This window comes from Anas acuta, chromosome Z, assembly GCF_963932015.1.
Source record: "Anas acuta chromosome Z, bAnaAcu1.1, whole genome shotgun sequence".
NCBI lineage: Eukaryota > Metazoa > Chordata > Aves > Anseriformes > Anatidae > Anas > Anas acuta.
The window spans coordinates 42,926,758-42,998,846 of NC_089017.1; the positions used below are offsets into that span (position 1 = coordinate 42,926,758).

At 40.9% G+C, this 72,089-nt stretch overlaps 2 protein-coding genes across 6 annotated transcripts in view; one reads left to right on the forward strand and one right to left on the reverse strand.

The window, feature by feature from the left end:
• The first annotated feature begins 2,524 nt into the window (after positions 1–2,524).
• Positions 2,525–58,481, forward strand: SYK (spleen associated tyrosine kinase). 3 transcript variants are annotated; one of them, XM_068666962.1, is made up of 15 exons: positions 2,525–2,821; positions 9,768–9,797; positions 24,925–25,385; positions 26,851–27,011; positions 38,024–38,162; positions 39,610–39,691; positions 40,730–40,776; positions 42,525–42,593; positions 49,321–49,414; positions 50,079–50,256; positions 51,551–51,760; positions 52,194–52,383; positions 53,729–53,869; positions 54,227–54,339; positions 56,258–58,481. In XM_068666962.1, exons 3-15 carry the CDS (start codon positions 24,972–24,974, stop codon positions 56,328–56,330), a joined length of 1,911 nt encoding a protein of 636 aa, XP_068523063.1. In that variant the 5' UTR covers positions 2,525–2,821; positions 9,768–9,797; positions 24,925–24,971; the 3' UTR covers positions 56,331–58,481. The 3 variants fall into 3 exon arrangements, with proteins under 3 accessions (XP_068523063.1, XP_068523062.1, XP_068523064.1); XM_068666961.1 differs by lacking the exon at positions 9,768–9,797; XM_068666963.1 differs by lacking the exons at positions 9,768–9,797; positions 42,525–42,593.
• A 6,698-nt stretch (positions 58,482–65,179) lies between these two features.
• The window catches only part of LOC137848335 (tubulin polymerization-promoting protein family member 2-like), a 14,507-nt gene continuing 7,597 nt past the window's right edge, over positions 65,180–72,089 (reverse strand). The window contains exons 3-8 of one of the 3 annotated variants that reach the window (XM_068667362.1): positions 71,701–71,783; positions 67,552–71,490; positions 66,891–67,106; positions 65,898–66,074; positions 65,585–65,738; positions 65,180–65,441 (exon numbers count right to left, since the gene is read on the reverse strand). In XM_068667362.1, the coding sequence (XP_068523463.1) occupies positions 65,259–65,441; positions 65,585–65,738; positions 65,898–66,067 (507 nt within the window). In that variant the 5' untranslated portion in view covers positions 66,068–66,074; positions 66,891–67,106; positions 67,552–71,490; positions 71,701–71,783 and the 3' untranslated portion in view covers positions 65,180–65,258. The other 2 variants (XM_068667361.1, XM_068667363.1) reach the window with 2 other exon arrangements.

Consider the following 72,089-nt stretch of genomic DNA (forward strand, 5'->3'; position numbering starts at 1 on the left):
GTCCAAAGCATGACTGAATTCAATGAACTGTGCAGAATTTTTATATTCCTTAGGCAAAATGAGTCATTTTTGTGTTCTTCTCTTTATGTAGACATAGAGTCCCATCATACTGACACTAACAGCTTCTATCACAGATAGATGCCTTTGACTTTAGCTGTAGATATTGTGCAGTATTCAGGAACTTGTAATTTGAACCGCAAACAAGACTGTCCATTTGTGATATATATATTTTGTTGCTACATCTTTTTGAGATTTTAACATTCAATGAGACAACAAAGTGTCAGCCTAGCTTACAACAAATCCTTTACTGTGGAAATAGAGATGGCATTTTAACAAATGCTCAGCTTCAATTTTTACTTACCTGGAGAGTGAGCTGCAACAGGACCGCTTGAGCTGGAGCAAAATTCAGCCCTTGCCAACTGCAACTGCTTTCTGCTTTCATCTGTTTGAAACAAACTAGTAGAATAAATTTCATAATTGACAGCAATACCCCTCTCCTTCCACTTAGGCTCAAGAGGTCATCTGAATTGCTGTCACTAGGCAGGAAATTCTGCCAGATTATATGTGGAAATGCCAGGCCAGCTGATGACTGCAACAGTGTCATAGTATGTAAGAAATGGTCTGAAATTCTTTATTTTTTTTTTTTTATATATATATATAATCCAGACTTTGTCTACAGTTAGTAGGTGGACTAAAAGTTAAATTCGGCTTTAAGCATGAAGTTTCACCATAAAGAGTCATGGCATTTTTCCCAGGCTCCAGCTCCCCCACCTAGCATTGGTTGATATGGCACATGGTCGTGTGGTTGCAAAGCCTCCCACCACAGCAGATGCATTAAGGAAATAGGCATGTCCTCAGAAAGCAGATGTCTTTGAAATTGTATTTGTTAGAAACTAAGCATCAAAACTTCCTCAGATGTTCACAAAAAGTATGGAGGATTACAAAGTAAATGATTGCAGTTGTTGTATGGAGACTGCTAGTGGGAGGCTATGAAGAAGCTATTGGTTTCTACCGAATGTGTTCATACTGGGCAGGAGATTCCACAGATCTGCTGAATCACTCCAGAAGCATTAGACATAACTTGTTCGTAGCTGTTTTGCCAGACATAAATTTTCCCCTCCCCTTCCCCAAAGAGAAGAATTATTTTACATTATTGGTTACTGGCTTCCTAAAGAGTACAGCCATACATCACAGGAGGGACAACGAGCAGTTGTGTCACCTCCCGCAAGCAGAGCAATGCCCAGGCAGTCTCCAAGCAGTAGCCAGAAGACAGCACTGCCCCCTGCCCGTCTCCATCTACCCCCATGCTGATTGCTGGGTATGGTATGGAACATTCTTTTGGTCCGTTGGGGTCAGCTGTCCCACCCATGTTCCCTCCTCTTACTGCTCACTGCTTGCCCGCTCGCTGGGGATGGGGGCAGAGTGCAAAACACAGAAAGCCTCAATGCTGTGCAAGCAGTGCTCAGCAACAGCAAAATGGCAGTGTGTTACTGATACTGTTTCAGCCAAAATCCCAGACACAGCACCATATTGCCTGCTATGAATAAAGTTAAATCCACTCTGGGCAGGTCCAGTAATCTTGCTCATGTATAATTTGAAGTCTTTAAATATTTATGATTTTTTTTACTGGTTGAAGATGAGACTTCTACTTAAAAACGAGTTCATAGCACTGTAACGACTTTCCAAAAGCCATTTCCTGCATATTATGCCTTGTTCACACTTGAACATTGTTAGGAAAAGAGCCATGCCATTAAGACATATCCAGGAATCAGGCTTTGTAAATTCTTTGCTTTTTTCTATCACGTAGGCAGTGCCAATATGAGGTGTATCTACCCTAAAGCAATTACAAGTCCTTCACTGAAACAGAGCAAAAACAGAAATCTTTTTAACCAGCAGGAGACATGAGGCTTTTGTACTTTGGCAACCGTACTAACTAAAAGGGATGCAATCCATTTTGCAATGAGAAAAGAGAGCCCACCATGGACAGCCTGTGTGCGACACTGCAGAGTCACAGATGATGGAGACATGCCACCCTCACCGAGTCTGAGGGTGCCACTTGCCCTCCCAGGATCAGTTGTTCCCTGGAGGGGGATGGCTGCCACCTTTCAGCTGCATTGGGCCACCTGGGTGGGAATTGGCTCCCCGTCACCTGGGGTGCTGAGGAGGTTTTGAAGAGGGAGCTTCCTTTAGCTGTGTTTGGAGGCAGGGGAGTCTCCTCCACACCAGGAGCGGCTACAAAACTAGAAAATATTTTTGACTGAAATACATTTTGAGCGAAGTAGAGGACAAAGGGGAGATGCCGTCCTATGACGGGCCCCTGCATCGCTTCAGTGGGAAACTGTTTCCCTCCTCCAAAAGCGATTTTCTCCCCCAAACCCACCAGGGTCCCGAAACACACGGGACTCCACCACTCGCCTTTATTCCTTCCCTCCCACCTTTGACGCCCTCGGCTCCTGCACGCCGGGAGCGGCGCTGAGCCCCGCGCGGTCTGGGGCCGTGCCCGGGGGAGGGGTCCGGGGCTCGGCGGCAGCGGCCGTGCCAGAGGAGGGCGAGCGCGCAGACAGACAGACAGACAGACACCCCTTGAGGAAGTAGCCGGGGCTGCGAGAGAAAACGAGGAAGCGGCGGCTCCCGCGGAGCCCAGTGCGGGTCCAGCCCCGCTCCTGGCGCTTCGGCGGCCCGGCACGGCCCGGCACGGCTCGGCACGGCTCGGCACGGCTCGGCACGGATCAGCACGGCCCGGGGGAGCCGCCCTGCCCCGCTTCGCTCCCGGAGGCAGAGGCAGGAGGCGGCGGCGGCGGCGGCGTCCGAGCGAGCGGCGGTGAGCAGCGGGGCCGGGGCTGTAGGGGCGGCCGCTCCGCCGGGCGGTGTGGGGCGGTGTGTGTGTGGGGCGGTGTGGGGGGCATCCAGACCCCCTCCGGGCGGAGGGAGGTTGGGGGACGGGGGGCTGCGGGGCCCCGGCACCGGCGTCGCCCGTCGGGAGGGAGCGGCCGGCAAACGGGGCTCCGGACGATGCGCCGGGGGGGAGACGTCGGGGAAAGAGGTGCAGAGCGCAGTGCCGGCGCCCAAGAAACCCAAATCTGGAATTTCAACGGGGAAAAATAGATGTTACTATGCGCAGGTGGAGATGGGTTTTAAACAGAGCGAAATCTGCACAACAGCGAGCCGCTGTAGGGCTTCTGAGCGGTGCATGATATGGCAAAGACTTGACACCCGACAAAATGTCTCTAAAAACGGGCTTCTCTCTTATCAAACTTCCTTATTTTGTTTCTGACAAAGCAACCATAGAGTGTTACTAGAAGTGTTGAAAGTGGGGCACTGCGGGCCTGATGGCCAACTCATTGCTGATCACTTCTTGTGTGTGCCAACGTTCATTTAATTTTCTTTTTTTACCGCCACGCTGCTTAAACTTTGTGCTGGTTGAAGGGATGTTTTCAGGGCCAACGCTGAGCAATGCTTTTGTTAGGTGGCACTGATTCTACAGATAGTGTGATACATTGTAAAATACTTCCATTTTAAAACAAAATTGTTCCTTTTAAGGGAATGATCTGCTCCTGATTTATTTACTTTTTAATGTTCTTTTCTGTTGGGCTTCTTTCATGCTCTTTTTGTCCGAGGAAGCTTAGGTCTCCTGACACTTTGGGCTGGATCTGCCGCCTAATCCATGGGCACAGCCATCCGGTGCAGGGCTAGTATCAGCATCTGAAGCTGTGTGTTTTTACAGGCGTGGAGGCCGTAAAGTACAGCAGAGTGCAGCACATTGAGGCAGCCCACTTAGAGGAACTATGACTTTTTTCTTTTTTTTTTTTTTTTATCCCTCTGTTGAGCATTGAGTGATAGACAGACAAATAAGGAAGTTTGAATGTTCTTTATATTCTGACAGTTTTCCTGTGGGGGAGAAAAAATATGGTTTGGTGAAGACAAAATAGTTTCAACTAAAGGGTTTGGAATCAATTAACATGCCCGCAAAAGACTGAAATAGGTAGAGGTAAATAATTGCTTCAAATTTCAAATTCACTTGAAGTAACTGCAAAATCCCAAAACATTTGAAACAATTGGTTTTGCTTCTTTTTAGAAATGTTCACACCAAAAAATGAAGGGTGAACTGTGTTTCTCTTCCATTTTCACACTGTGGTTCTGACACAAGTGCAGGACTCAACCCAAAGTTGCATGAAGACAGAAAAAGAAAATTGTTTTTAGAAGCAGATGGCAGGTTATGTTGAGAACAAAATAACGTTTTATAAGACTGATGGTAAAATTATAAGCTGCATTTAAGCACCTGTGAAGATACTGGTAACAAAAAATATTATATGGAGATGTAATCACAGTCTTCCATCCTTTCTTTTGCATCTGTTCTGCCAGAAACATTAGGAGTGAGAGAAGTTACCTCTGAATTGTACATTGTGTTTAGAGGTCTTGGGATCACAATCATAATTTTTACCTTTTTATTTTGTAATTTTTATTTTTATTTTTATTTTTTTCCTTCCTAAATGCTTTTACAATATGCAGTATTTAGCAGAAAGCAATGAGTCTGCTGCTGGTGTTCCTGGTTAGAATGTTATGACTGTAAGCAGTTGTGTTTGTTGCATCTGTACCAACTGAAAATTGAGAGTTTGTTGTTGTTTTTCTTTTAGCTTTGTGGACTTTGTATCTTTAGCTTTTCTCATCAGTGCCTGGAGATCTGTTGTGTGCACATCAGCTGAATGTTTAGCTGCAGAGTAACAGAGCTGAAAATGGGATCTTATATGTTTTATATCTTACTTAAATGGAATGCAATACATATCTTTGAATATGAGTAACAATTACAGAGAAATCATCCCAATGAGCTATTTAAATTATTTATTTTGTACTTAGATATAATCATGTGCTTATGTGAGTTCCTAACTTGGGACAAACATGTGTACCACTCAGGCTACCCATGTCTTTGGATCTAGAGTGAAGAGTCTTTTTTAAAAGACGATGTTTGTGAGCACGAGTAATAAGGTTCAGTCATAAGAATGAAAACATTTCACCTTGCAAGGGTTTGCAGGATCAGCTTCTTAATTTCTAGTTTAGGAGGGGGAGGGGGGAAAGCAATTTATTACAGAGAAACAGTTTCATAATCCAATTTAACAGTAATTTTGCTTATCTTTGACAAACTAAAATATTGGTGAAAAAGGTGACATTAGCTCACTTTTTGATGTTTTAGCTGGCATTTCTAGGAATGCTTGCACAGATAAACATTCCTAACATTTGCTATGCTTTGGCAAAGAAACGTTAAAAATTTTTGCAGCTTCAGTTAAGCATTTTGTTTTCTCTTCTAAGAAAAAGAGAAACCCTGGGTTTTGCAGGATCTTCTTACACTGCAGATGGTAGTAAAGTACACAATTATTAGTACTTATTTTGAGTGTAGTAAAAATACATTTATCACAAAATTATGGTTAACATCTGCATTTTCAGCCTGTAATTTTAGGTTTCAGCAGGAAGGTTACATAGCTAGTGTGATGTAGCTTTTAATTTCATGATACAGGGTAACGTGGAGGCATAAAATTAAGCAAAAGAAAACCCTTGGACACCAACTTCTGTGTTGCTTGTTGGGGCAATGAGTAAACGTGAGCGTTGCAAGTGCAAGAAGTGTGAAGGAGCCTTTATGCTCTTGCATCAAACCAGTGGAATACAGAAATTGATGGAGGAATGGAAAATTGATATGTTTGACACCTGCCTCAGAAAAATAAAATAAAACTTTGCAGCCTGTCTTTACATTCCAAAGCTAAATTTAGGTCATAACTTCCTGTCCCTGTACATACAGTGACTAAGTGGCCACTTCTTTAAACATGTTTGTTGAAAGAAAAGAAAGGGAGAATGTTTTTGAGACCTGCTGGGATCCTCATGTTCTAAGGAAACCCCTGTATTTGCAAGACGCTGCAAGCCTTTCCGCTTTACCACGTACCAGAGCAACTACAAATTTAGCAAGTATTAGAATCTAAATAGCAAGCATGCAGAAGTATGATACAGAGTACTGCTTTGTGCAGTTTCACTATCACTCAGTTTGTAACTAGCTTATGTTGGAAATATGTTAATTTAAATGGCTAGAACTACCTTGCCATTTGTCTGGCTTTGTCTTTCCTTGCCTTGGGACAGTGTTCTTCAGATCAGGTATGGGATACCAGGTGTCCTGGATGGATAAATCCTAATATATACAGCAATTTCTCTTCCTTTCAAAATGCAAGGAGACAGCACAGGGAATATTTCAGAGCTGATGCTTAGTAAAGAGATCAGAGGCACAAAAAACTTTTGTAAAAAAAGTAGGATTTGAGGCACTAGTATGTAAATCTAGCCTCATAAATCCACACAGTAACTCCTAGGCTGGGGATGGAGCTGAAATTACAGGACTGCAGGAATCACAATTGTGTTTGGAGGTAGCTAGAGAAAACACAGGCAGGAAGTGTTAGAGTAGAATATATATGCCAGGGAAATGGGTGCACAATCAACTAAATATTTTAACGTTATAAAGTAAACAAAAATAACGTTTGACATTTTTTTTTTTTTTTTAATACTTAAAAATTCTTATCTTAAGCAACAGATCCAGTGAAATGAGTAAAAGGACCAGGGGTCAACACTGAATGCACCAGCCACAGCTGTCCTGCACTCATCCTCCTACACAGTCTCTCTTATTATTCTCCTTTCCTTGGACTAGATAATGAAGTAAGTGAGAAAAGGAAAAACTCTTTATTTTTTAGACCACAGTGTTTAAAACATGTAAAAGCCTGTGGGGTTTCTCTTAGTTAAAGCAAGTATATCTGAGAACAGAATTAGACTTCAGGATGATGAGCTAAAATGTTAAAATGGATGTCACTGCTGATCACCAAGTGTGAAGTTCTGCTTTTAAAAATTCTCGTTCAGATTTCACAACTGGCTTGACAAATTTCAGCAGAGTTAATCTTAGTTAAAAACAATGTCGTAATGTTTTTTAGAAACGCTATTTCTTGATTTTTGGTAGGGTTGCCTGAAAAGTTGGCTTCTTAATTTAGATTGAAAAACTGTGGCTAGAAACTTACTATAAAGACAGATTTCTTTCAACCTCTTTAAAAACATGGCACAGGAAAATTTGAATTAACCCCCCCTTTTTAACATATTGTTTGTAAAGAACACAGAAAAGCAAGCTGGCGGGTGCTCTAAGCAGGCAGTTTTGGATAGGTTCCGACTATGGGAAACTCAGCCCAAATTTGATAATGCAAATCAAGACAACAAGTTCACTGTATGTAAAAACAAAAGCAAGACTTTGGCAACATGAAGGTCTCCAATATCTGAAATACAGGGAATGTAAGTGAAGGAAGAAACATTAATGTAGTCTCTCTTTGACATGCGGTGTTAGAACTTACAACTGCATTTCAAAGAATACATGATATTTTACTCAAAAGTTAGTAAAGCCAATCATATGTTTAAGTAAGGATTATTTTTGTAAATCAAGTAGTAGGATTAGCTATCTTTTGAATTAGGGTACCATCATGCAAATTTCTAAGAATCACACCAAGCTCTGTGGTGTAGTTGACACACTGGAGGGAAGGGATGCCATCCAAAGGGAGCTTGACAGGCTTTAGAGGTGGGCCTGTGTGAACCTCATGGCATTCAACAAGACCAAGTGCAAGGTCCTGCTTCTGGGCTGGGGCTATACCAAGCACATGTACAAAGTGGGTGGAGAACAGACTGAAAGCAGCCCTGAGGAGAAGAACTTAGGAATCTTGATTTACAAGAAGCTCAGCATGAGCTGTCAATATGCGCTTGTAGCCCAGAAAGCCAAACATTTCCTGAGAGACATCAGAAGTGTGGCCAGCAGGGCGAAGGAGGTGATTCTTCCTTTCTACTTTGCTCCCATGAGACCCCATCTGGGGTACTTCATTTAGTTCTGGAGCCCCCTGCATAATCAGACCTGTTGAAGCAAGTCCAGAGGAGGGCCATGAAGACAATCAAAGGGTTGGAGCACCTCTCCTATGAAGACAGGCTGAGGAAGTTGGGGTTGTTCAGCCTGGGGAAGAGAAAGCTCCAGGGAGACCTTAGAGTGGCCTTCTAGTACCTAAAGGGAGCCTACAGGAAAGCTGGGGAGGGACTCTTTGTCAAAGAGCATAGTGATAGGACAAGGAGCAGTGGTTTTAAACTAAAAGAGGGTAGGTTTACATTAGATATAAGGAAGAAATTCTTTACTGTGAGTGCGGTGAGGCACTGGCACAGGTTGCCCAGAGAAAGCTGTGGATGCCCCATCCCTGGAGGTGTTCAAGGCCAGGCTAGATGGGGCTTTGGGCAGCCTGGTCTGGTGGGAGGTGTCCCTGCCCATGGAAGGGGGTTGGAATTAGATGGTTTTTAAGGTGTCTTCCAATACAAGCCATTCTATGATTCTACGTGTTATTTAAAATAATGAGCATCGAGACAAAGAGCGTAGTTCTGACCAGTTCTGGTCATGCATACGTTAGGACAGGCCCCAAATCACAGTGGGAGGTGAGGCAGGTGGTATCGAGTGAATATTTTCTCCTCACGTCACATGAGGCAAGAAACTGCTGCTGCTTCCGGTTAGCTGAACTACTTTGTGACTATCTCCATCCAGTCAGCATAACAAAGATCTGGACAGGTGCACAGAAGTGCAGGAAAATATCGGGCAGAGGAAGAGTGAATTCAAATCCACTGGACCCTCTTGCTGCAACAAAGGATGCAATCTTCTGTTAGCCTGCTGTAACAACTACTACCACTGGACCATTTGGCAGTGTAATCACTGACATTGCACAGAGGACTGTACACCATGAGTAAAGAAGCCTGACTATGAGCTATTTTTTTCCAGATTGGCAGTTTGTCATGCAAGAGCTAGGGAAATACTGCTTGTTGGCCCAGAACGTGTTGAGGCCAGGTGCATCCTCTCTCTGCCCAGAGTGATAAACGTGCCTTGTTGAGAGTCTTTCACTGGTCCAGGTGCTGCAAATGGGCTTCCTCTGTGGGAGGAAGGAGAGGGCTCATCTCTCTCTGCATTGCAGTTCTCGAACGTTCTCATATTTTACATGAGAAGTAAGGGTACAGTTCATCCAAGTGGTCATTTGCTAGCTAAAAGGGTTTCCTGTCCCTTAGACTGGACTGTTGATTCAATGATGTGCTGATTGGTAGTAGTGTATTTTCATTATGTAGTCTACCTTTGTAATATATGTGTCTTCATAAAAGCTAGCCAGGAAGAGCTGGCCCCATTGCTGGAAGATACTATTTTTGGAGAAGCCTTCCTTCCTTTGATCTGGCTTCTAACTAGAAAATTATTCAACAGATTTTATTTAAGAAACTGATCCTTAATGTTGGCAGTCTAGCTGTGTAAACTAATATCACATTACCACCTCTTCCCCTCTGACCAGCCCTCCCCAAGGAAGAGAAAAAGAGACAAAAAAAGTGTGTGTGTGTGGGGGGGGGGGGGGGGGGGGGGGAGGGAAGGAGGAGGAGGGAGAGAAGGAAGGGAAGTATTTAGGAAATTTTAGTGACATTTTGATGTGTTTTGATTTTACTGTGACTTCTTGCTCATAACTATTTTGTTGTAGCAGCCTCTGGTTTACAACCCAAGTCTTCTGTGAAAAGAATATATTCCATCTGGAAACATGCTATGCTGACATGCTCAGTGTCACTCTGTCAATGAACCTGAAAATACCCAGGCCATTGGATGGGAAGTTGCTGTTATTTTTAGCAATTCTTCTTTCAAGTAGACTGATAATATTTTTGTTTTGCTCTTCACATGTTCTGAATGACTTTATATGTTCATTTCACAGCTCTGTCTAGCAGCAGTGATAGCCTCTATGGTACGTAACAGTGCTTTACTTTCTACTGTTTGAGTGCTATTTTGTCTGGAAAGGCACTAAATATGAAACAAACAAACAGAAAAAAAAAAAAAAAAGAGAAGAACTTGATACATATATATAAAAACTTTATATATCGGCTCAGTAATTCAAGTACTTAGAGGTAGCTTTTGGCTCCCCAAATACATTTTTCTAAGGGCACCTCTGCCCAGTCTGTTTTGTCAGCTCTGAGAAGAGACAGTTACGCATGTACTCTTCTGCAGTCACTGAAGAGCCCAAAGCTGGTGGGACAAATTACATTTTGTTTGTTTGTTTGTTTTATAGTTCATACAGTGAGCATAGGACACCCCTGAATAGTATACATGGTGCTTTTTCTAAGCATCTGTGTTGGTGAAGGGCAAGCTGGACCCAAAAAGGTCTGTTCACATCTTGTCACAGAAGGAAAACTGTTTCTCAGGAGACTAGACAAGGGTCTTCCTGGAATATCTTGATTACTTTCTTTTGGATGTTAGCAAATAGTGGGTCCGCTTTTCTGGATGGTGGCTTAATGAGTACTGATCAAAGTAAACTACTTTGCCCCAAAGGCAGCATGCTTCTATATAAATGATGCTACCTGTTTTTAGATAGGAATGCTTGCTTTGACAGGAGGTATCTTTAGCCAGGGGCAATCATTGCATTTGTGACAGCGTAAGAGCTCCCTGGCAAAGGAGGCAAAGAACTACTGACTAGTTGAGCATTCTAAGAAGGGGAAAGGAAGTGTTGATATTTTTGTGATTTTTTTTTTCCTAAAGAAAAACAAAAAGAGAGAAGAGAAAGCTTTGTTTATTTGTCTGGCAGTATTTATTTAGTTAGTTTCAGTAACATTCTGAGCATTTTAAAGTTCAAAGTATCAAAAGGTTTTTAGAGGAAAACTGTGAAATGTGAATATTCTTCCAAAGACAGAAGAGTGTGAAAAGGAATGTGTTGTGGAAGAGAGAAAATAGATACCCAGCATCAGTTAAAGATGGTTTTTTTTGTTGAGCAATGGCTCTCCATATACTAAGTACAGAAGCTCATGGAAGGCAGCTAAAGACACTTTATGAGCACCAGAACAAATTCTATTTTATTTGTTTGTTTGTTTGTTTTAGAATTCCTACTGTGAGCATAGGAAGCCCCTGAATAACATACATGGTGCTTTTTCTAAGCATCTGTTTGCCTTGTAATAGGACAGTAATAGTGCTGCCAAGTCAAGTAAAATTTCCTCAGGAAATATTTCACTAGCTATAGTGCCTGGAGTCGTCTGATGATATCAGAGTGTCAGATGCAGTTTCAAATAACTGAAGGCTTTTCTGTCATGGTTCAGTGTAGATAAAAACATCTATCTAACCATCTTCAGTACAGATAGAAATGACTCTGGAAAGCACATCCAAACAAAAATATTTTTAAAATGACAGGGTTTTTTTTTTGAAGCTGGTAATACTTTTAAATGTTTGTGATTTTTTTCCAGTTCTTTGGATGAATGACTTTGGTACAAAGGAGTAGATAATTGGTGTTTACTCTAAACCTGGTAGATGAAGTGTAACTTGTTCAACAAGCAGGTTTTTGTTCTCATGTGGCCAAAATGCTGAGGAGTTACATTAACTAGAGCAAACACTGTTTTTACTTCAGATGAGAAAGCTAACAGCAAGGCCACTGACATTCAGAATCGTGAGAGCACACAACCTGGCACAGATGGACAATCCCACTTGTTACTAACGGTATTATTAGACTCAGGTTGTGAACTGCTCAGCAGAAAAATCTTCTGGGCTCAAAGCTACTATATTCTATATCTTAGATACAGTTCAGTTAGAAGAGACCTTCAAAAACCATCTAGTCCAACTACCTAAACACTTCAGGGCTAAACAAAGGTTAAAGAATATTAATAAGCACATTGTCAAAATGCCTCTTGAATAATGACAGGTCTGGGGCATCAACCACCTTACTAGGAAGCCTCAGAATCAAGAAATTTTTCATGATATCCAGTCCAAACCGCCACTGGAGGTTCTTTGTGCCATTCCCACATGTCCTGTCACGGTGAGAGAGACTAGCACTGGCTTCTTCACTTCCCCTCCTCAATACGTTGTAGACAGCCATAAAATCACCTCTTGGCCTCCTTTTCTTCAGACTGGACAACGCCAGTGTCCTCAGCTTATCCTCACAGGACATGCCTTCCAGCCTTTTTATCAGCTTTGTTGCCCTCCTCTAGATGCACGTTCTTTACATATTGAGAAGCCCAGAACTGCATACAATATTCAAGTCAGTGCTAAATACAGCAGCAAAATGACCCCTTCTGAATAGCCAACTATACTTTTTAATGCACCCCAAAATGTGGTTTGCCCTCTTGGCTGCCAGGGCGTGCTACTGGCTCATGTTGAGCCTGCTGCTGACCAGCACCCCCAAATCCCTTTCTGCTGAGCTGCTCTATAGCCACTGGCCTCCTAGTCTGTAGCTATGTTCAGCATTACTGCATGCTAGGTGTATCATGTGGCATTTTCCTTTTTTGAACTTCATGTTGTTACTGATTGTCCACTGCTCTAATCTATCTAGATCCCTCTACACGGCCTCCCTTCCCTCCAGGGAGTCAACAGCACCTCCCAGTTTAGTGTCACTGGCAAACTTGCTGAGGATATATTCCACTCCTGTATCCAGATCATTGATAACAGTGTTGAACAGAACTGGACCTAGAACTGACCCCTGGCAAACACCACTGGAGACCATCTGCCAGCTAGATGTAGCCCCATTCACAACATTTTCAGCACTACTTTTGAGCCAGTTCATCACCCCGTGTAGCACGAAACTGTTTATCTCACAGCTGAAGAATTTATCCAGAGGGATACTGTGTGGGACAACAGTAAATACCTTACTAAATTCAAGAAAGATTACATCTGCTGCTTTCTCTTTGTCCAGCAAGTGAGTCACTTTATCATAGAAGATCAGGTTAATAAGGCAGGATTTTCCCTTGATGAACCGATGTTGACTATTCCTGGTAATAGGTTTGTTCTTTAACCAACTTTCAGGATCCCCCAGAAAAAATCTTCTCCATAACTTTTCTAGGAATGGAGGTTAGACTAGCAGGTGTGTAGTTTCCTGGGTCTTCTCTTATGCCTTCTTGCTCTTTCTGTAAATGGGTACAAGTTGGCTAGCCTCATCCTTACTTGTTAGGTTAACACCTCCATTAGGTAGCAGTTCAATGTTTTCCTTTGAACTAATCTCACTATTGACATACTTGGCAAGTAAGGCCTTGTTTATTTGACACCACATTGGCCAGTATCAACTCAGGTGGAGCTTTGGCTTTTCTTTTTATTCCCTGCAGATGTGAACTGCAGATCTGTACTCTCCCTGTGGAGCCATCCTCAGATGGTACTGTACTGTCCTTTGGCTTAACCTCAGTATTCCTAATTTCCTAGGGTCTAGTATTCCTAGTGCCTTGGTGATCCTTGTTTAAAGCACTTTCGGTCTCAGCCTCACTAGTTTATGGACCAACTAACGTTTCCCCCACTGAGGCAGGTAGGTCTCAGGAGTAGCACCAAGCACAGCCCACAGCCTGAGAGCTGGGTGGTCGCATGAGCTGCCTGGTTGCCAGAGTTCAATCCCACAGAGCATGAGAGGAACAGAAGCAGAGGGCATGGCTGTCTGCTGGGTGGTCACCATGTCTGTGCCTCCTCCTTGCCACACACCTGACAGAATATTGTTTAATGTGTTTTGTTGTGGCTGGGGAGGCCTCCAAGGCCCCAGCCCAGGCCTGCTAGTGAGCAGAGCAGGTGACCAGATAGGGCCACCCACTGACAGAGTGACAGGGTGTTCTGCCCTTCTAATGGCCACCCTATGGACTGCCATGCAAACTGCCGTGGGTGCTGGCGTTCTCTAGGGGTGGGTTATATGTGACTGCCTGGCATTCGAGATGACTGTGCTTCAGCTGGCTGTGCCCAGCTTGTGCCAGGCCCTCTCTTGAGGCTGTTGCCTGCAGGCTGGTGCCTCTAGACACAGTGCACACAGAGCACAGAGGCCAAGAGGCAGGGCCCAGGCACCCCCTCACACACCTCCTGAGATGTCGCAAGCCCCACACGCTTCTCAGTACACATCAGCTGCTGCTGTTGTGATTACTAGTGACCAGAGGCTTGTTCCCAGACAGACTTTATTTAAGCTACAATTCTGTTAAATGTACATCTCATTGTTTAAACAGCCTAGCAGGATCACTGTAGTTATCATAAAAACACTGTGAGAAATCAGAATTATTTGAAAGTATGAAAATGCTTCTGAAACTGAACTGCTATAAAGTAAAATATGGAACTTGGCTCCCAAAACAGATGTCTGATAAAAGTGCTAATGAGAGACAAAAGCTGAAGAAATAGTATCAGCGAAATTTGCTTGAAGTCTAACAGATATGCTTTGTGTATCTGTCAGCATTGCCTGGGAGTGTGTGTGGAGCAACAGAAGGCCAACTGGTTCTGGCTGTTACCAGGAATAGTGTAGCCAGCAGGACCAGGGAGGTGATCATCCCCCTGGACTCTGTTCTGGTGAGGCCACACCTCGAGTACTGTGTTCAGTTTTGGGCTCCTCACTACAAGAAGGACATCGAAGCCCTGGAGCATGTCCAGAGAAGGGCTATGAAGCTAGTGAAGGGCCTAGAACACCAGTCCCATGAGGAGCAGCTGAGGGAACTGGGATTGTTTAGTCTGGAGAAGAGGAAACTCAGGGGAGACCTCATTCTCTCTACACCTACCTGAAAGGAAGGTGTGGGGAGCTGGGGGTCAGCCTCTTCTCACAGGTAACTAGTGACAGGACTAGAGGGAATGGCCTCAAGTTGTGCCAGGGAAGGTTCAGTTTGGAAATTATGAGACATTTCTTCTCAGTAAGAGTAGTCAGGCATTGGAGTGGGTTTCCCAGGGAAGTGGTGGAGTCACCGTCCATGGGTGTGTTTAAGAAATGGTTGGATGTGGTGCTAAGGGACATGGTTTAGTGGGTGATATTGGTGCTAGGGGGATGGTTGGACCAGGTGATCTCAGAGGTCTTTTCCAATCTTAATGATTCTATGAAAGAAAGCATATTGTAGAGTCTGAAGTGTAGAATAAAAATAGTGCAGCATAATGCTTAGATGCTCAGACGGAAGCTACAGAAATCAGATAAATTAACTTGACTATAGGAAGAAAACTTCTCATGGAGACATTGGAGAAAACTCATGAATAAAAGTCATGAATTCTCTCATAGAGATGGAGGTCCAAAGATGAGTGGTGGAAAAGCTGCTGTAGACTGTAAGCTGGTGAGAGATGCAGTACATGGATACTGAGATGGACTGTCCTAGGCTTCAATACAAAGCTAGGATACTTCCCTGAAGAAGACTAACATACTGCAAGAAATGTGGTGGCGATCCTGTGGATGTCACCTTTTTCTTTATGCCAGCACTATACCCATCTCTTTCGTTATGATGAATGGACGTTGTTCAGAGATGTCACTATCTACAAAAGCTGTAAAAATCATCAGTGTTACTAGCTGAATTAATAAGATCTTAGATTTTTTCAGTAGGTCAGAAAGGTCAACCTTAATTATTATTATCCATTGTATTTGTCAAAATACTACACGGATGTAAATATCTGCTCCAAATGCATAAAGATGTAAATATCTGTGAGGTGATAACAATAAATTTATAATGCCTTTATGCTAATCATAACAGAATGTATATAATTATGGAATATACTATTAAGATTATAGAAAACTGAAAATACCACAATGCTTAATGTATTGAGCGTTGTCCAAACACTTCTTGAACTCCGGCAGGCTCAGTGCCTTTCCCACTGCCCTGGGGAGCCTGTCCCAGTGCCCAACCACCCTCTGGGTGCAGAACCTTTCCCTAACCCCCAGCCTGACCCTCGTATCACCCTGTGCTAGAACAAATTGTTGCACTGTATTTTTATCATTCTGTCTAGTAAATATTTCTTAAGTCTTGACCATGAGGAAGACATTTGCTCTGAACTATACTTCCTTTGTTCCTTGACTGCCCACAGAATATTACTTTGAAAAACAAAGGAATGGAAAAATTAACTGTTCAAATAAAGAGCTTACTCAGAGCTCTGTTTCACCATTGCATGTCTTTTGATCTTTTGTCCTAATTCAGTCCTTTGCTCTTTTTATAGTTGGATGAGTACAGTAATCACTTGGCTGACCCTAAGTCTCCTTCCATATTCTTGGTTTATCTTTGTAGTGAGATTCATATTTCCTATTTATTATTTTTTACGTACAGTGGAGATCAATACCTCAGTAACACTGTGCTCACTGCGAAGAAAACCTTTCAGTAACACCATGATTTTAGCCTTATCCTTGTCTAAACATAGCAGGTCAAAGAGGAGTAAGCTATGGGTAGCTGTATGATCAGCACAGATTCTTTCAAACACTTTCAAGGTGTGTTTTCCTAAGTTTTGCTCCTCTGTTTTGTAAAAATGTTCTACCTCTCTCCATGGATGAAAAGGCTGAGATGCTAAACTCATGTATTATGTCTGGAGCACCCACTCTCTGCAACATTGATGAGGAAGTTACCCAAAGGGAAGTGCGTAACTGATTTTCTTATGTATTTGCATAATACTTCCCCCCCCTTCTCCCCACACCCCACATATTAGATAACCACGATCTTTGTTTGCATTTTAGCTTCCTTAAAAGTCACATTTTTTGGCTATGGGGAGAGACGCCTCTACACTCAAGTACATGTCTCATGTACTTCCTTCAGCCTTTGGGGACTGAATCTCCATCTCAGAACCTCACATTTTTAACTGTGGTAACTCGATGAGCTCAGAATTAGATGTCCTCTGAAGGAACTGAGAGGAGGGAAAAAAACTTCTACTATCTTACTAGAAGGACATTAAACTCCAAAAATGAAGGCAAAACATGAAGGTCCAGCCAAAGAAAAGAGCCATCTCAAACTCAGAAATTCCTCCAAATTTGAAGTTTTTAAACATTATCTAAGGTTTTGTGTGTATATTTGTCTCCTTGCACTTCACTGGGGCACTACATTAGTTCAAACATCTCCCAGTGTTGTCAAACACTGGTTATTCTTCATATATTAGCAGTGGTAAAGAAACGTTGTCTGAAATCCATAAACAATAATCTGCTTTTTAACCTGTAGATTTTTTTTCCTGGTCTAGAAACTACAAACTGATAAAAAGGGAAAAATAATTTAAAATTAATCCATTACAGGAGGGCATTAGTCATAGCATATAAACATTGTTTGCAAAAATATATATATATAAAATAATAAATTCATAGAACAGAAACCTCTTACTGGAAAATTTTAGACAGTAGAGCATTTGCCTGTACTCTAGGTCTTGTCATAGCCATGCAGCCTTCCTAAGTCTTCCTAAGAAGAACAATTCCTTGTGTTCTCTTGGGTACCATCAGAAGGATGCTTAAAGAAGCCAGGTGAAGAGGGGAATCCAAAGATGTTGCTTAATTTTTTCTCATTACAATGAATTGTGGATAAATTTAATTTAGGGCATAGGAAGCACAATTAAACATACATGCTGTTACTTCTCTTATATTTTGGCCTAGCTGAGAAGCACCTGTCTTTGAGTGAGGATGGGCTTCTAGCCTAGATGACTTTGCTTCAATATGTTTGTTGTCTTTTTGTGGGGAGGTCAGCCTGTAGGCATGGCAGTGAAAGCCAAGCGAAAGAAAAGTCTTGCACCTGGAACTTTTTCTTTTTCTTTTTTTTTCTTTTTTTCTTCTGTCATTTATTGTGTTGGAAGAACCATCTACGAGGAAAAATGTAATTGGCTTACAGAGGTGTCTGTTATGCCAAGAATGCATCATTGCCCACAGGCTTCCTCTCAAAATTGTAAACGTCTTGATTATTCATACGAAACAAGGCCACATTTGCAGAACAAATTAGTGTTTGAAGGAGATTTTTACATTCTGTTCAGTAGTACAAATTAAAAAGAAAAGAGAAGTGAAAAGACAAATCCATTTATTTATTTTTTTATTCCAAAATTCCAGACAGTGACTGCATCTAAAACCTCGGTTATAAAATCATATAGAATCATTTAGGTTTGAAAAGGCATGTGAGATAATCTAGTACAACCTTAAGAGACAGAGCAGTACAGTGGAGAAGATAAATGGAGTAGAATGATTAATCCAACAGCAAAATGTCAATACCCTAATTCCCCACCTATGGCAGCTATCAGGGAAGAAGGACTCAGTGCTAGGAAAGGAAAAGGGAAAGCCCTTCGGAGGACAGAATGGCTGGCTGAACGTGGAAGGGACTTCTTGAGGTCATCTTGGAAAATGTCCACACTCCAGCAGGCTCACCTACAGCAGGCTGCACAGCACCGTGTCCTGATGGCATCTGAGTATCTCCAAGGATGGAGACTGTACAACCTCCCTGGGCAATCTGTTCCAGTCCTCAGTCACCTTCACAGTACAAAAGTGCCTCCTGATCACAGGCTCACAGAATCACATAGAGGCTGAGGTTGGAAGGAACCTCTGAAGATCATATAGTCCACACACTTGCTATACCAGGGCTTTCTAATGAAGGTTGCCTGGGACCATGTCAGGGTGACCTTCTGAAGTCCTCTAAGGATGGAGACTCTGCCGCCTCTCTGGGCAACCTGTTCAAGTACTAGGTCCCTCGGGCTGGGGTGCACAGCGGGGACGGGGCTGTGAGCATGGCCTGTATTCCATTCCTGGCAGCTGCACGAGACGCAGTTCCTCAGGACCTGCAAGCTGGGTGCTGGCCAAAGGGCTGGGACAGCCATGGGCTCGTTCTGGGAAGTGGGAGCCTGGAAGAGGGTGAGGGATGTGCCTTCTACTTTGGCATTTGCATTAAATGCAATCATTGTGTGCTCCACAAAACACTCCCCCCTGTGAGACCATGTTGGAAAGCCTTCCTTAGAGGAGACAGTTCTTTGGTGTAGAAAAGCACCCTCACAGAAATGTATCTGGGCATTTATTGGAAGTAAAAGATTTCAAAGATCCCAGCTCCTGGTGCTTCCCAACCAGAGTAGATGAAGATTAGCGCCACAGGCCTCCCAAGCGCTCCCCTACATGCTGTAGGGTTGGTCCCAAGGAGCCTTGCATGCATGAGCCTGCCGGGGGGTGGCATTTGCAGGCCCCGCAGCTGTGCCGCCCCTGGATGCTCGGTTGGGCCCCACAGGTCCCCTCCTGCCAGCTGAGGGGCCACAGCTGCTGGGCCGTCTGCGCGAGTTGTAGCGCTGCTGCAGGGATCTGCTGCGCACTCTTTCTCTGGCACGGTTCCTACTGTGGCGGGCAGACGAGCTGACTCCGTACTCCTCACGCTCGTCATCTTCTCACAGCCTGTGCACCACCCACTCAAACAGCTGCCTGAAGAGTGGGCAGGTGTTGCTCCCTCTGCCCCAGCGCTGGATGCAGGCATAGCAGAAGCGGTGGGAGCATGGGTCCACGTAGGCTGCGTCTGTGGTGTTGTCGAGGCAGATGGGGCATGGGCAGTCTGCTGCTGCCTCAGCTGGCCCCACCTGCTGCAGCTGGCTGCTGCTGCCCGTCACAGCAGGGCTGCTCTCCTCCAGGAGTTCCTCAGCGCGCAACGCCACGTCCTGCCAAGAGAGACATGCTGAGTGGCCCAGAGTTCCTTGCACTTTGAGTGTGAAAGCAGGGAGAGCCCAAGAACACTGTGGGAGAGAGGTGGCAAAGGCTTCCCAGGGGGCTCCTGGTGGGCTGAGAAGCAGCGATGGCAGCCTCTGGTGCAGCTTTGGTCAGAGGGCCTTCCCTGGGCAGGGGGAACACGTGCGGCTCATGGTGGAGCGTCCCGCCCGGGAGCTTGGCAGGAGCTGGGGCAGGGCAGACATGTGGGGCACGATGGGATTTGCGTCTGTGTCTGTTGGATGTGCGAAGACTAGTAGGAAGAGAGCAGGAAGGGAAGCCCTGATGTCCTCCACACTGGCCCACGCTTCAAGCCCAAGGTGGGCTCTGGCCTCCTGTCAGGAAGCGCTGGGGGAAGAGCTGGCATGCCCAAGGCCGTGGAGTCCCAGTTCTGCATCCCAGTCAAAGCTTGAGTTAGCCCAGGGTACCTGAAGGAGGCGGTCAGGAAAGGTACAGCAATTGACTGGAAGCCTTCAGGACTGCTCACAGCCCCAGCTCCCTCGTCATACCCACAGGCACGGGACAGCCGCTCTGTGGGACCCTCAGCACCCTACAGGCAGGCAGCAGGGACAGCAGCACTGGCAGGGGCTGCCTTGGCTCAGCGTGTAGAACTGCTGCTCCCCACAAGGCCAATAATTGGCGAGCATGCCCACAGCCCTGCTCGAGCCTGCACAACTTGTGTGTGTGCCCACACGAGCCCTGGACGAAGTGTGCAGGGACAGCACCTGTGGCCTCTGCCAAATGCAGAGCTCACACCCAGTTACACTCATGCTGCTGACATCACAGGGGGCTCTGTGGCTGCCCTGCAAAGCTGCTCAGCAAGGATGGCAAACACCCCAAGGGGGGAAAGCCTGCCTAGTGGGACATTGCCAACCTTGCGGCAACTTGCTCATCTTCAGGCCTGTTGGGTCCTGTGATGAGAGACTGGTGCCCTCAAGCACAAAGGCTCAGCAACGGGCTGGGGAGCAGTGCAGGCAAGGGAGCCCTGGTGACCTCCTCAGTCCCATCAGATGGCCCAGTTCACCTTGTGTGAGACCTGCCAGGGAAGAAGGACTCAGTTCTGGGAAAAGGCAAAGGGAAATCCCTTGACAGGATGGAATGGCTGAGGGTGGAAGGGGCCTCTGGAGGTCATCATGGAAAATGTCCACACTCCAGCAGGCTCACCTACAGCAGGCTGCCAGGACCACGTCCTGAAGGTGTTTTAAATATCTCCAAGGATGGAGACTGTACCACCTCCCTGGGGAACCTGTTCCAGTCCTCAGTCACCTTCACAGTACAAAAGTGTCTCCTGATCATGGGCTCACGGAGTCACAGTGTGGCTGAGTTTGGACGTGGTCTCTGGAATTCATGTATTCCATCCTTTCTGCTCAATCAGGGCTTCAGGAGTGCATTTCCCAGGATTACATCACATTTTGAATATCTCCAGAGAAGGAGACTCCTCTAGTCCTCATGGCAACATTTTCTACCATTTTGTCACTCTCAGAGTAAAGAACTTTTTTCTCATATTCAGATGGAACATCCTGTGTTTCAGATACTTAAATGCATTGATATGATCCCCCCTCACTCTGCTCTTCTCCAAGCTAAACAGGCTCAGCTCTCTGAGCCTCTCTTTGTATGACAGATGCTCCGTGTCTATCATAGCCTTCTTTTGGGCTCACTCTAGCAGCAACATGTTCATCTTGTACTTGGGAGTCCAGAACTGGACACAATACTCCGAGTGTGGCCTAACCAGGACTGAGTAAAGGGGGGGAAATTACTTCCCTCAGTCTTCTGGCAACACTCTTCCTAATGCACCTCAGGATACCATTGGCCTTCTTGGCTGCAAGGGCACATTGCTTACTGGTGGTTAACGTGCTGCCACCAGGAATCCCAGCTCCTTCTCCACAGTCCTGCACTCCAGCAGGTCAGCCCCCAGCCTGTATTGGTGCATTGGATTATCCCTCCCTGGGTGCAGGACTTTGTTGAACTTCATGAGGTTCCTCACTGCTCAGCTGTGCAGCCTGTCCAGATCTCTCACAGCCCCCTGGTGTATCAGCCACTCCTCCCAGTTTTGTATCATCAGCAAACCACCTGAGTGTGCACTCTGTCTCTTCATCCAGTTCACTGATGAGTAAGTTGAGCAAAACTGGACCTAGTACTGATCCGTGAGAGACACCGCTAGCTACATGCCTCCATCTATACACAGCACCTCTGAGCACAACCCTCTGAGCTCTGCCATCCAGCCAGTTCTCAGTCCACCTCACCATCTACTCATCTATCCCACACTTTCTGAGCTTGCCTATGAGGTTGTTATGGGAGACAGTGTCAAAAGACTTTTCCCAAGTCTTCCTTTTGCTACTGATGTATTTGAAGAAGCCCTTCTTGTTGTCCTTGACATCCCTTGCCAGATTTAATTCCAAACGGACCTTAGCCTTCCTCATCACATCTCTGCATACTCTGACAACATTCCTATATTCCTCCCAAGTGGCCTGTCCCTTTTTCCACATTCTGTATACTTCCTTCTTCTGTTTGAGTTTTGCCAGGATTTCCTTTCTCACCCATGCAGGTCTCCTGCCCCTTTTGCTTGCCTTCTTTCTCACAGGGATGTACCAACCTTGAGCTTGGAGGAAGTGATGCTTGAATATTGACCAGCTCTTTTGGACCCCCTTCCTTCTAGGGCCCTAACTAATGAGATTCTTTCAAGTAGGTCCTTCAAGAGGCTAAAGTTTTGTCTTCTGAAGTCCAGGGTTTCAATCCTTATTGCCCTGCTTCCTCCTCCACATAGGATCCTGAACACCACCATATCATTGTCGGTCACTGCAGCCAAGGCTGCTCCTACCCATCTAGTCTGCAACCAGTCCTTCTTTCTTTGTTAGTACAAGGTCCAGCAGCACATTTCTTACTGTCTCCTCCACCACCTGTGTCAAAAAGTTATCACCAATGATCTGAAGGAAAACTGTTTGTGCGTAGGTGTGTGGTCTTCCCAGCAGATGTCAGAGTGATTGAAGTCCACCATAATAACCAGGAGCTGTGACCATGAGGCTACTTTCAGCTGTGTGTAGGAAGCCTCGTTGACTTTCTCTTCCTGATCAGGTGGCCTGAAGTAAACACCCACAACAGTGTCATCCATGTTAGCCTGTCCTTTAATTGTTACCTGTCGACTCACTTCTTCATCCACCCCTAGGCACAGCTTAATACACTCCACTCTCACATAAAGAGCAGCTTTATGCATGCATGCAGCAGGGCTGCCAGGGAAGATATTAGCCTAGAGCACACTCTGCCTAAAGGTCCTTTGTTAAGATGTCCACTCCCAAGTTGCAGTTTTGCATCATGGACCCTCCTTTCTTAGGTGGTCTTCCCTAAAGTTCTCTTCACCCATACTCACATGATTCAGCTGCACACTTCAGCCAGCTACAAGCTGAGAGGTCTGTTAACCCTGTTTATGTACCTCTGAATTATTTCATGCTGATTCCATGGGCTGCTGCCTGGCTTTCCTAAAATTCTGCCCTTCCTTTTAAGTGTGAAGGGCACACGGCTTCTGTTGCTAGATCATGCACAGCAATAGAGACAGGAACTGAGTTTCCAATCCTTTTGTTGGCTTTCATTCAAGGTAATGGAAAGTGGGAAAGAGTTGCTAAATAAAACAGGTAATTGGTTTATAGGTTAACATCCCTGTATTTATTATTATTGTTATTGTTGTTATTATTATTATTATTTAGCATGCATAGATTTTTCTTAATATACATACATTGAAAAAAATAATACAAGATATACAGTTATCTTGTAAGTATAAAGAACAGCATTTTTCCTTTCATATATTTGTAGTGTTAACTAGTTAGCCTAAAATCTACATAATACACTACAGATAATAGAGGCTGTCGCCTGTTATCTATACCTGAGACTATTTCAAAATTAAGTTGTCGAAACCAAACTTAAACCACAAGCAAATAATAATTCTGGCAATGAAGTTGTGAGATAGTTCCTAAGGAAAAGCTTCCTTTAATAAACACAAGTAATGTAAATATAAGCATTTCCAGTTAGTTGTATTCAGCATTTCATGTATTCTGTGAAAGTCATTATTCATCTGATGACTTTAAATATGCAGAGGCAATAATACTTAGTGGAATTTTTTCTCTTCAATAGTCATTCTTTCTAGACTGGAAGAAGTTGTAGAACTGATCCTAAATGGAACTTTCAGTTTTATGCCCCATAAACCGTGGATGTTACAGTCTACAATCAGTCCCAATTAAAGTGTGGTTAGGTCTGGAAAGCATTTGGAGGAGGAAGTATATGAAAGCTTATAATGTTGCAGGAAACAATTCATGAATTGAGTGGTGAACTTGCCATGACGTAAGTAATTGTAGTTGTGCATCACTTCATCTGTTAAAACAAAGCTTGCAAATATTATTGCAAGAATGCAGTTATCATTAGTGTCTTAATATATTCACTTGCTATACATGTAAATGCTGTCAGCAGGTAGCTGTGGTGTTCTTCCTTGTTTCTATTAGATTGTCATTTAAACAACACTAAGACAAATAATAAACAAAATCCATCTCTTCCATTCTGATGTATATGCTTCAGTGACTTGAAAGTGACAAAAGTAATTCCAGCATAATACCTAGCTGTCCTGGTAGTGAAAATGTCATGAGTTTTAATGAAAATAAGTTTCTCTGCTGACAATGTAGAAGACTGAAATAGCTCAGGGGAAAACAGGACACAAGAAGAAAAGAAGAATAGTATTGCTGAGTTCTGTGAATGCTTTTTTTCCCCTTTCTTTTCTTTTTTTATTTTTTTTTTAAATAAGAGATTTTTGAATTATTAAGTTCAGAATAAAAGAAGCTATTTATATTGTCTTCATCTTGTTCTTCATAAATGCTGAACTTTGTTCTCTTCTGTGTGTTTTTTTTGGCAGTGTGCCTTCATATTGTTTCAAGATAATCTGTTTGAAATGAAAAATGTTTAGGAAGACACTATTAAATTAACTATTTTTTTCACCATTAAAAAAGAGAAAAAAAAAGTGATTTTCTGGTGAAGCTCTGTGAGAGAAAAATGTTAACTATTTTAATATAGGACTTTTGTCCATATTCAGCCCACTTACTGGCATAAGCTACTCTTACAAGCAAAATTATAGTCACACAAAACTGGAAGGAAAACCTACTTACTAAGTCTTTCTTACCTATTTATTTATTTACATTGAGAAAAATCTGAAGGCAGAATGAAAGAATGGATAGAGATATTTGGGCAAGTGAAAATGTCAAGACTCTATATGGCTGGGAAAAAGACCAGAGGACAGAGAAAGAATTGCAGGATACTCATGGAGTTTGAGGAAACTTCAATAGCAGTATATAACCAGGATAAACCCACTATTGGCATTTAGAAAGACAACCTCTAACAAGATAAAAACAAAAATGTTACCTTCTTCCCAAAAGTTTTTCAAAAATGTATTAAAAACATACCACACGTGAACTGCCAAGTTATGGTTTTATCCTCTCTTTTTTTCAACTGTTAATCATGTCTCCTTCTTTCTTTTCAGGTGTTAAACATTAAGTTGGCTTCTTAGAAAGCGAAAATAAATAAATCATGGCTTCCAGCATGACTAACCCAGCTAACCATTTGCCATACTTCTTTGGCAATATTACACGTGAGGAAGCTGAGGAGTATCTGATGCAAGGAGGAGTGAGTGATGGACTATATCTGCTTCGCCAAAGTCGGAATTACCTTGGAGGCTTTGCCTTATCCTTGGCCCATGGAAGGAAGGTTCATCATTATACAATTGAGAGGGAGCTGAGTGGCACATATGCTATTGCAGGAGGGAAGTCTCATGCGAGTCCTGCTGAACTAATTAACTATCATTCAGAGGAAGCAGATGGCCTAATCTGTCTACTGAGAAAACCTTTCAACCGACCACCAGGCATTGAACCCAAAACAGGGCCCTTTGAAGATTTAAAAGAGAACCTCATCAGGGAGTACGTCAAACAAACTTGGAATTTGCAGGTAAATTTGCAGGCTGGTTTTTCCATAAAATGGTCTTTGAATTAGGATAAAAAGGAAGTACAGGATTTGGTTCCAGCAGTTGCTGCTGTTGTAGCTAACATGAGTTCATGAGGGGAAAGTCCTACTTAACTAACTTGCACTAAGATATCTTGATAGATTAGAGAGCTGGGTAATCACCAACCATATGAAATTTAACAAGAACAAGTGCCAGGTTCTGCATCTGGGACAGAGTAATCCTGGATGTCTGTATAGACGGGAGGATGACAACTGGAGATCAGACTGATGGAAAGGGATCTGTGGGTTCTGGCCAAGAACAATTTGAATGTGAATCAACTGTGGCAGTATCCTGGGGTACATCGGGCACAGCATTGCTAGCCAGTCGAGGGAAGGGATTGTCCCGCTCTGCTCTGTGCTGGTGCAGCCTCACCTCAAGTACTGTGTGCAATTTGGGACACCACAATACAAGAACATAAAACTATTAGAGAGTGTCTGGGGTGGGGGGCAACAAAGATTGCCATGGGTCTAGTGAGCAAGACATCTGAGGAGCAGCTGGGGTGCCTTGGTTTGTCCAGCCCAGAGCAGAGCAGGCCGAGGGGAGGCCTCATGGCGGCCTGCAGCTCCCTCACGAGGGGAGCGGAGGGGCAGGCGCTGAGCTCTGCTCTCTGGGGACAGCGACAGGACACGAGGGAATGGCATGGAGCTGGGACACGGGAGGGTCAGTCTGGGGGATAGGGAAAGGTTCTGCACCCAGAGGGGGGTTGGGCACTGGGACAGGCTGCCCAGGGCAGTGGTTACAGCACCGAACTGCTGGAGTTCAAGTATTTGGCCTGTACTCTCAGATATATGGTTTAATTTTCAGGAGGTCCTTTATGAAGCTGTAAGATGGACTCAGTGATCCTTGTGGGTCCCTTCAAACTTGGATATTCTGCTGAACACACACAAACACAATACATCAATCCCAAATATGCTATACAGTATTTTGTCACAACAGAATTTTAATTATCAGATTTTTATGAACAGTGGGTATTTTTCCTGCAGTATATTGCAATATGTACATGCTGAAACAGTGCAAAGTGTGTTTAGTTAATGTCAGCAAGCTGACATAAGGTATGTAATATGGAGGTATGTTATGACATCTCAGAGTGACATCAAGTATATTTGCTATGCCAGACTAGCATAAAAATATGACACAAATTTTGATTGAGATATTAATCTATTTATGGTTTACTCATTATTTTTCCTTCCACTTCTCAGAGATAAAAGAAAAAACCTAGCTTTGTGATGTCTAGATTACCCTATTTATCTTTTGTTTTAATGTCTGTGTAGCAACTATTACTTTTCCTCATATACAACAAAATGTACAGGTTTCAAATGTCCCAAAAGCCATACAATACTGGGAATCTATATGTAAACTTTCTATCGCAGAAGACAATTTGATTGTGCCATTGTGTTTCTACCAATCTAGGGTCATGCTCTTGAACAAGCTATCATAAGTCAAAAACCTCAGCTGGAGAAATTGATTGCTACTACAGCCCATGAGAAGATGCCTTGGTTCCACGGGAGGATTTCTCGGGAAGAATCAGAGCACCGTATCCTCATTGGGTCAAGAAACAATGGAAAATTTTTGTGAGTGCTTTTTCCTATATTATTGCTGTTTGCCCTTAGTGCCCAAGTGAGAGAGTGTCCTAAAAGATGGCTTATTCACAGAGAGATATCAGTTCAGCATGATAAATATTACACAATGTAACTATTCCTATACTAAACAAGTGTGTCCAAGGTTCAGTTTTCACTTAACTGAAGATGGGAAACTATAGTGTATGTTTGGGTCACTGTTTTTTAAGCAAGTGTTCTAAATAGAACATCAAAGAAGTTCAGTGTCCAAAAATAAAATAATAAAATAAAATAAAATAAAATAAAATAAAATAAAATAAAATAAAATAAAATAAAATAAAATAAAATAAAATAAAATAAAATAAAATAAAATAAAATAAATCAATTGATAAGCAGTACTAAATGATTGTGGTGGGTTAACATCAGCTCACCCAGTCAGTCACATAATCCCCCAGCTCAAATGGGCAGGGGGAGAAAATAAAGTGGAAAAGCTTGTTGGTCAAGATGAGGAGAGACAGCAGGGAGACTGTTTACCAGTCTTTGTCACAGGCAAAACAGACTTTGATTGGGTAAAATTAATTTAATTACCAATTAATATAATTTGGATTGTAAGTAACGAAGACAAAAACATCAAACAACATATTGCACTCAAATCATGTCCCCACATTTTCACAGGCTCAACTTTACTCCTTCCAGCCCAACTCTTTTCCCCAACAGACTGCAAAGGGTGATGGGGGTCAGGGGATTGTGGACATCATCACAGAATCATCATAGAATTGCTTGGGCTGGAAGGGACCTCAAAGATTATCTAGTTCTAACCCCTGCCATAGGCAGGGATGCCAGCCACTAGATCAAGTTGCTCAAGGCCTCATCTAACCTGGTCTTGAACACCTCCAGGGATAGGGCATCCAGAGCCTTTCTGGGCAAACTGTTCCAGTGCTCACCACCCTCTGAGTGAAGAATTTTTTCTTAACCTCTAATCTATATCTCCCCTCTTCTAATTTAAAATCATTCCCTCTTGTCCTGTCATTATCCAACTGAGCAAAGAATTACTCCCCATATTTTTATAAGTCCCCTTCAGATACTGAAAGGTTGCAGTAAGGTGGCCCTGGAGCCTTCTCTTCTATAGGCTGAATATTCCCAGCTCTCTCATTTTTTCAAAGTAGGAGAAGTGCTGCAGCCCCTTGATCATCTTTGTGGCCTTCTTCTGGACCCACTCTAACAGCTCCACATCCATCATGTGCTCGGGGCTCCAGACCTGGAAGCAGTACTCCAAGTAGGGCCTCACAAGGACAGAGCAGAGGGTGACAATCACCTCCCTTGACCTGCTGGCCCCTCCTCTTTTATTGCAGCCCAGGATGCAGTTGGCCTTCTGGAATGCAGGCGTGCACTGCCGACTCATGTCCAGCTTTTCATCCAGCAGAGCCCCCAAATCCTTCTCTGCAGGGCTGCTCTCAATGAGTTCTTCTCCCAGTCTGTATTCATGCCTGAGATTGCCCTGGCCCAGGTGCAGCACCCTGCATTTAGACTTGTTGAACCTCATTAGGTTCACGTAGGCCCACTTCTCAAGTTTGTCCAAATCCCTTCAGATGGCATCTCTTCCTTCTATTGTATCAGCTGCACCACTCAGCTTGGTGTCATCTGCAAACTTGCTGAGGGTGCACTTGATTCCACTGTCCATGTCATTGATAAAGTTGAAGACCTTTTTGTCTTGCATGTGCCTTGACATTGCTTCCAGGAGGATCTTTTCCATGATCTTTCCAGGCACAGAGGTGAAGCTCATCAATTTGTCATTCCCCGGGTCCTCCTTTCTACCCTTTTTAAAAAGAGGCATGATGTTTCCCTTTTTACAGCCACCAGGGACTTCACCTGACTGCCAGGACTTTCCAAATGTAATGGAGAAAGGCTTGACAACTACATCAGCCAGTTCCCTCAGGACCCTGGGATGCATGTTGTCAGGTCCCATAGATTTCTACCTGTTTAGTTTCATCAGGTGGTCTTGAGCCTGCGCTTCACTTACAGTGGGTGGGACTTTGCTCCCCCAGCAAAGTCCCCCCCCTCCCCCAAAATCTATGGGTTCAGGGAAACAAACCTGTGGCCAGCCCATAGCAGTTTCTCTCTGTCTCCTTTCTCCCCACACTCTTTCCTGCAGAAATGCACGCTCCAGGGGCTACAGTTCCTCCTGGAACTGTCCACATCCTCAAAGGGCAGCAGTGTGCGCACACGGCTGAGGGAACTGTGGTGCCCTCCACAGGGCCTGCTGCAGGCAGCTGGACCTGGCTGGACACAGCCATGCCTGGCAGAGGGCAGCCCAGCCTCCTCCCAGTGTGCCCCCCAAGCCAAGCATCTCCTCCGACACCCAACACACTGATTTAACCAAAGCAGAACAAGTATTAGTAAGCTGTCTGTCCTACATGTCTAGTATCCACAACTGTCAAGTATTCCTAAGAGCAGAGATGTGCCTTTCTTTTGCAATTAAGCCAGAGAAGGAATTTCTTTCACCTTAGTAATTTCATTTTGTGTCTGTCTCCCTTTGTGTTAATGTAGCCCCATTATTAGAATTTATGAGCACAAACATGTCAGTTATGGTGGTGACGAGCAGCCATCATCTTGTCAGGATCAGAGTCAGTCAAAATCTCCTAGCAAAACAGTTTTTAATTGAGAAAATCCTCATTTGAAAAATATAAATGTTTTCTTTGTGGCATTTTTGCCTCTTTCCCTCCTTCTCCCCACCCCCACCCCCAGTAAATAAATGAATGAATAAATAAATAAATAAATATGCAATAATAAAATTAAAGTTTAAAGGTCATGGCCAAGAAAGAATCACTTAGAGCTATATAATTCCTGAAAGAAATTTCATTACCTATGTAATCTTGTTCAGTACTCATCTATGACTTTTCTGAAGCTTCTCCAAAGTAAAACCCTAGAAATATGTACAGGGTGGATACAGTTCTTCAGTATCCACTGTCTTACTTTACTGATTTGCCCCATTATTTGTTAGTGTCAATGTAGCTTTCATATGCTTCCATATGGAGTAGTTTGTATTTTCAGTCTCAAATACTTATTTTAAAAACTATTAAATCCTCTAAATCCTTCCTTCCAGTCAAGTTAATTCCTATCAGGTTTTACATACTAATAATTTGAGTATACTGACATCTCCTTTCTTTAAATCTTCTCCCTTGTCTCAGTCCCTTTTTATTTCATAGTTATTCTCACTGAAGTTGCCACTATATAGGGCTTACGTGGCAAAGCTTTGGTAACAGGACATTGCAAGGGTGGCCTCTGTGAGCAGCGCCCAGCAGTTGCCCCATGTTAGAGCAGAGCCAGCCCCAGCTGGCTCCAAAAGGGACCCGCTGCTGGCCAGAGCTGAGCCAGGGAGAGACACTGGTTGGGCTTCTGGAAGAGCAGATTTAAGAAAAGGAAAAAACCTGATGCTCAACAGCAGCTGGGAGTGCAAGGAGTGAGAAGCAGCCCTGCAGCCCCCAGGTGTGTGCAGCAGGAGGGCAGGAGGTGCTGCAGGCAGGCAGGCAGCAGCAGTTCCCCTGCGGGCTGTGCAGGGAGAGGCCCCTGGTGGAGCAGGCTGTCCCCCTGCAGCCCATGGGTCCCCCATGGAGCAGATCTCCACGCTGCAGCCCCCCCATGGGTGGAGGAGCCCCCGCTGGAGCAGGTGGATGTGGCCTGGAGGAGGCTGCGGCCCATGGAGAGCCCCCGCAGGAGCAGGCCCCGGGCCGCAGCTGCAGCCCGTGGAGAGGAGCCCCCGCAGGAGCAGGGGGTCTGGGGGGAGCTGCCCCCACCCGTGGGGGACCCGTGCTGGAGCAGTTTGCTCCTGGGGGATGGATGGATGGACCCCGTGGGACGGAGCCGTGTGGGAGCAGTGCTTGAGGAGCTGCTGCCTGTGGGCAGCCCCCGCAGGCTCAGTTCGGGCAGGATGGCATCCATGGGAGCGACCCCACGGGGAGCAGGGGCAGGGAGGGACCCTGAGGGAGCGGTGTCGATGAAGTGTCAGGGACTGACCGCAGCCCACATTCCCCATTCTCCATTCCTCATTCCCCTTTCCACATTCCCCATTCCCTTGTGCTACTCGGGGGAGGGAAGGTAGAAGAGGGTAGATGTGGGGAAGGTGTTTTTAATTTGCTTTTAGTTTCTCACTGTTCTAGTGATAGGCAATAAATCATATTAATCTCCCTATACTAAGTCTGTTTTGCCCTTGATGATACTTGTTGAGTGATCTCCCTGTCCTTGCCTAAACCCCATGAGCCCTTTACATCTATTTTCTCCCTCTTCTTCTCTGAGGATGGTGAATGAGAGAGTAGCTATTGTGGAGCTCAGCTGCCCAGCAGGGTAAAACTGTCACAGCCAAGCACCTTCATATTTTCAGCCTACTACTTTATATTTCTTAGGATCACACTCTGAAAGTCATTACCGAGATGTTTTCTCTGTGAATTGTAAGGAGGAAATATTACAAGTTTGTGGAGCCAAATATTCCCATTGTCACAGATTCACCACTTCTGAAATCTTCTTTCAGTAGCACAAGAGAGTTTTCACTGATTCGTAGTCACTGAGTAGATAATTACCAACACAACAATGCCATGCTTTCTCTCCTTTTCATTCTCTTGTTACTTTGCTACTCTCTTTTGCTATTTATCTCCATTGGAGCAAATGTATATACAATACTAAAATGAAACAACTCTTTTTTATGACTTTTTTTTTTCTAAAATATTATTTTATGCATTAATATATTTACAAACTATTGTTTCATCATCTGAGTCATGATGTTGATGATGTATTAAAATATGCAGTTTTTCCAGTTTAACCCTTGCATGCATTGGCTTTTACGTCGTGAAAGTTCTTCTCTTTAATAGAAATAATAAAAATTAATCTATATTTCTTAAAAAATAAATAAATAAATAAAAAGAAAGAGAAAGATAGAAAATGGATTCCTTAGCTAACATTTCGTAAACACAAGGATAGGGTTTGGAGTTAGGGCAGTTTTTTAGCAGACTTGACATTTTCAGTCTCCATTGTAGTTTCTGGTCTCTTTTTAATCTTCTTTAAGCATTCCTAGAGTTTTAAATAGAAATTCTTTCCCAGCATTTTTCTGCTTCCCTCAGAGACAGCCAAAGAGCCATCTCTGGTACTGTTTGCAGTGATAGACTTGATGACTAGATAGACCTTCTTCCCTGTGGGACTGCTTATGTCAGTGGGTGTGCTTAGATAGCTCTGCTGCAGCTCAGAAGGCTTCTTTCACATCAGGTAGATAAACCCTTTGAGAGAAAAATTCTGACTTAGAGGTTCTGTTTAAACTGTAAGATGTGCCACTGGAGCCTTAATAGTTTTCTTTTGCATCTGCAGGGTGCTTTCAAATGCATTAATTGTTCTGACATAGACTGCCTATCTGGCAGGTATAGAGCTCAGTAGCCACCTAGCAGCTGTTGACTCATGCTTCTTGGAAAAAAAACAGGACAAGATCTTTGCCCCGTAATTCAGCAGCCAGACCAGCAAAAGATGTAATGTTGCTCATTTGTACCAGAAATCTATTGGTTTTCCTTCTGAAGTCCTTTTGGCTCTCAGATAAGTAGACCTGTTATTTGCCCATAGGAAATAACAAATCAAATGTCTAATTCAGAGACATTTTCTATTTCTGCAGTGGTTTGCCCAACACAGGCTTGCTTAGATTTGACAAATAAATCACTCATTTTTTAGTTAACTGAAACAGTAGCATGAAAATTGTGAGTGCTAGAGAGGTGCATTGTTTTATATTTCAGGCACACATATTTTATATATTTTCCTTACCCACTAGCAGTGCATGTCAGAATCTTCTGTACATCTGTGGACTGATTACTGTGAATTTGTGCTTGCAAATGTGCAGGAACTTTTTTCTCACATTGGTTGAGATGCTCAATTGTGGTAGCTTACTGAAGGATAAAATTTAGAAACATTCACTGTCTAGAAGAAGGTCACTTGTTTAAGTGGGAATTGGAAAGCATCCAGGGAACATAAAGGAAGCTAGATTTTGGAAAAGATGAACTCCAGAGGTATTGATCAACTGCACAAGCAGATCTGAATTAAGTGCTGGTATATGACAAACACAATCTTGTTTATTACAGGAAAGATAATAATTAAATAATTACAGGAAAGATAATTTAGAAGGTTACAATATTTCTTTATATTCTTTTGCAAGGGTCACTAAAAATGTAATCACACTAGAAATCTGATGTCTGACCTAGCTTGAAACAAAATTGAGTACAGGGGTCTCTGTGAGACCACATGTAATGCTTAGCTTTCTTTACCAGTTTATTGCATCACTACAAGATTATCAGAGCTACATATGTTTGTGTACAATAACTATGGAAATAGTTGAAAAGATTTCTGATTTCATTGCAAAGCATTCTGAATAGCGTCAGAAATTTAGTACTGTCCCTCATACAAGCTGCTGGAAGAGTTATGTGGGAGCAATGTTTCACTAAGGTGTTTTCAAAGGTCTTTTTAAGGTTTTGTCAGGACAGAAAAGCTAGGGAAATAAGAATGTATGTGGGTGCTGTAGAGTTTGTTTTCAAAGCCAAATGTAGAAACAATGTCATGACAAGAAATAGGAATCAGCATCCACTTCTTCTGGAAAAAACATTCATGGAAAAGATTGCCACTCTAGCCACAACATTTGGAGGAAAAACTATAGCGGCAGAAAAGAAGGAAAATATGACATCTGTAAGATGATCCAAAGAGCAACTGAAAACAAAGGATTTAAATTGTTTAAAGACTCCATCTGTTTCATTATTATTTTTCATGCCATATAGGACTTTGTTTCTTACCAGAGTTCTGTGAAGAATTAGTTTTTCATTGAACTTTCCCTGGTAGAGAACATAATTATAGAATATGGCAATCAGTGTTATCTAGATGATCATAGGTAATATTATTATTAATAACATCACATACTTAATGGCATTTAATAATGTGTTGTTATTGTTGTTAGTAGTATTATCTATGTGAGCTCATGCATGCATGGACCAGTTGAAAAATAAACTAAATATTTGCTAATGGTGACAGACCAGCGGTATTAAAAATACTTTCTCCGCAGTTTCACACAGGAAACGATTCTATTAAGTACGTGATAGCTCTTGGCACATCTTACTTTGTCATTGGTGGTGACCACGTCAGCTATATAAATGTGTGATCTTGTATACGTGCTAAAAAACAGAAATTCTGAAGCTGAAGGAAATCTGAAGCTGAAGGAAAATAAACAATAATTCAGAAATACTGTTAAACTTAAAAGGTCAACTTTAAGGAAAGTCTGGTTGAAGGCATTGCACAATTAGCAGTTTAGGCTCCATATACCTTTTTATGTAGTTCACATAAAATGTGAAAAATTAAGTAAAAAAAAAAATAAATAAATCAGATGTCTTTAATATGCAATTAAATATATTAAAATGTACAAGACTGATAAATTGGCTCACAACACCACTCATAATGGCATCTCTTGACCTCTAGGGACCAAGCTGCCTCTTGTATGTCACAATAGTTAACACCAGTAACACCATTTTGAAATAATAAGATCTGAAGTGCAGTTGTTTGTAAGAGTTTACTTGTCTTTTGTCCGACCAAAAAACTGTAGCTGTCAAAAAATACATGTAACTGCCTATATTTGCATTACTCTTACTGTCCACCTCTAGGCATTTGACACTACAAGACTGCATACCTAGTTAGGTGCACCATTTATCCAACCTTACAGAGTATCTTTAATATTCAACTACCCTTATTATGTTTGTATTCATAAATAGACCTGGACATTGTTGACATCAGACAAAATGAAAATAATCCTAGTAAACATAACCTTAATTCAGGGACGTTAATTAATGATGACGTTCCTCTTCAAGATGTCAAGCAGTTGCTAGGCTTAGATGGCCATGACAATTTTACAAGATAAATGACAAAGTATTTATCATTACTATTTATTATTAGACTGTTAACAATGCTTCTGGAAGTAATTAATTCCCCTTCACAGAACCCACTTTGGAAGAGATTTATTCCCCCTCACAGAAGCTGTCTTTGGATTTATTTTCAGTTAGGTACGTAGGTAGGTGCCGCTTGCAGACCACAGCAGCAGGACCATGGCTTCTCGAGGCTGTCTCTGTGCTATGTGCTCCAGCAGCAGAGTGGGTCAGAGAGGTCAGGAAAAGATGTGAATCCTGACCAAAATAGCTGCACCGAGAACCATAGCAGGTGCGGTTTTACAGCAAAGCTTTAGAAGCAAAGTAGAGTTTAGGAGCAGCATCCCGTATTTTGCTGTGAGCAAAATATATGCCTGTGATTCAGTCCTGCTTGATAAGGTGTTTTCTCACTGTGCAGCACACCACAATAGCCTTATCAGGAGATCAAATTTTAGGTTCCATTGTAGATGAACTTGCTAAGAGCAAGTCAGAGGAAGAGGAAGACAAAGCATTCTTTGCTCTCCACTGGTCAGTCAGCACAGGAAATCAGCATGCTGAGAAAATACCTGCATGTCATGAAAAACCACGATGTGTTTCAAGTTACTTTAGAGACAGTATGAAAGCTACTTTGGTTTTAGAAAAAAACCATCTCTACTTCCCTTTTCCTTTAGCCAGTGTCCTGTTCACATCTTCGGCAACAAGAAGCACTCTGCATGAAAAATAGTTGCATGAGTAGTTGAAGTAAAACACAGTTGTAGTTCGGAGTTGAGTGAGTTAATGAGGAGCAGAATTTAATGCTTGCCACTGCAGTCTCTGGAGATGTGACTGCAAGTAGTAACATTGCATCTGCAATGCCTCCCAGCACTTTATCAAGGGTGTTCTGCGGTATTTTTTCAGGGTTTTTGAAAAATTACTGAGTATATTGTAACCTTGTCGTAGTTACCCACATTATTTGGTATGAAGTAGTGCTGTTTTCTCTAGGTGATAACCGCTGGTGTAAATGCTCACAGGTAATGTCCATTTCAATGTGCAATCTCTGAGAACTGTTTGGCAGATATAGTTGGCCCCAGAAGTCTTTCCTCTTACCAAAAAAAAAAAAAGTTTTGAAAACCCTCTTCTTAAGTCTTTATGAGCAGCAGTTCTGTTGTCTGATAAACAGCTGGGATTCATTGTCTGGCGTGCAATAAGCCAATTCATACACGACGTTGAGTTATTGCTTTTCTCAGAATTGTGCAAGTCTGTTTGGTTACCAGGTGGTTTCCCACAAAGCTGGTGCACCTCAGGACTTCCCGTGCAACTCTTTGTACAATCCCTTATCACTATATTTACACGTTTGTACGAGCCCCTAGCCTCAGGTTGGTTACAGAGCTCTCATGCTGCTGACACAACAGAATCACTCTGTGCATCCTCAGAGAAGTGTCCCTTGTTGGGCTGGGGTCTCCCAGGCTAGGGGCATGATTTTTGTTAATAAGGATAGTTCACGGATAGTTCACAAGTAGTTCACATTAGAATACTCTTAATCTTTGTTTTTCAGCCAACTATCCACATTATGTTGATTGGTGATGTACTCAAGGGCATACAGAAGGATGTTTCTATCAACAATGGCAACATAATGGTCTTCCTGATTAGCAGTTCCTCAGCTAATCATCCTTTAGACACCTCCAAGGCCTGGGTCATCTTGCCCTTCTCTCAGAGTACATATTTTATCCCTTTCACGCAAAACAGAATTAACTGGTATCACTTTGAACATTTTCTTGGGGGACATTCAAATCCAGGCATCTTTGATTTGGGAACTTTAAACATTTACTGAGCAGCTCAGTTCTCCACACAGCTCTAGGAAAGAAGTGGTCAGATGGGTTGCTCCCTAGCTTGCAATGGCTCTTAAGGCCCTGGTTCATCAGCATCATACGCTGTCAGTACAGTGGGGAGAAAAGGAGGCAAACTCAATGGAGAGTACCTTTCTGTGCACACTGGAACATAAAATGTCTGTGTTGTCCAATCTGTGCTTTTCATAGAGGAAAAATATATATATTGCAGAAAATTTTCAGCTAACTCCACCTCTGTCTTATTATCAGCAATAATTGAACACAGGCATCTCAAACTAAAACCTGCTTTCTAAACTTAGAAACCCTAGGCCAACTATGATGGAGCTGGTAGCAAGTTCCTACCTATTCTTGGTCCAGTCCCTAGAAGACATTGTTCTCAATGTGAGCTAGCCCAGAGTAAGATTTAAACAGCTATGTAACACAGTGTAGGTATCTCAGTTGTTGCTTCCAGATATTCTAGAAGCAGGAGATCATGCTGGCTACCCATGAATGTTAGACAGTTATTTTATATTACATTCCACGATTTCTCCTTAGTGAAATTAAGAGCAGATCTATAACCACTGTGAAGTGGTTAACTGTGTGAAATTTCATGTGAAATTTACATGAAATCTGCAAGAAAGCATTAACGTCTTTCCAGAAATTAAAAGAATTAATGATAACAGAAATGTACAAGTTATTTTCATTTCCCAGGCAAACCAGAAACTGCTTCAGTGCACAAAGAAAATTTTCCTTTTATTCGTATTTCATATTACGTTCTATTTTGTTTTCTCTCCTCACTGTCATCTCTGTTTCAAAATTAAAGATAAATGAGAGAAATCTTATTTTAATGGAGGTATTTATCTGTTGTTTTTAATTTTAGGTCAGCTGGGGAAGACATAGAAGTGTAGCTGCTTATACATGTTGGATCCTGTCCTCAGACTTCTGTGGGCTTTGGTAGGGCTGCAGTGCACAAGCCTTGAAGTGCTTCCTAGCTCAGAGAGCACTTTGTGCACTGCACAATGTTCTGTAGCTGCCTAGCAAAGAGCTCCACATTGTGGATTTTCTGTCATCATATGTTGACTCGAGATGAAAAGAGAAACTTAGGGAATTCTATCTGAAAACAAATTACACTAAGAAATAAATGAGAGGCTTAGCAAAATGTCTTCAGAAGTTTCAGCACAGATTTTTCTTTGTTTTTAATTAAAAAGTTGAGAAAAGGTGATTTAAAAAAGCATCTTCAACCTAGTTACTCATTGCTAGCAAAGAATGACCCTGAAAATCTCTCTTATTCCTACAGAATTCGAGAAAGGGACAGCAATGGTTCCTATGCCCTGTGTCTGCTCAACGATGGAAAAGTACTGCATTACCGTATTGACAGAGATAAGACAGGAAAGCTCTCCATACCAGATGGAAAAAGATTTGACACCCTCTGGCAGGTCTGTTAAGTTTGAATTGCTTGGATATCTGTCATCATGTTGCAATATAACCCAGCTAGGCAGTTTGTTTTACTTTGCTGTGCGTCAACTGTCTTTGGCTAAACAGCAGCATGTTTTGGCAGTTTATTTGTCAAGTTTCCAGCTTTTTATGGCTTTCATACATGGATAAAAGGTATGTTAGTGTAAAAAGCTAAGTAAGTGTAGAGATTTTCATCATATTTAAATGTGATGTTGAAGCCTCACTGAGTTTAAAATTGCTGTAATCATTATTCAATTAGCTGAACATTCTCTAAAATGGAAGACCATTTGCATTTGTAAATTACCGTATTCAATAGTAGCTATGCCAGGTCTTTGGTTTATGTCTTTTATAATAATGATAAGCAGAATTCTGGGAAGCACATAGGTTGTTTTGGGATGCTGCACACACGTTGCATTCTTCATCATTGAAATTCCCAACTTTGTAGACTGAATAAACATAGTTTGCTAATGGTTACTTCCAAAATACGTCTGAACTATGGTAAAACTAAAGCAAATGATGAGTGGCTAGTTAACTATGCCATGGCTGTTAATAAAAAGGAATAAAACTGGAGAAATGACTGGGTAAAGTGAAGTAAAAACCATGAAGAATTTTCTTCTTGATTAAAACTATTAAGACAAATAAAGCCAGTCATAAATCTAAAATATGTGCCTTTAATTGTATTTATTAACTCAGTCTTGCTTGTAAATATCCTGCATATTTCTTTCCCTGAATAACTGGAAATTTAAAGCAACCTGCAAAACTTGCACATTTTTTGAATTTCTGTAAATTTTTCACTTGCAGACCACCACCTTCCTACCCAAATGTACCAAAGCCAAAATAGCAGTCATGTACCTATGATAAAATGGCAACAGGCATGGACAGGATAATGCAGGAACACAAATGTGCACAACTATTGGCACTATACATTTATTAATTGTTTACATCCCATTCTGAGTCTGGAGCCCAAAGAAAGCATTACATACATGTAGAAAGATAACTTCTGCCCTAGAGTTTTGACCATCTTTAAAATAAAAACTCAAAAACAAACAAACCAAACCAAAACCAAAACAAATAGGTAGAAGTCAGAGGTGTAAAAAGAAGTTATTTGCTCAGAGTTACAAAGCTGGTTCATAGCAGAGTCAGATGTGGAGTGTTGTATTTCACAAATCCAGTTCTTGGGTGAGGTTCCAGATTCAGCCAGGAAGTTGCTTCAGAAACATACACCTCTGATAGAGAGAAGTAAAGATGACATAAGAGTACATGCAGTAAAATTCTGCTGTATGCCCAGTTCATTTGTTATAACATATACCAAATAGTGTACATATGCATGTGATTATAAACAGACAATCTATTTAATAATACCTCTCTTACTTTTTTTTTTCTCTTGCTCTTCTTTCTCTCTTTTTTTTTTTTCTCTCATTCTGTTAGTTAGTTGAGCATTATTCATACAAACCAGATGGATTATTAAGAGTTCTTACCATTCCCTGTCCACGACTTGGCTTAGAAAGTGGTGAGTTATTCCTATTATTTTGAAATGTATAAATAGCTGTGTTAAAGATGATAAAAAATGCGTGCATTTTTTTGACTTTAAGGGTGGGTGGGTGCAGATTTCTGTAGATGCAATTTTAAATTTGGATTTAAAAAAAAAAAAATTCTAACTTTTCAAATGAGTTAAGATCTGCCAGGTCATGCAGGATAGAGTCAGATCCTGTACCTTAAGGGATGATACCACCCCCAGCTCTAAAATTAACATCAGATCCAAAATGCGCTTTACTGATGAAAATGGCAGTCTGTTGTACTTGGCCCGTACGTGCTAACAGCATGGTTGTCCTGGCACTCCTCCTCCGGTGACCTTTACTTCAAGTGGAGACTGGCATGCCAGAAGCTCTGGTACAGGCGTTTTTGGTTGGGTGCAACGGGACAGGTGAGCTGCTGGTAGATAACGACTTCCCATATTGGGGAGCAGAAGAGACAGGCAGTACAAACATTTGGCTGCACCTGATGCTGAAAAGGGGGTTCTTTAAACTGCCACAGTTCCTGCAGGAATTAATTTCTGGGAGGGCTAGGGGTATCCTGACCTCCAAAGCGCTCTTGGGCCTCTTTCTTCTTTAATCCCATATGTCATCTGAGTTTACACGGATGAAACCTAGTCATCTCTTTCACTGCTTGCCAGGACAAAGATGATCCTGCCTGATCCTTGTCTGATTCTTGCTATTCCAGAAGTGGTCTCCAGAGGGGTCTCTAAGGACCCCTCTTCTGTCTTTCTGACTGGAAACCAGGGACATGGTGTACAGATATGCCCTTACTTTTTACACTCCCATTAAGGCAGTGCACATACCTTTGTTTCTGTAGCAGCAAGTAGCAGAGTGTGACTGCCCCACATTAAAGCAAAAAGCCAAGAAAATGGGCCAGGAGAAATGCTGGAATATGATCTAAAAGCTAGAAAGTTGCCCCCCTCTGTAATTACGTATTTATTTTTTGTAATTATTATTACTGTAGTACATTTCTAACCTTGTTCAGTATCTTTCTACATTTGATTCTTTTACAGATAATGTTGTTTTTGACACTCGTCCCCTTCCTGGAACCCCTTCAAAGGTAAGAGTAAGTGGTGATACAGCAGTAAGGTCATTTAAGAAGCCCTACAGCCACATAATACTCTAGGAATCATACAACTTGGATGTTGTTGCAGTATTTTTTTAAGGGATTGTTTTAGAAGTACATATCAAATAAGCTTAACATTTGTCATATTTATTGTTTTCATCAGATTTTCGTACTGAGCTGTTAAGCATTTAATTTTGTGAATTTGTTTTATAATACAAATATACACAACATACGTGGAAATCGTGGTGTTTTCCTATATGTCTCATTGAACAATATGTTCAAAATGCCTCATTGAACATTAATGGTCAAGTTGTCTAGTGACTGTATCATCACTTGGAGGAGAGATATTGCTCTGTTTAAATTGCCCATTTTGAGACTGCTGGCAGAAGCAAAATGAAGGTTCTCTTTATTGAGTAAAGCAAAATATTTTCATACCTGGTGTATGCAGTTAACATCTGCCTTTGCACAATGGTTTGAATCCTTGTGCAGTGAAAATAATAATTTTCACTACCAGCTGGCACTGTTGCTGTCCTTGATTAGGTTTTAAAATTACTATCCGCATATATTTGACTATCTAATACAAACATTTGAGTTAAGGACTATTACCATAAAGACAGTGCAAATGGCTGCTAGGTGAAGTGCTGGGAGTTACTCTTATTGTAAAAGTATAATATGTAGACATGTACTACATTCACCACATGCAAACACTTACACTCTTACAGAATTTATTTATTGTAAAATAATAAAGGAGTGCCTTGGGTTTCCTTTATTCACAATTGGAAAGAGAATGTTTTGAGGTAAAAGAAAATAACAGATTCAATAAGCCTTTTCAATATGCAGTTACTGAATTCTCATACAGCTATGAAGAGGGTCAAGGATTGAGAAAGTTTGTTCTTCCATCAGGAATAAGGACTGCATAGCTATATTTGAAATTTTTAAACAAAAGATAGCTTTCTATGTAAAATCAAATAATCAAATAAGCTTGGAAAAAATATAATTTCGATCCAGTCATCAGAAAAACTATTTTTTGAGCTAAACAGAAAAAAATAATAATTTTAAGTGACTAAGGATGTGGATCACATTACTATTTCAACCTGAGATACAGGCAAAATGCTTGCTCAATAAGTACTGCAGTTTTAATTAGGCAGATATGATCTCTCAGTGGCCACTAGAAATGCTTACTAGTCACATTTAAATGCTTTTAAAACATAGTTGAATTTTTAAAAGGTATCTTTATAAGAACGTAAGTGCACTTGAAAAATTTAAGGCCTGTTCATTTTTGCTGGAATTAATGTCAATTTGCGTGCTTTTTGCTTCAATAACCATAATGTTTGTTGTAAGACCAAGGGGTGCTTCCAACTTTGCTTTACACATTAGTCATCCTTCAACATGCTAAACTTAACAACTGATTCATATAACTTAATATGTTTGGGAGGGGTTTAAGCTCAATAACAGAGGCAGAAGAAACATGGTATAAAACAACCAGGGAATGGGCAGTCTGTGAATTAAATGCTGGTTTAAGATACATGTACAGATCCAATTTGGTTTAAAATAATGCATTCTAAAGAAAATTTAGTGTTAAGATTTCATACACTATATTTCTTGCTTTATTTTTTTAATTAACCAGGCACACACAAGAGAAAGGCTGGGTTATGTTCTTTTGTACTACGTCTGTTTTGTAAAATACCTTCAGCAATTTTCCTGACACTTTTACTGTTCCTCTTTGACATTGTGGTTTCTAGAGTTGGGCAAGAGGTGGAATTATCTCAAGACTCAAATCGTACACCTTTCCAAAGGCTGGCAGCAAAAAGGTGCCTCATACAGTCTTTTTAGGTTTTTGGTTGAGTTAAAAGGACTTACACTTAACTAATTTCACTCTTCCTTTTTCCTGTTGGCTTGCTGTTACTGAATGTGTGTCTTGACTACTAACAATCTGATCGTGAAGATTTTGTAAGCTTCTGCTTTTTTTAGTAATCATCTGCATAATTGTAGCCTTAACTAAAGCAATAGCTTTAAAGTTTTTATAAAATGGGAGGGGAGGGGTGAGGGGGGCTATTTTCAAGTCATTTCTCACATCCCAAAATATTAGTACTGTTCTCAACGTGTGTGCAGATAAAGTGTAAATGATAAAATACTTCAGAAAACACTTATAGCAGAACAAAGTGATATTTCTAGCAGTAAATACCATTCCTAATTAGAAAATTGGCTTGCTTACTAGATTATTTCTGAGCACATTTAGGGAACAATTTGTTAATAGCAATCACAAAATGTATTCCTACAGAACTTGTGTGCACAAATCTTGTTATACATTGAAGTTTAGGAAAGTGTGAGATTTTGCAAGACCAAGCAGAATGGGGAAGTAGATGTCAGTGTGTCAAAGGGAACACAGTCTAGTACTAATGGAAGTGTTGCTGCATGGCCAGAAAATGATACTGTCCAGTAATTGGTGCAGTTGTGAAGCATGTAATTAATTATGGGCTTGCATGCTGAGAATAATATGTGTGTCCCTGTTCTACCCACGAGTCTCTCATTTTATTTGTTTACTTATTTATTTATTTATTTATTACTGGTTGCTCTGGAACAAAAATGAGCAGGCACAAAAAGCCCTAGAGATACACTGCTGTTCAGAAAAGCTGTTTGACACATACTATATTTGATAATCCTGACAAAAACAATTACTCTTTTTTATACAACTTCAGTTCATCTTTATATTAAGGTACCAGTAGCTGCACACCCTCAAAATGATTATAGGACTCTTGCCTCATTTTTATTCTCTGTCCTCTTACACAATTATATATATAATATCTGGGCATTTTCTAAAGCTATCTGAAAAAAATTACCTTACTATCACGTATTAGACAAGAGGAATATTTTGGCTTTGTTCACTGCTGTCTGTTCACATGATAAAACCTGTGCTTCTGTCAGGTTGCTTTCTGCAATAAAACGCCTATATTCTGCTTCCTAGGGAATGCACACAGAGTACTAACTGAAGCATAGAGAGAAAAAGCAATCATTTAGGAAAATAATTCAGAAATTTGTTTGGATCATAATTTTTTTTTAAGCACAAATTTCATCATATTGACGAATTCAGACCCTAAAGAAAACAAACAAACAAAAAGTCCAGCTTTTAACATTTCCAAGATTAGCCATCCATTAACCCCAACACAGAGAGCTTACCTAACACACCTAACACCCTTCCACCTGGTTACTTACATACAGCTACTTCTCTTATGTCAGACAGTAAAGCATAAAATTTACACCGTTATATTTTTTCAGACTTGCAAAATGTGTTGGTTGTTGTTATTATTATTATTATTATTATTATTATTATTATTATTATTATTATTATTATTATTATTATTATTATTATTATTATTTCAAGAACTGGTTATTTGGATGTATTTTTAGCACTATGATCATTTTTTTTCCAGCTGTTTTACTCATAAAATTGTCATTTTAGACTATTTAAATGAACTTCTGCCACCTAGTGGTAACCTAGTTTTAGTCAAAGCTCATTGAGTAGTTGGCTACCATGGTCTTTGTCATGCAGCATTTTGCTTCGCAGTTGGTTTAGCAAAGCAAGATGTCTTTGTGGCCCTGTATATATGTTTGGTTTATTGCAAATCAGGATTACTAACGTGAAAAGAAATAATACTTGCTGTATTGATTGCTTGCATAAATACAATATTTACTATCAAGTAACAGTCTTTACTATATAAATGAGACAGAGAAATGGGAGCCTTTTCATTCATATTGTAAAGCAAATAGTAAATGTATCTCATTCTCAGTGTAGCAACTGGATGCTGTCATACATACATAGGGGTTTTCCTAGCGAGGCCTTAACCATACACAGAAAGTGTTATTCGTTTTACTAGAGAGTTACCTTTGACTCAGATCAAACTCTCTACCTCCTACTTTCCTCTTATTGTGGATATGGCTCTATTACTACAAGGTTGCTACATCAGTAAAGTCAGTCCCTAATAAGGGAAATAATAACATATTTAGATTAGATTAACAGTGTATATCTGAAAATTTCAACCAATTGAAATTAAACCCTAGCTAAAATAAAATAAAATAAAATAAAATAAAATAAAATAAAATAAAATAAAATAAAATAAAATAAAATAAAATAAAATAAAATAAAATAAAATAAAATAAAATAAAATAAATAAATCTGTTCATGTTAAAAAATGGGCAAGGTCATAGCAGCATTCTAGTAGGAAAGCATGATATGACATCTAGCCTCACAGTTTACAAGACGTTGTACAACAAGGTAGCACATAATACGTGCCATTTTTAATGGGTTCCTCTAGCAGAGTCTTCATATATTATTTTTTTTAACTGTAAGAGCAAGTTCATAGTTATGTTGCCCATTCTCTGGTTCTGGTAAGAATATAAGGAATAATCCTCTAGCTGTATACATGGGCTTATTTGTCTTAATACATGGGCTGTATTAAGATAAAGCTCCCTTTGTCAGGAAGACCTGCAGAATTAAACTTGCTGCTTTTAAAGCAAGGACAGAAAGGACTCTGGATTTGAACAACAGTTAACTAAAAGGCAGTTTTTATTGTACTATTACCCAGGCCACCATATATGCAAAGATAGAGACCTCCTGCACCATTTCGAGACCGTGGCTTTGACTGCAAAAGAAAAATTCCAACCTTTCTGTTAGAATATCCTGTTCAAAGGCAAGCAGGGTGCTACGTGTCACAAATACATAATTGTCAGAACTAAGGAAGAGAATGCTGCTGTTTGAGGTTTTCTGAGTGCTACACAATATTCCCAAATTACTCACATGAGCTGAAAAGGTGAGGCATCAAATTACAATTTAAACAAATATTATATATACATATATATATTATTAAGCTATTTAATTGAACTGCAGCAATGGGGAATATCATTCCACACATACATATGTATTAGTTAACTAAGATAGCCCTAATGATATGTAAGACATTATCACTCATCTTCACATGAGAATCTTTCTGAGAAAGAATCCACTCAAAACTTTGTTAGATTTGGTGTTACTGTGTCATCTACAGAGATTAATTCACAAGAATAGGAGTAAAACACTCCTTTTTAATGCAGTTTCTAAACAAGGTGACCCAGTCCTTTCTGATTCTTTTGTTTTGTTCTTGAACTATAAAGGAAAGGAAATGTCTGTCTACCTCTCACATAAAGAGTCAGCTATGTCATAGTCAAAAGTATATTTTTACCAGGTTTTCTGGACTGGTGAAGAGCTTCTTGTGAGACATATGAATATAGTGTACATCAGTTTGTTTGTCCGGTGGAAAGTATGTCAGTTCATACCCTGCGACCTATTTTCAGGGATATTTAACTACTTCTTTAGTGCCCAGGTAATACTAACCACATGAAAATATATGCCCTCTGAGGTTTTTAAAGTTTGAGGGGTTGTCTAGTACTGTCTGAGCCTACTGAACTTCTAAGTGTTTCTGCCCCGTAGTTCAGCAATAATCACATAAATCTTACTTATCAGATTTATACAAGGTATTGCAGCGGAATTACCATCATTATATTTCTGCCTGCAGCGTTATGTTGCTATATTAAACAAGAATCACTTCTTCCAGCACAAAGTTCACGTCCATTTGAAAACCTGAGTTTATTACTTTAAAGGCCTTTTTTAAAGCACTTCTATCTCATTTCTCCTAAGTGTCAGCTGCAGTGACAACAACTGGTGCACAAACCTTTTACTCATGTGAAAACTAGAAAGATTTGCTGATATTGTACTCTATGTGGGCTTAATTCATATTCCTCATCATGTAACAGCAATCACACAAACTCTAGCAAGAACTTGACCATTTGTAGAAAGAAAACAGGGATACCATGTTTCATTTCATTAGCCTGGAGCTACAGATGTGCTTCACATAATTGTGACAACAGAAAGATTTCAGTGTTTTAAGTGAGAGGTATGATGTGGGACATTCCAAGGCTTGGGTTCAGATGCTCACATCACACTTTAGGTTTATTGTCAAGGTACTTCTCAGAGTGAACAGAGAACAATTGATAAGTCCTACTAAAGCTTTCAAAAAGCATGAGTCCCAGAACAATGTGGTGTCTTGGAGATGTAATTTACTAAATACTTTGCATTTCAGTCAGAAAGACTATTTTAAGGATGAAGTATGCAAAAGGTATATTTTGAGACTGTGATTGTATCATTCCAAAGTATCTGAGAACTTTTCTTCCAGTATCTTGGAAGCTGCCACGGAAGATTCAACATCTGAGCTCCTTTCCAAATTTGTCAACATATTTTTCTCCTTTTTTGGCTCTCTTGTTTTGGACTTCTTGGCCAAGAAGTGTTAAATGGACGCTTCCATAAAACCCATGCGATGTAATAATTTGCAACAGCTTCCTTTGTACATATATCTATCTCACTACAGGTATTAATGTCAGCCTATATTGCTTTGTATCCATTCAGTGAGTTACCCATTACCAATTATCTTTTGGACTGTAAGATTATCTCCCTGTATGTACACTTAACTGTGGAAGCAAGAACACATCTAGAAAACCCCTCTGTGGAACTAGAGCCACTTCTCAGTGGTGATAGGGAATGGGTCATAGTAATTATCAGTAAGATTAAAAAACAAACAAACAAAATAGGGGTCTTGGCATGTTCTGAAGCAATAGAGAATATATTAAATCCACAAACTAAAATCAGTGTGTCCTCAGAAACTATAATTCCATCTGATTTGACTTTTCTTTGGAAAAAAAAAATAGCATTGATAGACCATAAGTATTTCCTTATATATCTGGAGATAGTGTAGGGAAAAGCTATCCTGTGTTCACAGTAAAACTAGCAGCCCATTGCTTGAGGGGTTTAGGATTGAATTTAGGATTGAATTCCAATTTTAGTTCTTATTTATTTATTTATTTATTTATTTATTGTTAGTGATTTATTTTTTTACCAAGGCATATGTCCTGTGTGTAAAATCGAGTGATTTAGGCCTTGGATGTGCACGTCTTAACACGTAGATCTGGCAAGGTTTACCTGGTTAGGAAAACAAAATCAGGACTGAGGAGAAAGAATGGATCTTGTTCTATATCATTCATCTCCTTATTCTTGAAGCTGGCTGGTCAGTTTTGTCCCTGGCCTATCTCACAGCTGTGTCAGTACTCATGTGGATTACCCTGACAGCAAATGGCCTTTCAACACCGTTCCACAAGACTGAATGACTCAAGTCAGAGATCTCTTACCATCTCTGATGCCACCACACTCATCCTGCTAGGTGAGAATCTTGCTGAGCATTTGTTCCCTATTTGTGGTTTGCTGTGAAGTTTGTGTAGAAACCTCTTCTGCTTCATCCACCCAGGCATATCACTTCATTATGATTTAATAATCTGTACATCCTGGGTCAAAAAGCTGCTTCCAAGTGATAAAACGCCAATTAACTCCTAGACATTTCCCTGTTTCTTCTTACTTGCAAACCACAACTGTTTCAGGCAGAAACTTACACCACTGAAATCTTCAGTTATTAAAAATAATGATATACTTGAATATTTGCAAAATAGATTTATCCAGTATTCTGCAAGTACAATGCATCTTTATTTCCTGCTAGAGCTGAGCAAACTCTTGTTGATCTTTGAATTTCTGGTTTTGAAACACTCTCTTAGGAAAGTGAAGTCATTCATCACTAGAGTAAAAATTTAACATTGAGAAAGAAACATTACTGATTTACAGAAATATTTTTTGTAATTCCCTGTTCTTAAAAGTAATGTCACAGACAGCATAAAGCAGGTTATAAATTTAACTAACCTATAGATTATTTTGTGAGATTCATCCTTCAACCAAGCAGCTCCAGAATGCACAGTGTTTCTTCCAGATTCATTTGTGTGCTCCATGAAAGGCTTCTGACAAAACAACAAAGGCAGAGGAATAATATTTGAATCAGATTTTCAAATGTAGTAGAAATTTGGTAATTTTCTCCCTCCTTAGTCCAGAAAGAGCAGACAGGCTTGCCCAGAGTATCTGGTCCATGATATTCAATCATTTGAGCCTATTAAAATTATTTCTTTTTTACCCTTGTTTCTTCCAAGTTGAGACACTCTACAACATCCACAAGAAAAACAGGGTAGGGTTTTTGTTTGTTTGTTTTCATTAGTACTAGGAACTTCTCTATGGCCAAGGTATAGTGAGAAAGAGCTTGGAGGGGGGAGGAAGGACAAATTATAGGGAAATCCTTAGGATTTGCAATGTTACATAGCAGATTTGAAGACAGCATGAAAATTTAATATCTGCAGGGTAAGATTTGTGCATGACCCATTCCAGTTAATTCTCTCAGATCAAATGTTCTGAAATATTTGCAGTAACTTTTTATGCTTTAGCAGTTTATGTGTAATTTGGCCTGCATATATACTCTAGCAATAGCCTCCAGAATGAATAAGCTTTGTTTGATCCTTTTCTTACTCTCTGATTCTTACCTATGTGTCTCTTGCAATCATTATGCCATAATCCTCTGGAAAAAAATGATTTTAACTTACATATATATTGCTAAACTTAATAATTCTATCTGTGTGCTACAGCTTCAGCCACCTATTGGCTCCCCATCTGATGACCAAGCAGCTTTTAATCCTTATGTGCTACAAAGGACAAGAGGTCTTATGGGAGCAGAGAAAGGTAAGCAGAGTAATTTATGCTATGAATAACATCTGTTTCCTTATGTGAGAGGTCTTCCCTCTACCCACATTTCTTTTTTCTTACTTATATTCCACACCATGTCATGTATTGTTTTACTACTATCATAGCTCAAGTCTGGTAGCTGAGACTGCCAGACGTCAGCGTCTGTAATAGAAGTGATTTAACAGTAATCCCTTTTTTGCATGTTGAAGTGGAGGATTATTATCTCTTTGACTCTAAAAGCTGCATCCTTACACTTCATAGAAAGCACCGTGCCCCACTGAATCCACAGTGCCAAGCTGTTGCCAAGGCTTTCTGTGAAATGTAATTAAATATTGCATTCTGAGTGAAGAATTGTCTGAGCACTAATGGAAAGCACTAAGATGAAAGGCACATCTTTAACCCTTCTCCTGTCGAGGATCCTCCTGGCAGTAACATTATGCAGTTATTCAACAGCTAGCACATGTCACCAGGTAGAGGTCACTCTAATTTGGGATTTTCTAAAGTGCCTGTGGCTGGACTGCATGTGGTTTTGTTATAATGCACTCATAAATCAAGCCCAAAGATGCAGCTGGTAATCCTGAACAAGAATGTGGTTAATATAAAACTGTGGCAGCAAAACAGTCTCATGTAATCTCTGATATGTTTATTCACTGAACTGCAGGTGATCAGAGAGAGGCTTTACCCATGGACACTGAGGTCTATGAAAGTCCATACGCTGATCCAGATGAAATGAAACCAAAAAATGTCACTCTTGACAGGAAATTGTTAACCCTGGAGGAAGGAGAACTTGGCTCTGGCAATTTTGGTACTGTAAAGAAAGGGTTCTATAAGATGAAAAAGTAAGTATTTATTTCTGTTTTCATAAAGTTTAATACATAAAAGCTTTATCGCCTATCTGAGCAGAAGTAATCTTACCTTGTCATTTGGGTTGACAGATTGTACCCAAGTAATTTGGCCTAAAATTCACCATTTCTGTCTTTGTATATGGAAGCATGTGCACTCATTTTCTTCAGCTTGCAAACATCTCTTGGCTGCAACATAGTCACCTCCTAGCTCTTATTTGTGTCTGTGAAGTGGGCAAATGACCATTATTACTATTTACTCTCCTGTCCAGGATAAAATAGTGAGAAGTCCCATGCCTTTTCACCGCACAATGTATGGGCAGTCATTCCCCTTATTCTTTTCTTTCACAACTGCAGTCTTTCTGAGAGAAATTGTGTAGACTGTCATGCACAGTTTACCTGGAGCAAATGGATTTTCACCTAAACTAATTATTCTAAATACCTGTTTCATGAAGCTGCAGTGTTGATTTTCAAGTAGACAGAAAATGTTGTGGCCTCCCTTATCATGCAATTTCAGTAGGAACAGACCCTGTTTAAACTGGCAGAAGTGGGAGCACCTGACTGTTTATGCATTTTCATAATAAAATGTTATCAGTATGTTGTTTAAGTGCATGGACTGATTATGTATACACTTTCACCATTCAGAACCAGAGGCATTTCTTTTACTGAGATTTTCAGAGCCAAGGAGGATTTTTCATTTTCCAGTGCAGTCTGAGGGGATTTGAAGGGCTCTGGTGCCAGCTTGTGTATTTGCTAATCTTGTTTCACAGCATTTGTTCACATTTGAGCTCTGCCATCTCATCAGTGACTTTTTCACTTGTATGAGCTGTAGGTTGCAGGAGCAGGCTTAGTTTCTCTGTAGGTCAGAGCACTGCCTTGGGGCTTTGCAACGCTGCATGTTCTAGTCTCACCCCCAAAACACCTCAGTGCTGAGAAAGGCCCTTATAGTTTTTCTTCTGGGAGCTCTTTAGTAAATCTTTCCACTATTTCCTGGTCTCTTTATTAGTTGAGGCTAGCCAGAATGGACAAGATAATATTGTAAGGTACATTTATTTCAAAGCTTGTTTAGACCTTTTGTAACTACTTTTAATTTTCTTTCTATTCTCTTTCTTTTGCTTAGCTGTCCTCTGAGCATTTGATAGAGAGTTATTCCCATTACAATCAGTTTCTTTTCTGTCTTAATGTTCAATTCTGTCTTTTGTCACATTTTGTACTATGTACAGAGAAGCATCAGTTGAAGATTATGTACATTTTTCATCAACTAATCCCAGAGTTGGATTCTTCTTTGTAGGGGTGCCAAGCCAGTGGCTGTAAAAATTCTTAAGAATGAGAGTAATGATCCAGCTGTAAAGGATGAATTACTGAGAGAAGCAAATGTAATGCAGCAACTGGATAACCCATATATTGTCCGAATGATAGGCATATGTGAAGCTGAGGCCTGGATGTTAGTAATGGAAATGGCTGAACTTGGGCCACTGAACAAATTTTTGCAAAAAAATAGGTATGTAAACTTTGATTCCTTTTCATAGCATTTATCCAAAAGGGGAAAAACAGTCAGGTCTTTTTTTTTGTCTTTAAATTCAGGGACATTTTACATTGAAACCATGTTTATCTAATAATTAGTTACTGTAGTTACTCTTCACCTAGACATAATTATCTTGCAGGTGTCTCCAGACTGTCAAACATTTCTGGTAAAATAGTGCATTCTGCATAAATTAAAGAATTTTCAGACGTTCTTCAATTGCTCATTTGTTGATATGTTCACATATTGTCTTGTTCAGGACATTCTTATGCTACCTGTTCTAATTAAAGCTTAGCTAAACACAAATGGATCACATTCCTAGTATGATGTGAGGCAGTTCATACGGAGAATTTGTAATTGAACTTGAAAAATCATGAAAATGAACTCTTAAAGATTCAATTATGATTTCCAGACATGTCACGGAAAAGAATATAACAGAGCTGGTACATCAGGTTTCCATGGGGATGAAATACCTGGAGGAGAATAACTTTGTGCATAGGGATCTGGCTGCAAGGAACGTGCTATTAGTCACCCAACATTATGCCAAAATCAGTGACTTTGGACTTTCCAAGGCTCTTAGCGCTGATGAAAATTATTACAAGGTAAGGTTTACACAAGACACCAAAGCTGTGTATTAACACATCTTAATGAGATTGTTTTCAGATTAAGTACTGTTGTTTTTAAGAGTTGAAAATAAGAAATGCTATGTGTCATCTATTGTTTCATAGTCTGCTAGTGGGTCATGGATTTTTTAAATTAGCGATCGTTAAGAAATAGGGAGGGAAAAGATAATCCCTTACTTAGTTGCTTCTTTTATTTACTATCAGTAAATTTGTCATTAGAGGGTAGAAATTTTCTGTAGAAATTAGACATTTTCTGCCATAAAAGGGGGAAAAAGTCTTTGTTGCAGGTAAGAATTTAGTACGTGGTTTTCACCATGTTTTGGTTTTCACCAAAATACAGGCTAGCACACTGTGTGACTAACACAATTGTATTGTGGGATTTTGTTGGAGGAGTACAGTTGGTAAGCAATCATTGATCTAGGAAAAGTTTGTTCAGATTAGTTTTAACTTATATGGATCTTTGTACAGCTAAGAGACTTAAATAACTACCACGTTTAATGAGGTAAAAACATCATTGGGAGACAAATGTTCTAATCCTGTCTATATCTTCTTTGTTGATATGTTGCTCCTAAAGTTAAAATTATTTATTCTTTCTGCCTATTTCCTTTCAACAGTTGCTTAAAAACAGTAAGGCAGACTATGAAACACTGCAGAGAAGGAGCAAGCACATACTGCCTTCTGATGACCTTCCTATGGGAACAGTAACTGCTGCCAAAAAGGCAGTGGCACCTTAAATCATTGCCACTAGCCTAGCTTGTCAGAGGTTTGAGATATGGTATCAAAGGCCCATTCCTTTTACAACTTCACAAAATACAGCATGATTATATTACCAGATCTAGCATTGTGCTGGTATGGTTTGACACCTGCATTGTTGTGACACAGTGTTATGGCATAATTTAAGCAAATTGCAGCTTGCAGCTGCTTTGAAATGAAATATTGACTTAAACTAAAAAGAAGACTCAGTGTAGCTAAGTAGATATCTCTTATCTCCTGCAAAAAGTAGACTTGAAAAATCTTTGAAAGAGCTTAAAATTGAATGCCATGGAAAACATAACTCCAGGTCCTTTAGCTGGGCTTAGCTTTACCATAGCATTCATTTCAGTGTGTTACTTGAGTCTGGAAGATTAAGAACAATTTTGTAACAGTTTTGAAGAAGCTTCTGCATATTTTTTCTAATGCCACTACATTAGTACACTACTTGGTACAAATGTATGCAAATCTAAGTTAAATTGGCTTACAGGAATTACAGTGTTGTTTACTACATACTACTGTCTCTAGACTGCCTTTTTTCTTTTCTTTTCTTTTCTGTTATTCCTTATTTTAGGCACAAAGTCATGGAAAGTGGCCAGTCAAGTGGTATGCTCCAGAATGTATGAATTTCTACAAGTTTTCTAGCAAAAGTGATGTCTGGAGCTTTGGGGTTTTAATGTGGGAAGCTTTCTCTTATGGGCAAAAACCATATAAGGTGAGTAGTTCTATCTGGCAGTTCTTTTACTGTAAAAATTCAGAGCAAATTTTAACCAACACCTTTCTTATTCTACCTGGAAGAGTAGTTACAGGTTGAAGAAGGCCTTAGCACCCCATCTTCAGGTTGGAAATTAGGGGAAATGTAGTCTCAGAAAGAGCAGTCAGGCATTGCAATGGGTTGTCCAGGGAGGTGGTGGAGTCACCATCCCTGGGGGTGTTTAAGGAAAGGTTGGACATGGTACTTAGGGACATGGTTTAGTGGTGACATTGGTAGTATTGGTATTGGTAGTATTGGTTGGACCAGATAATCCAGGAGGTCTTTTCCAACCTTAACAATTCTATAATTCTATTCCAGGGAATGAAAGGTGGTGAAGTCGCACAGATGATTGAAAGAGGAGAACGAATGGAACGTCCAGAAGCTTGTCCAACAGAAGTCTATAACTTAATGAAATTGTGTTGGACATACAAGTGAGTATGATGTGATGCTCTCTCCTTTAATAGCAGTATAATTTAATCTGCATAGTTGACATCCAGAAAGTATAAAATAAGAGTATTTCAAAGCATATCATGTCAGCTGGCATTTAGCTTGCAAACAACATGCAAAGGAAGGAGTCAGTTACACTTTCAAACAAAGATGATGTGAGTTATCAAATGTACAAGAACCTGATTTTGCACAGGTGATCTATTTATTGCTGGAATGATTATAAAATAAATAATAATAATAATCAGAAATAATTATTTCACCAGAATGTCAGTCTGGTGTATTTTCAAAAGAAAATTTGAAATTAAGGAAACATTTTTGTTTCATTCTGGCTTGTATTTTGTTTCAATTTGATTTCCAAAACTACTAAAAATTCAATCATGTTATCAAATTATTCCTCTATTCCTCAGTTCTTAATTGTTTTGACTTTTTCTTGTCTCATTTCTAAATATCTTCAATTTTGATACCACATTGACTTCCTGCTATTGAAAGGCAAAACATCTTTACAAGTTGTACCTGATGTTTAGGAAACATTTTTTTCTGACCAACAACATTTCAAAAGTTAGATTTATGAAATATAGATAAGAGGGAAAAAAACAACAAGGAAGGAAGGAAGAAAGGAAGGACAGAAGGAAGAGAGAAAGAAAGAAAGAAAGAAAGAAAGAGAGAGAGAAAGAAAGAAAGAAAGAAAGAAAGAAAGAAAGAAAGAAAGAAAGAAAGAAAGAAAGAAAGAGAGAGAAAGAGAGAGAGAAAGAGAAAGAGAGAAAGAGAGAAAGAAAGAGAGAAAGAGAGAGAAAAAAGAAAGAGAGAAAGAGGAAGGAAGGAAGGAAGGAAGGAAGGAAGGAAGGAAGGAAGGAAGGAAGGAAGGAAGGAAGGAAGGAAGGAAGGAAGGAAGGAAGGAAGGAAGGAAGGAAGGAAGGAAGGGGAAAGCCCATCTAATACTTTTTTTTTTCCTTTTTTTTTAAAATCAGTATATTGCAAAATTTCATTTCAAATGTTTTACAATTTTCATTTTAAACTATTTTGTTGAAAGTACCTTTAGCTGTATGAAGGGTTCCAAAAAGCATCCAAAGTCCATTGTTACTTACTTTTCCAATTCACCATCTGGAGAATATGTGGAGAATATTTTCAGCAAAGGTCTCTGGGTTCCATTTCAGGAGGTGTGGTACTTCACCTTTAGGTACCTTGTTCTTTGGTAGTTTTATTATACCTGGTACTCTAGAAAGAACATGGAGCCATAAAATAATTTATGCCTTTTTGTTTGTCTCAAACAATGCTGCGGCAGTTTTAGAGTAAATCATTTTCATTGTGATTAGTAAGCATATTTTCAAGGGTATTGGGTTTTATTTGTTTGTACTCAAATATCTTTAACACTGGAAAGGAAAAGAAAAGAAAATCAATAATAAGAATGCTAAGGTCATGCAGTGTAACTCAATACGTAAAGTATAATTCTCATGTCTTGTTATTTTTATTATATTCTCCCAAATCAGCAGAGGTTCAGATAAAGAGGAAATGAAAACAGTATGGCCATGTATTTTATGCCTAGGCTTTTCTCAATGGTGCTAAGCTGCTCTGTATGACTGTAGTACCTGTTATGAAGCAGATAATACCCTGTAAATTTTCTTTTCGTCTTACTATTGAAGTAAACAAAGTACAAAATTAAATGGAGCCGATTTACTATATATTTCTTGTAATACCTTCATCAACAGAAAGTAGCAGTCATGACAATTCACTATGTATTGCCATTTGCCATTTGGTTATCGTTTGGTAGCAACATTTTGGTAGCCTTAAAATACTGTGAGCAGCTTATAGGATCTGTCACTGAGAAGTCCAAGGTGTTGCACGGCCAATGTACCTTTTCAGCTATCTCCTTCCTTTGCAGTGATATTTGTCATCTTTCCACAGTGTTGATGACCGACCAGGATTCGTTGCAGTTGAGCTGAGATTACGTAACTACTATTACGACATTTCCCACTAACAACATGAAGAACAGCAGCTGCGTTGTCTTCAGCAAACGTCTTCTAAGAAGCAGTTCAGTTTCCGAAACCAAGTGACTTGGATTTTTGTACTTCCACTTTTACCATATAAAGCTCAGAGCTAAGCCCTGTGTGTAGGTTTGCCTTTTCTTTCTTGCTTGCAGAATAGCAAGCTCCTAAATACAGTTGAAAACATTGGGAACACAAAGTGAGCAGCACAAATGTAAGTGCAGATGCTTAGACTTTTGCTACCTTCCATAATTTTTTTACAGCTTTATATGCTTTACATTTTTGTCATGTATAAGTATTTAAAGTCTTTCATCCCTCTTCCTGTATTGTATTTGAGTTCAGATGGGGATTTAAATTCTTGTAAATAGTTTTCTTAGCTCTTAAATGGACAAGTATTGTTACAGCTTTCCCCCTACCTAAGGAAGAATAGCATAAACACTTCTCACAGTGAAGGAAATCCACTGTGAAAGTGTCAGTCATTTTGACTGACAGCGTGCTTGATTTTACCCCCAAGCTGCTTTATAACCAAAGTCTGTTCTCAGTAGTAAGGTAAGCAGCAAGAAACCGGGAGATGAGAATTTCTAACGTGTAAAGAGGAATCATCAGCTCTTAACTTTTAAGTGTACACAACTCCTCTCTTTTCTCACCTCATGTGGAAGCCCAGCTGTCCATCAGGGTGTTATTTTTTTCTTGGTGGAACCTGGGAACTCAGGGACTTGCTCTCACCTTTGGACAAAGTGTATCAGCACCTTAGACAATGACTCTGGGTTTTAGCCTGAAGTCTGTAAGTGTGGTTCCTGAAAAGGCAGCTGTGCACTGAAAGGTGAAGGAGCAGCAACTTTTTCCTTTGTGTGGTCTGAGCCTTCTCTAGAGATTCCATGTTCCTCTTTGGATATACCAAAGCTTCTTATGTTTTGTTGAGTGGCAACCATTTCTTTTTTTCAAGCCTTTCTTGAAAAGCATTTGTGAGAATTTACCACAGCTTATAACCTCTGAAACTAAGTTTCAGTCCCAGATAAAATATTTTAAAATATGCTTAAAGATATCCATTTTTCTTTCATCCTCTCTTAAATGTTACTATTTATCCTGTTACTAATGCTAGTGAGCATCTCAGGAAAAGGTGTTTGTTTTACCTTTTTTTTTTTTTTTTTTTGTAATGGCCCAAGCAGGGTTTCCAGTACTGTGTAAGTATAGCAATGATAATTACAAATTATGTAACAAATTTCTATTCCCATTTTTTACCTTTATGTGTTTTTTGTCCAATCTCATTTTAAATATACTAGAAATCAAAATTTCTGCTTGTGTGTTCCCCACAAGCAGGCACATTACAGGCACTTACATGTATCTCAGGATTCTGCTAGATATAGAGATTTTAGAAGAATATGAAAAATAAGATTTAGAGTTAGGTATACTTGTTGCATACAGCTGTTTAGAGCATATGTTTTTAGTTGTTTGAACAGGGTATTCTTAGAGATGCAGTGATATTTTTTCTCTAGGAAAGAAATTGTGTGAGCAATTACAATGAGAAAGCATGAAATAATTTGCATAAAATATGACTATAAAAATGTGGGATTTACTGTAAAACTGTTTGTTTCTTTATACTCATTTTATGGTCTATTTAAAAAAAAAAAAAAAAGCCTAGTTTTTTTTTTGGTAGTTTTGTTTTGCAGAATCCAGTGCTAGACACTTCAGAAAGCACATGCTACTGCAAGATACTGAGTGCAATAGGCCATGTTTCAAATGTGAGTCAAACGTGACTTATATCCAAGATAATTTTTTTATTATTACTTTTAGAAAACAGTTTTTCAACATGAACAGCTTGAGTAGATGTTGCCCATAGTTATATATAGTTGTTTATTAGCATTATCCCTATTGCAGAGAAACTGTCAGCTTTACATGTGCAATTGGTACGTTCATGGGGATATCAGTCATAAATCAATTGCACAAATCAAAACAATTGCACAGCCAGTGAGTGACAGCACTCTATTTCCCTGAAATATGTATGTATATATGTTTTTTAAAATTTTAACTAGTATTAGAAAACTGGAGGAATAGCTTCCCCTCTCTTCTGAGTGAATGTCTCTTTTGGTGTTGCTTGATTGTTTTTAGTTTCACTGTTCTGTAATAAAAGTTTACAATAAGGATATGAAGTATTTTGAAATAACTGGATTAGATTTTTAAACTGAGATTAAAGACATTGTTTTAGAAAATCTGCTGTTTTAACAAGAATCCTTCAGATTTAAAATGCTTTCTGAAAAATGCTGATGATGTGCAGAGCTTGTGTGTTTACTGAATTACTGTGGTTGTTGTAGAAAACTGAGATGCCCTTATTGACACTGAATGGTACCTGACAGGACAGATAAACCCACTAAGGCCCGAGGCTGCTTTTGGGACTATTCAGGACTAGCAGGAAAATCCCTCAAAATATGTATGTTGTTATTACACCTAAGCCTTCCCAAGATACTGTATTTCAGTGACACTGTGCGGCATCTAGGAAGTTAGAGGTGCTGGGAGCCAGTGCATCACATAAGCTATCCAAGAATTTCTGCGTTACAGGTATCAGCTGTGCAGGGTTTAAAGTCACATTAGTCTGCACAGAGCCTCCCTTAAATGTGCAGGCCACTCTTTTAGATATTCTGAAATAACAGAGAGATCTTAACTTTTTCATTTAGCTTTTGCTGCAAGGACAAGTCTCCAGGAAAGCAAAAGCTGGATGTGACTGAATTTGAGACTGAATAATAACAAAGGCAGACAACTCCTCAAGCAGGTACTTCCAGCTTCCCATTTGTAGGAATGTGCTATAAACAGCCACTGGTATGAAGAGGCCTTTGTCTTTGTGTATGTGTGTGTAGATTTGATTATTATTAATATTGTATTAATTTTAGATTGATTCATAACAGAAATGTCATTCGGCAATATAGCCACACAAGTAATTGTCACAGCAGAGCTTAGTGGGTAGTAAACCTCAGCATGGAGGCAGGGGAGCTGGTGTGAGTGACATGCAGAGGAAGAAGCAGGTGAGAATATGTAAAACCAGCTTTTCTTAGAAGGAAAATACACCGTGTTTACAGCTTTGTAATTTAGGGCTCAAAACTACAAATGCATGTTTATTTTTGAGAATGGGAGGAGTTCATCCACCTTTTTCCATACAGACCAACCCAAACTGCATAAAAAACCCTGCACCAATCTCCACCTAATTCAAACGCTGTGAAAAACCGGGAAATTTAAGCAGAGGATGAAAAATATCCATACATTTTATTTCTGGAATGATTGCAGTCAGAACTGCAGGTTCAATAAAGTGAGCATCTGAGAACGGCCTGGAGGCTTGGTTTTGTGGTTAAGCAGCTCAATGACATGGCCCTGCCAGAAGGTGGCAATACTTGAACGCTTTTAGACTGATGCACTTGTCTGAGCGTTTCTGGCGGTCTCCATCCCGTCCTGGTTCTTGCTGAGTCTGTGCAGCACAGAGGAACTCGCTAATCTGTTCACTGCTTGCTGTGAAATGTACTCACTTGCTGTGAGTGTACTGCACATGAGTACAGTTCATGAACTATTTATATCATAAATGGTTAGTTGTGGGTGATTAGCAAAGTCTTCTGAAACTCCGTGTGACCCTTTGTCTCTGATACCAAAAGTGGGAAATTCCAGGTAGCACGATACAGAATATATCCCACATCTGCACAGAACAGAGTGAGGGTGGCATCTGGCTGAGAGACAAGGAATGAAATGCACCCAACGTGGGTGGGAGCATCTAAACCTGCACAAGGATATTGCACTTTTGAGAGAGAGAGAGAAGAAAAAGGCTATGCTGAATACAGGGCACACAGTCAGCAATTATAACTACTAGCTTTAAGTTTAGTGAGCACAAACAGCCTTTAAGTAATGCAGAAGAATATATACATATATATATATACACACATATATAAACATATAAATATATATATTGTATATATATTATATATACTATATTATATATAGTATATATCTATATTATATATACTATATATAATAGTATATATATATAATAGTATATATAATAGTATATATAACATAGATATACACTATATATATATTATATAGTATATATATTATATATACTATATATAGTGTGTATATATATATATATTATATATATATATATGTATATATATACATGTATATATATACACATATATTATTTTTTAAAGTACCATATGGTTCCTTACAATCACAGTGAAGAAAAACAACAACAGAGGTAAAATGATCCCAGACTTGGAGGGAAAAGAGCCACTTCATACTCTGTATTACCCATTTTCCAGAGCTGTCCCAGCACTGCCTGGCATGGTGTGATGCAAGGCTATAGCACGACCGTGTTTGGTCCCCAGCTCTCTCTGCTGGGGCAGCCTGTGGGCCCAGTGGTGTCAGGGGGTGTTTGTGCTTGCTGATGGGTAAAGCTCAACAGACAAGTGCCTCCTGCTGCAGCTGCAGGCAGCTGGGGGCTGAGACTCAAACACCCTTACAGGGGCACCCAGACAACCTGTGAAGCTGTCCCAGGGGTTTCAGCTGGCTTTGGAGCTGGAAAAGGAGGGGAAGAATAAAGGCGGGGCATGAGCAATGATCAAAAAGGAAGAGTGTGTAGGGAAAGAAAAATTCTCCCAGTAGATTAAATAATACTGCTGGAAAAAAAAGACACAAGCTTATGGCATGTACATCTTCCTGTGGGTTTTTAATTCACCATGAACTCCAGTGAAACAACAGAGTGACATACTGCAACCCCAACTGAAAGCGAGAGTTGTCCAACTCTAGAGCTCTGAGAAGCCAAACTGGTACTGTGCAATGACCTCCAAATGTCTTTTTCCTCTCCTCGCCTCTCCTCGCCTCTCCTCGCCTCCCCTCGCCTCCCCTCCCCTCGCCTCCCCTCCCCTCGCCTCTCCTCACCTCTCCTCGCCTCCCCTCGCCTCCCCTCCCCTCGCCTCCCCTCCCCTCCCCTCGCCTCCCCTCGCCTCGCCTCCCCTCCTCTCCCCTCCCCTTCCCTTTTTCCCTTTCCCTTTCCCTTTCATGTTAATTGAGGCACATACACACTGGCTTTCTTGGCATATAATTAACTCTTCACCAAATCTGACCACTGCTTCCCTAGGCCGGAGATGTGCAGAACCAAAAAAGCAGAGGAAATGAGGGAGACAGGGAAAGCATTACATTGTTTTCAATTAAAATTCATAACTCTGAATTTAAATATTACCTTGATGATCAGATCAGTATAAAGATACATAGATCATTAACTCTCCATCTTAACTCTTCATCCACCAGCCAGTGGCTGCACTAACACAAGCTACCTGTTCTTTCTTATTCCTGCTTTGTAAAATAAAACTGTGCTGGTTTCAGCAACAGCAAGTCTGTTACTGCATGTCCATGTGGCAAAAGGGGTAGCAGAGGTCTTCAGTAGTTTGAAGACGTTGCTTTAAAACCATTACATGCATGCATGTATCTGTAGTTTCTTATCTGTTTCCTACCAGTGTTAGATAACTCCCTGTCCTACTGCCTCTGCTCTTGCAGCACAGTCACAAAGACATATCTTCAGATCTTGTTCTAATTTGTGTGCAGATTTCAGTAATGTTATCAAGCAATTTCTACCTGACTGGTATAACAGGTAACATGCTCCAGTACCCTGGAGCAATGACCAGCTAGCAAAGAACTACTAAGGTTGGTCTTGAGTCAAATTTCTATAAGATAGCCAGAAAACTGCATGGAATGGAAGGACTGGAGTCTTGGGGGTGAGGGGTATGTCCAGAGACACACCACAGATACAAACCTGCTGAGCTTTCCAAATAACAGGATTTAGTGGTTTTTTGTTTGTTTGTTTTTGCCTTTGTGTTAAAGTGGTTGTAAATTGACAGCATGTCTTGGTCCAATGTTTCTTTCCCCCACATATAATTTGGAGCCAATCTTTCTCCATTTTTTCCACAGTAATGACACATTTTAGCCATAGCTGGGTATAATCTCCTAGATTAGCAGCATTGTTCTATTTCAGCAAGTTTTCCAGCGTTCCCAGTATTTCCCCCAAATCCAGCACTTTGCATGTGTAGAGAGCTACATTGCTCTTCTGGCAGCTTCCACCGGCCTTGTTGTTCTCATTACTGCTTAAACACATGCACTCCATTCAACAGGAGTGCCAGCAGGCACCCTCGCCTTTCCCCTAATGTTCACAGGGGTTGTGATGCGCACCTGCTGCCACCATGGGGAAGGCTCCTAACCTCTTTCTCCCAGCATGGTTGGTTTGCTAGGCAACATGGCCTCTGTAAGAGAGTAAACACAAAATGGTGCAGAGATTTTGTATTAGATGGCGGTGGTGTAAGAGGAATCCTCCACCCCACCTTGCACTGGGCAATCTCAATTTTTGCAGGCTCCCAATGTACTAAAGCATAAACTGCTTTTTGTCTATGTGTTTGTTTGTTTCTTTTGTGTTGGTTTTGGTTTTGTGTTTTGTGTTTTGTTCTGTCCTGCTTGCAGATGTGCTTTTGATGCTGCCATTGATACATGCATGTCTTTATTTTAAAATCTCAGACCCACTATTATTACTGCCTCCCCAGGGCATGTAGTAATCAGGTACTATTTTTGAACTCCTCAGTCGAGCACAACTTCCTTTTCATCTGTCCACTCCGCAGCTGCTGTAGGGAGTGAGCATGGCATTCCTCATCTTTTTGTGGTTTCTACTTATAAGGAATAGGCAGGACAAGCAGTGGTTCTTGTTGGTGCTGGAGTACTACACAAGTTAGATTACAGGATGAAGTAGATTGAATCATGTCTCAGAAATTCACCCTCCAGTGTCACACTGTACCCAAGCTAATGCAAACCAGAACTCACAGTACACAAGTACAAAGCTCTCAGTCTGTTCCCCAAGCTCCCACAGCTTCTTCTGTGCCAACTATATATAGAGAGAGAAAAAAAGAAGAAGAAGAAGAAAAGAAGCTAATATTACAACACATCAACACATCCCTGTGTTTGTTTGCAGAACTTTACATGGACTATTCCTTGATTCATTATTTAAGGAAACTGGGGTCTTAACAAATAAATAATCAAGGTTCTTGAGGACAGTCCTTGTCTTCTTTTCCTTCAAAATGACAAGGTCCTGAGCTGCTCAAAATGCGGCAAGAAGGAATGGCACAAAACACCACACCAAGCCTGGACATTGGTACAGCTGTGAGATGTCTGGTGCCTACTTCTTTTGCTTGAAAACTGCATTATCTGGTGGAGCTGGTATGCCTTTCTGCTTGGCCACCAAGGGGCCACTACCCACCATGGGTAAGTGGCCCACAATAAGCCTTTGTAAGGGATGGGGCTGTAGGGTGGAAAGTACTGGGAAAACCTCAGACCCATACCTTGGATAACACTATAATGCACACCAACTGTAATCTCCATATAGAGCTATGTTCTGGGGAGAAAACCAACCAGCCCTCCATCCTAGGAAGAGCAGGGGACCTCCAGAGAAAGGAGTTAAGGAGCTGTGTCCAGGCATAGGCCCAGGGCACTGTCAAACAGTCCTGCAGATTCCCAGACATGTTTTCACCAGAGCATCTCAAGAGCAATGAGTTGAGTAGAGCCACTTCAGGAATAACACAAAGTGTCAGGAATAACAATCATAGCTCTGAAATATTAATACTTGTTGCAATTACCTGCTGACTGCATTAAAATAAGGAACGGTATAACACCAAAAGCAGAGCTAGGTGAGAATGTTCTTCCATTGTTACATAAGCGCATTACCTTTTCTTTTGTGGACAATGCCCTGCTACCTGTTAATCTACATGTACCTTGCTTAAACTGTTGTACAGCACATGGTGTACTATGCCAGTGTTGCTGCCACCTTGAATGTGTTTTATCTGAGTTATAAAAAGCCAATTAAAAAGTGGGCATATGGCCTTTATTTTTTACATATATTTCATTGCTATTTTTTCCATCTTAGTTTGTGCATTTCATCCTGTTGTGGCTGAAAAAAAAAAAAACCTCAAGCCTGAATTTCACAGAATTTTATTTGTTGCCAGTTAAGGTAAAGTTTTAATGATCAGTTCTGGTACTGAGAAATAAAGACAAGCAATTGAACAAACACTTCGGGAAAGCACCTCAGCTTCTCCTTTAATACCTCTCCTGCCCCCTTCCTGGTCTCCCATCCCCTCAAAACTCTCAGGAAGGGCATGGGCAGCACAGGAGGCCATGGTCATCACACTTTATTCACTTCCTTGAGGTCATGAACTCTTTCCCAGCTGCCAGTACCCTGAAACCAGGCAAAATAGTGATGAGTGACCCAGGCATGTGCTAGGAATATGTGAGGGGGTTTAACCTGGTGAATAGGGAAAAGCAAAAAGCAGGGACTGGTGTTACTGGTGTTACTGGGACCTCTACCATCCTCCCAGGGTAGTACCTGTTGCACTGTTGCATCCTATGCCTCATAAGGGTACTCTTTGAGGTATGGTAAGGTACTGCTGATGAGCTGTCTGCCACCAGAAACTGCCAGCGTAAAATGTAACACAGTGAGGCAATACAAAGACAAGTATGCATTGCTCACCAGGCCAAAAATAACAACAAAATACAAGTGTGTTGGTAGGGGATAATAAAAATAATGAGTGAATATTTGAAGACTAACCTACCGTTCACTTAATTAGAAATGAGAAGCCATGTGATAGCAGTGGGCTATTTGGCCTGTAGACTTTTCTCCAGAAGGTTATCTTGTCCTTGGATTGAGGTGCTTTCAAGCCCTGCTGCACAGCAATCAAAGCACCACTGGATGGGGAACCACCCCCACACAAACATCATCCAGTGCCCACCCCATACATTCCCACCCTGTCAGATTTGATGTGCACAGACACAGAAAGCCAGTTGCATGAGATTTATTTGCCTCTCCTCCCAAGTAATAGGGGAAGAAAGTCCTTGCTTTCCTAGAAGTTTCATGCCTAGTGTGTCTTGTCGTAAGTGCCTGCTCCCTTGTAGGCACCAACGTAGCCGCTGTTGTCAGTCAGGTCCTCGCGGCCAGCAAGACCCTTCCCTTTGCCACTCTCATCGAAGCGCTCCTTGTGACTGCCAGTGTATTTGCTAGTGTCCGTCAGCCTCTCAACCCCACCAACCTTGGTGGCTTTCTGCAAAAAAGGAAACCAGCAGGAGACAGCCAGCATTAGGAGTGAGCTCACAAATAGGCAAGGATACATGCAAGGATAGCCCTTGGGATGTGTGATCCCATGGTAGCTCCAGTTGCACAGTGGGCAAGGAAGCTCCTACTCACCGTGGTGCCTGCACTACCCGGCTCCTTCCCCTCGATGAGGCCATACACAGCCTGCAGTGCTTCCTCTGGTGATTTGCCCTTGAAGCGCTTACCACAGAGCTCCTTCATGGCCTGCTGGAACTCAGCAAAGGTGATGGTGCGGGCACCCTTGGTCCTACAGCCAGGGGAGACCAAGAGGAAAGTTACCTTGCAGGTGGGTGGCAATGGGGTAGGAAAACCCCAGGGCGCCCCTTGTCTGAGAGCCTGGTTGCTTCATGCCATCTCCTCTGCCCACCCAACAGCGCTGCCCAACACCCCCCGCTGCCACACTCACTTGACTTTGTTGAATACTATGTCCACGTCAGTGCTGGTCACAGCTTTTCCATCCATCACCCCACACTCTTTGCACATCTTGGAAAAGTTTTTCCCGGTCATCTCGTTGCCGCTGGCAGCCGTGTCACCATATACCGCGAATTTATGGAAAGCGTCTTCTACCCCAGACATCTTGCTGCTGTGGAGAAAAGGAAGGAGAAGAGGAAGGAGCAGGGAGGGAGCTGAGGATCACCTGCAGCTGCCCGACTGGCACTCACATCCCACCTGTACCTGGTGTTCTGCAGTAAAAATGGCGCCGCCGGGGGCCTCTCTGTGTCATGGGACTGCCATGGCAACCCAACGGGCATCAGCACAGAACGGGTGGGATCTGGGCAGGGACAGTTTGGGACCCAAGGGAAGGCAAAGGAGAGGTGGAGGTGGGGCTTTGGGGCACGTTAATGACTTCTGCATGTGAAGCAATGGGGCATCCAAAGCCTCTGAACCTTTTGGAAATACAAGTTTCAATTAGACAGCCCCAAGAACAAATGCCCGCATTTGTAAACTGACTTATACTTTGCCTGTTATCTGATGACAGAAGTACCAGTTTTGTCTTCCAGGCCCCAGATAATTGCCTAAATGTTGCAGACATTGTGAGTAGTCACCAAACTGTCCCCATCTTTCCAATCACACTTCATCCCCTGAACAACTCCCTGAATGAGGCTGTCCTCCTCCTGACCCCCGTAAATTTTCTACTACTGATTAACTTGGACCACCACAACTGGGTATTAGGGATCTCTGAGAGAATAAAAGCCATTGTGCAGCCTGTAAATCAGTCTGCTACAACTTGAGCAGTCAACTCCTGCTGCTTGTGAGATGGATTTGGATCCTCTTGAAATGCCTGGCCTCTCCTAAAGCCTTGAGCTTCACCCAGGGCTCTGGGTCTCACAGTGGCTTGCAGGCTGCTATTTAATGTAAATCTTGGGTGAGGCCCTGTGGAGGCCTGGGCCCAGCTCACCTGTATGAGGCGGCGGTGCTGGCGGTGGTGCTGGCGGTGGCACTGGTGCTGGCACTGTCCCTGTTGTGTCCCTGGAGGTGGCAGGCACGCCCTGTGCCTCGCCTGCGGATTGTCCACCTCAGCACCTGTGTCACAGTCCTCACCAAGAACACCGCAGCCGGGCGGCAACGCCATGTTCTGCGGGGCGGGTATGGGGGTCACTGGACCTTCAGCCCACTGGGAAAATAAGCAAATGCTCCATGGTTTTCAGCCAGCATACATGTCACACATCATCTGTACTGGGACGTGTACTCTTCCTGTAGTGGGAAGGGGGGCTACCGCTATAACCAGTAAACACAGCGAGCCCTTGTTCATGCTTCCCTGAGGAGATGATCTGCTACCAGCATCAGGCCCTGGCTAGGGGATGAGCCCGGGCAGTCACCAGCAAACCAATGACTCCAAAAAGCCAGGGCAGGAGGGGAAAGGGGAAAGATACGATACACGCCACATGTGCAGAATCTTAGAGAAACACTTTTTTCACTCTATGCCAACAAAATAAAGTAGAAAACTGAGGTGAAAACAAAGACTAGGACTTCCAGGACATCAGTAAGGCTCAAGACAACATGGAACCATGTATAAATATACCTTATTTCAGAAATATTTTTTTATTGCTGCAAATTACCAGGAATGTATTTTCTGGTCTTGCTGCCTGTCACAGTACACCGCTTGGTGAAGGTCTGCCTCTTCCAGGAGGAAAACCTTGCAGTTACTGCTGTGCACGCAGTGCTTTTGCTCATCTTCATGGCCTTTGCTCTTCCTGCTGAGCTGTCCATAATTCCTCATCAATTATGCTGTTAATGAAGAAAACTCATTTGCCCCTTGGCAGGTTTTGTGCAAAGGGCACTGCTAGCAGTGGGGATCCAGGCAAGACTGAAATAGCAAAAAAAAAACCAAAAAAACAAACACCCAATGCCACCCTTTGCTGCTGCCAGGGGTGGGATATAGGCATCCCACCCTACCAGGGTAGCACCAGAGCCATACCTCTGGCTGGTTTTGAAGTGCCACAAGATGCTAATGAGATGGGAATGGGGAGTGAGGATGCCATTATAATCCCCAGCCAAACCATTGGAGGCTGTTTCTGCCTTTTAGGCAAATGCTAATCATCTATAGGAATTGCCTTATTTTTTCTTGTTGAAGGTGGCCTGTTTGGGGGCTGCCTGAGCAGGAATGCCAGTAGTGCTGCCAGTGCAAGGAAAGCACAAAAGAAATGAGGCAGGAGATATCACCACAGGGAGGCAGGGGATAGATGTGCATGTTGTTGGTGGGGATTTTTCTTACATTCTGGAAAGACTTTTCTATAGCAAAACATGTATTTGGAAATGAACTTTTTATTTTTCTTTTAATTGCATTAAATATATACATATATACACATATATATTTTAACTGAGCAATGTAAACCTTCTCTAAGGTGACTAGGTAAAGCTGACAGCCTCAGAATGAAGGCAATGTTTTGTTAGAGTGAATTGCCAAACATCCATAAATTCTGAGGTCAGGAATTCACCTCTTTTTTTCCCCTATAACTCAAAATTATTACAGTTCAGCTGTGATGATGACAGCTTTTTTGTTTCTCCTCCTCCTAGTCTGAATGTGACAATGAATGAACCAGAAGGTCACTTCCCTTAAAGTTACTAGGGCATTGCTCCCTAGTCATGAGCTCAACAAAACCATAAACAAAAACAGCTCAGACTAGACAAGTGTCCAAAGCAGCAAAGATTGCCATGGAAGGTGGGGCACACACCTGAGAGTCTTCAAGGGTTGAATAGGTGGTCTCTTCCAACTCCTATCTGAGCAAAAGGACAAAGCCCTCTCCAGATATGCACTTTGTAGGCAGAATAAGTGAACACAAAGCTCACCACAGATCACCAAATTTTAACATATGTCATAACAATATACTTGTATATACTATATAATAATATATGTGAAAGAAGTTTGTTACCTTTAACCTTGAGTTCCAGTTCCTGAGGGAAAACAATAAAAAATATCATATGTGTGCACACACAGCCAGAGATTCCTGTTATCAATACACCTCATTAGCAAAAAGGCAAATGGCCAGATTGCTGTTGTGAAATTTTCTGCCTGACTTCTCTATACTTATATTTCCCCAGAAGAATCTCAGTTCCTTTTGTCATCAACAAATTTTATCAACAGAAATTTTACCTGTATTTTCAGTTCACCGATAAAAATGCGAAAAAGAATTGGACCAAGCACCAAAAGCTGCAGGTTTCCACCACAGACACCTCTAAGGACAAACATCTCCTATGATCTGCCAGTTCACTATTGTTAAATTCATTTAACCTGGAGGACAAGGTTTTAAAGAGCCACTCTTTAGAATGATAGCATGCAACTGACAGATCACACAGCAAAATTGTATTAATATGTTCCAGACATAGTGCTCCAGTGAAGTTAACACAGAGATTAATCTGACATTGTGCCTATGGTCTTTGCTTTTCAGTTCTCTTGTGGCTGCATGCCAAATTTTTTCTGCTTTCAGTTGGAAGGGTTTCGACAAAGTCAGGCCAAGGGAGTACAGAAATGGTCCCAAGTAACTAGTTAAGTATTTGAGGCTGCTGCCAGCCTGCTATGAGCTCAGCTTAAAATTGCATTTGGGGAGGTTTGAAGTATCATAGATTGGCCAGAGATGAAGAAATAGAGGAGAATCACCAGAAGGAAAAAAAAAAAAAAAAAAAAGGAAAAATAAAAGGATGAGAAAAAAAGAAAAAGAAAAAAATGGTGTTTTAATAAAATAATACGAGTAACATTCAGAAACAGACACACACACACTATTCCCCTGTTCCCCAAGCAGATAGACCATTAAAAAGAAATTCTCAGATTATGAAGGGATATGCTAAATTGCTTAAATCCTCTGTTGTAGGGAAGTGATTTATTCTATACCAATAAAATGATTAGGTGCAGAACAGAGAGCAGAATGCAGTGTTCTATTCAAATTCCTACATAAATCTGCAGGAAAATTGGAAGACAACTTTGATACCATCTTCATGGAATCAGCATTATTTATTTAAGGAAAAACAGTATTTTGAAGAGACTAAAAAGTACAAAAAAAAAGAAAAAAGTTAAGGCATCTGTAACATCGAAGCAAACGAAACTAGCTCTGCAGAATAGTAGAAATCTGGGAGAAAAGATTAATAATGTCTGAAGCTCTTTTGTAGGCAAGAAGAATATTAACTTCTGCTGTTATGAATAAATGAATTCTAAATTATTCTTTGTCTGCTAGATTTTATGAACTATTACCATAATCATATAAACCTCCTTTTTTCACATAAAGCTATGTATAGCATAAGACTTCCTTTCCAGTGCCATGATCAGAGACACTGTTTGAATGAAGACATTAAAGCAGTGAAATTCCAATTACTGTATGAAACATTCTAAATCTGTCAAAATGAGCTGCTCGGATTACAGCTAGACCCAGAAACCCCCAAAAGATGGTGGATGAAGGTAAATTGAAACTCAGACATGGAGCTCTCCATCTGATTCCAAACTGTGTAGTTTTGCAGCCAAATTGTCCCTTTCATCGTCTCTGAGTATGTGAAGAACAAAGTTTTATTTAAAATGAGAGTCAAGTGTGAGAGTGTAATGCATAGTACAAGCTTTAAAAGCAGTGACTTTAGCTGTCTTGCTGAACAAATACAACCTGTCTGATACAGAAATATGTGGAAAGAGGGGAGAACAGAAGAAAATGCTGGTGCCTAGACTTGAAAGAGAATTTTAAAGAATAGCTGAAAGAACAAGAACCTTGCACTGATAGATTTGAAGCTACTGGTCAGAAATTAAAATAGAGCTAAAGAGACCAAACACAGCTGCTGTGTGTAAAAACAGTTTATGGAATTCCTTTTCAATACCTTCAGTTCTAGTGCATTTTTTCATTATTATTATTTGTCAGGCATATACACACATTCACACACACTATAAGAAAGCCTTTTTAAGACACATAGTTCAAGTTGTTGTTCCAAGGGAGTAAATTGGGGCAAGTTTAATACACACCAATTGTACAGTTTTATAAATACCAAGCTTCTAATGAAAATTACCAGCCCGGATAGATCCCATCGTGTGTGCACCTAATCCCAACGTAAGAAAAAGAACAATGTGCAGTAGCTCCTCTTGGTCTTTCTGAGCAGAAAACCTCTGTGGCATCCCATAGTGAAGTGACCTTGTCTATATGCCTCGGTCTAGCCCACATGAACTAGAGATTTTTGTCCTTTATTTGGAAACCAACACATGGAAAACCATGTTTCTGCATTGTCCTGGGTTCTCGATTGACCTGCAGACCCATATGGTGAGCCCACAGCAATAAAACAAGAAGTTATTCACCCTTTTACCTATGGTAAACCACTGTCTTTTATGAGCATACCCATTTAGTAAAAAAAAAATGAATAATTACATAAAATGGATTCCCTCTCTATCAAGGAAATTACCTGCCTCTTGTTTTGGAGGCTGAGCACACAAAGAGTTGAGAGTTTTGTTTGTATAGTTCCTTATATTATGCAAATGTTATCCTGTAGTTAACTTCAGCATCTTCCTCAGGCTGTGCGTAGGAGGAAATAGACTGTAAAAGGTGTAAGAACAAGATAAACTGAAAGTTAAGACAGTTCTCTTTGCAAGTTCCAGCCACTGCTTTGTTCTCTCCTTGAGTGCCTTTTGGACCACAGTTTAGCTGGAACTGTTTTCAGCTGGAGAGCCAATGAAGTTTTTCTCCCCAAGCACCGCTCCCACATGAGGGCGCCCACATGAGGGCACATTATTGGTCTTCACGTACCTTGTCCCATTGCTTTTTCTCTTTACACAGTAAAATCACTGTGGAAGCTTCTGATGATCTAGATGTACTCTCATGTTCTTGACCTATACAAAGAACATTGGTGCTTTAGCTTGAGCAGTTTTAAACAATGATAGTTTATTTTGATGAAAATTTGAGAATATATTTTTCCACAGTTGGCTCTGCTTATTTCAAGAATCATCTCAATCACAGAACAAAAACAGATTTATATTAAAAAAAAAGGAAAGGCCATTTAAAGATATCAACACCAGGGGAAACCTAAATTCTATAAGCGTAGTTAATGCATTTTGATCAGAGCACATAATTTGAGGACACTGTGGCTGTATTTTGAAGTTATTGTTTGTTATATTAGCAGACATAATAAATTCAAA

Bases quoted from the DNA above. Each gene is read 5' to 3' on its own strand.
- SYK (XM_068666962.1), top strand. From the start codon at position 24,972: ATGGCTTCCAGCATGACTAACCCAGCTAACCATTTGCCATACTTCTTT. The intron at 40,777-42,524 runs GTAAGAGTAAGT...TGTGGTTTCTAG, and splicing joins TTCCTGGAACCCCTTCAAAG to AGTTGGGCAAGAGGTGGAAT. The intron at 50,257-51,550 runs GTAAGTATTTAT...TCTTCTTTGTAG, and splicing joins GGGTTCTATAAGATGAAAAA to GGGTGCCAAGCCAGTGGCTG.